This window comes from Giraffa tippelskirchi, chromosome 7 (assembly GCF_054371585.1).
Source record: "Giraffa tippelskirchi isolate mGirTip1 chromosome 7, T2T-mGirTip1v1.2.pri, whole genome shotgun sequence".
Classification (NCBI taxonomy): Eukaryota; Metazoa; Chordata; class Mammalia; order Artiodactyla; family Giraffidae; genus Giraffa; species Giraffa tippelskirchi.
In genome coordinates this window covers 156,586,252-156,658,340 of record NC_137281.1, presented here as the reverse complement: position 1 = coordinate 156,658,340, position 72,089 = coordinate 156,586,252, and positions in this window count along the sequence as shown.

The window sequence follows — 72,089 nt, the reverse complement described above, 5'->3', positions numbered from 1 at the left end:
AGAGTACCCAAGAGTCAAGTGCTGGAGCAAGCATCAGGTATGCATAAGCCGAAATATTTCTGTTAGACTGAGCAATTTGGGTAGGAAGAGCAGATTCTCCAAAGTGGTACCCAGCTACAAGGAATTGAAGGGTGAGTGGTGGATGGAGACATGGAAGCAATAGCAGACATTTTTCACAGAGGCCTTAAATGAAGGTATCAAACCACACATGGAGCTAAGGGAAGAACATTCCAGAAAGAGAAAGGAGCAGATGCAAAAGTGGAAAAGAAGCATGGGCACTCATAAGGCTGATGTAAGTGGATTCAGTTCGGTTCAGTTCAGTCGCTCAGTCATGTCCGACTCTTTGCGACCCCATAGACTGCAGCACACCAGGCCTCCTTGTCCATCACCAACTCCCAGAGCTTACTCAAACTCGTGTCCACCTACTCGGTGATGTTATCCAACCATCTCATCCTCTGTGATCCCCTTCTCCTCCCACCTTCAATCTTTCCCAGCATCAGGATCTTTTCAAATGAGTCAGCTCTTTGCATCAGGTGGCCAAAGTATTGGAGTTTCAGCTTCAACATCAGTCCTTCCAATGAATATTCAGGACTGATTTCCTTTAGGATGTCCTGGTTAGATCTCCTTGCAGTCTAAGGGACTCTCAAGAGTCTTCTCCAACACCACAGTTTAAAAGCATCAATTCCTAGGCCCACAGCTTTCTTTATAGTTCAACTCTCACATCCATACATGACCACTGGAAAAACCATAGCCTTGACGAGATGGACTTTTGTTGGCAAAGTAATGTCTCTGCTTTTTAATACGCTGTCTAGGTTGGTCATAACTTTACTTCCAAGTAGCAAGTGGGTTACAGTAATACAATAAACAAGGGTAGGAAGAGGTGGCAGTTGGTAGCCTCACGCATCAGGTAAGACATCATACCTTGGACCAGAACATTAGATCTAATTATAACTAGCATGAAAAGTATGGAAAGCCTTTGAGCAGGGAAGCAAAATGGTCTATGTTCATGGAGAAGAGACTGTAGACAGACACACATGGAAGCAGGTAGACTGTTAGGAGTCTGCTGCATCAGCCTAGATAGAGAGGCATGTGTGGGAAAATGAAGCATGCTCCTATTTAGCACAGACTTTGGGACACAGCTAATAACCTGGCTGGTGAATTTGAGTTAACAAAGATGCCTTCATTTACCAAGATATGCAAGACTGTGGGAGAAGATTCAAGGTGGGAAGGTGATATAGACTGAATATGTTTGTCCCCCAAAATGTATAGGTTGAAACCCTAAGCCTCCTCCCCTCCCAGGGTAGCTGCATTTGTAGATAATGTCTCAAAGGAAGAAATCAAGGTAAATCGAGGTCGTAAGGATCGGGTTCTGGTCTGATAGGATTAGTGTCCTTATAAGAAGACACCACCAGAGAATGGAATTATCTTTGTGGCAGCATCTGCTTTCAACTTCCCCTTCAATAAATGTTTCAGAATCCTGCAATGGAGTTATGAACTGAATTGTATCTCCCACCAATTTCATATTGGCGGTCTAACCTTCCATGTGATTGTGTATGGAGACATGGCTTTTAGGAATAGTTAGCTGCTGTCATGAGGATAGGATCCTAATATGATAGCATTGGTGACCTTATAAGAAGAAAGAGTTCTCTGTCTCTCTCTCTCATTCTCTCTCCCTCTCCACAAACACACCAAGGAAAATCCAGGTGAGAACAAAGCAAGAAGGCAGCTACCTACACCCCCAAGGGAAGATACCTCACCAGATACCAACCTGATGCACCTTGAACTTGGACTTCCTGTCTTCACAACTATGAGAAAATTAATTTCTGTTGCTTAAGGCATGCTGTCTGTGGTATTTTGTTATTACAATTGAGTAGACTCATAGAGGCAATGTAACAAGAATTGTGTTTTGGATATTTAAAATTTGAAATTACTCATAATCCTGAGCCAAGATGGCAGGTGTTGAAATATCAGGGATTCACAGAGGTCAGAGATGGAGATATAAAATTTAAGTCACCTGTTGATAGATGGTATTTGTGGTTGTTAGCACAGTAGCTAATCTAGACTACAAGATGAGATCTTTATGGATAAGAAAAATAAAAAAAAGCAAACGGGCTCAGTTGGGAGTTCTGGAAGACTCCAACGTTCAAAGCCTGGAGAAATACATGGGAAAACTAGGGGAGAAATTCTGAAAAGAAAAACAGGATTACAGAGCAAAACCTTGACTTGGGCTAGAAGTAGGAGACCATTAAGAGAAAGAGCAGAGAAAAAAAGAAAGCTTAGCAGACACAGGAGACTCCAGAAGGGCTTTCACTGCAATCAGACTGCCTCTTCAAGTCCCCCCACCAAATAGAAAGTTTGAGCTATAACTATGAGAAGGAGTGATTATAAATGTGTACCTTCTCCAGTACAATTCAGAAATAAGTTGAGACCACATCACATGCATAATAAATAAATAGAGCCATTTCTACAATATTCTGACACTGTCTGTCATTTAACAATGTGAAATTAATTCTCCAAACATCAAAATTAACTATTAAACAAAGAGTGTGTTCAAGGGTTACAGTTAAAATAGTTAACTAGTCTGACATTCTGAAAAAGCAACATGACCGTAAGTAAAACCACTTCAATTAGTTTGAATATATTCCAGCCCAGGAATATATTGACTGATTAACTTTTAATTAATTGATTGTTTTGCTTTTAATTAAATGACCAGGCAACCTGAAGGATTACCTGAAGAATTATTATATCTATACTTTCAACACAATCTTATGTCTGCAGTTCAGCTCTATGTCCCCAAATTCTGTTGGACTGTTTCCATTGGGGTGACTGGTAGCAAGACAAATCCAATACCTCTCAAACAGGATAAGTCACGTTTTCTAACAAAGTAGCTCCTCTTTCATATTCTGTATCTTCCTGTACCTGAGATATTTTGCATAGTTCATGCCTTCTAACATATCTCTTATTATTAACTTAATTGTTTTTTTACCTGTATTCATCTATGATTTTGGCTTCTGGAAAAGGGGCAAGATGAACACTACCTTGGAAATGAAGAAGCTGTGATACAAGAGAATTCCTTCCCCAACACTGATAGAGAATGGAGAGCCCTCTCCCCTTTACTTCCTTGACAGGTGAGACAAAGAGAAATGGTAAGAGGAGAGCCCACTAACTCTGTTTTCCTTACACCTAGGGTTATAAAACTGAAGAATAAAACATGAAGACCTTGAGAATGTATCAGTTGAAATTTCCTAGGGAAAAAGCCTGGGGTGGGTTGTTAACCTCCCAAAGGAAGTGATTTGGCTGAAATCTAGATCCAGCGCAGTGTGGAAGCAGTTGAATAGCACATTTGGGAGAAAATGCTTAAGCTAGAGCTGGGTTACACTGCGGATTGTGCATGGTCAACCCATGACATGCAGGACAACAGAAGTTACCACCTCTCTTGTTTGTAAGACAAAGGAATGCTGAGAGGACAGCTGGACCAAAAACAACCTGCATCAGAAAGAGGAGACCATCTTGAATATAAACATCAATAACCATGGATGATTGCAGAAAGCAAGCACAGAGGAAATGACATCTGAGAACATGAGGTGGCAATGCCACTGAGACTCAGAGACCTCTAAGTCACAACATCCTCCTCAGACAGGAAAATGACATACTTTTAAAAGGACAGAAAGAAAGAGAATGTACAAGACACTGAGAATTTACCTGAAAAAGTGGAGTTTCTTGAAATAGATTTTTTTTTTCCCCCACTCTAAAAACTCATTTCCACTAATTGGCAGTTTAACGTTCTGGTCATCCCTTGATACTCAGTAGAGTAGGCGCTTAGGAAAAAGTTAAATCAGTTATAGAAAATAAATAACTGTATTTTCTTTTCACATAGCTGAATGGTGGTGATAAATTTTCTCACTTACATCATAGAAACGAAACCACTCTCAAGCAAAAATGCTCCAATACCTTACTAATTCCACCCCCTTCTTTTTGCTGACTTCCAATCTGTCACTAGCAATTTCCAGTTAGACATCTGGCTTCTTGAATATGCCCCTTCCTTCCTCTTTTCTGGACAACTGTAGCATTTTTTCCACCAGTCTCCCAATCTCTTCTCACTTAGAATTATCCTCCAAATACAGACTAAATTATTGTTATTTTCATTACATTGGTCACTTGCTTAAAATTTTCTCTTGGTTCTTTATCTCCTGAATAGTAATTTTCACCTTTGCTCTAGAACAGTGGTCCTAGGAATGAGTCTTCATACCTGCGGCATCAGTGTTTCCTAGGAATGACAGAAATGTAAATCGTTGACTCTTCCCATAGACCTATAGATAATCTGAGACTCCGAGGGTGGGGCCCAGCAATCTGTATCCAAACAAAGCTTCCAGGTGATACAGGTTCACTTTCACTTTTGATATCTACTTTCCCAGGAGAACCAAGAAAGTAATGCAAATCACACTGGCTGATGGAGTCAAGTGTAAAGTGCAAGGTTTAGCCAAGATGCCTTTTATCATTTTTTTCTTATGGATGTCCGGTCGTTCTTTGACCATGTGTTGAAAATTCCTTCCATTGAATTAATTGGTTTGCAGCTTTGCTAAAAACCTGTTGCTCATTCGTGTATGTGTCTATTTCTGAGTTCTCTGTTGAATTCTATTGGCCTAAGTGTTTGTTTCTCTATCATGACCACACTATCTTTGATTACTGGAGCTATACAGAAGGTCTTAACATTGGGTAGAGCAATTCCTCAACTTTATTCTTCTTTTTCAAAACTGATTTTAGCTGTTCTAAGATCTGTACCTTTCAAAATACATTTTAGAGTATACTTGGCTGTGTCTATAAAAATAATGCTAAGATTTTGAGACAGATTGTGTTAAATTTACAAGTCAATATGAGAAAAATTGACATCTTTACCACGTTGACTCCTTCAACCCATGAATACAGTATGTCATTCTGTCTACTTAGGTCTTCTTCCATCAGTAATTTGTAATTTTGAACATATATATATATATCCTGTATATATTTTGTTAAGTTTATACTTAGATATGTCATTTCTTTGGAGTAATTTCAAATGATATTGGGTTTTTAAATTTTACTTTCTATGAGTTCATTGTCAACATATAGAAATGTGACTGACCTTTGTTTGTTGATCTTTCACCTTCAACCTTTCTGCACTCACTTATGATTTCTTGTATTTTTTCTTGGGATAATACATTAACTGAAGGAAGAATTTTACATTCCTCAGCACAAAATGTTTGAGGATCATTAAAACGCAACCCCCATTTGCGTTTTCAGACTCAATCTTTGTTCTCAACTGACATTGTTTCTCAGGGTTTGTTTGTTTTCAAGTTGTTATTGAAGACCTCCTGGATCCTCATCTGAATGGCTTTAAAATGTAGGTTCCAAACACTCACCCTAAAGTCTGTGGAGGTAGCCTAAACATTTGCACTTTTAGCATGATATTCTTGGTGATTCTTATATACCCTTACATTTGAGAACAAAGTGCCTCTGTTTCAGCCGAAAAGAAATTCTCATTTTTCCTGAACTTACTACCAATTTTAAAGCCATCAAATCTACTCTTGATTTTAAGACCTCATCGTTCATTATTTTCAATCTTTCATAGTATCACATTAACATCTCTCACACCTATACTTCAATTTTAGTTAGTGAGAGTTGCTCAGTCAGTCATGTCAGACTCTTTGCAACCCCACGGACTGTAGCCTGCCAGACTCTTTTGTCCACAGAATTGTCTAGGCCAGAATACTGGAATGGGTAGCCATTCCCTTCTCCAGGGGATCTTCCCAACCCAGGGGTCAAGCTGCATCAAACTATTCTTTATTTCTGCAACTGGAAGAAAAAATCACCCAACTCTTAATAAAAGTGAAAAGTGAAAGTCGCTCAGTCATGTCCGACTCTTTGCGACCCCATGGACTGTCCATGGAATTCTCCAGGCCAGAATACTGGCGTGGGTAGCCTTTCCCTTCTTCAGGGGATCTTCCCAACCCAGGGATCAAATCCAGGTCTCCTGCATTGCAGGTGGATTCTTTACCAGCTGAGCCACAAGGGAAACTCTTAATAAAGGTACCATTAATACTTCCTGGTATCTGACTTCAGATGGATTCTTCACTTTGCTCAGACATCCTGCAATATGTACCTGGTCAAGTCCTCCAAATCTACACAGCAGTTATTTCAAATATATATCCATTTCTTCAAAGTTCCTTTCCTTTCACCATATCCTACTAAATGACCCAGTTTCCTAATTCACAATTAAAAAAAAAAAATCTATGTCTCACTTCTTAACCTAAATCTTGCCTTCATCCATACACCTTCAAAGACTATTCTAGCAGTTTTATAAGACTTACAAGTCTTCTCGACTGAAAGTAACTTCTATCAAGTACCCTCTTACTCAAGTGGGTTTTTTTATTACTTTCCACTCGATCATTCTCCTAAGAATATACACATACTTGAGATCTCTAACCTATAAAAAATACAAAGATAAAAATTCAACAATACTGTGTTCCTTTTTGACTGCTGTCCTATCACATATCAGTCCTTCATTTCTCACCTTGTCAAACAGAACACAATGTGTGATGTTCCCACTTCTTCACTTCTCAAGTCATCGAAGACTGGATTTGCCCTCATTGAAAACGGCCTGATGAAGTAATCAAGGATCCTTAATTCCCAAATACGAAGGATAATATTTAATCGTTTGTGCACTAGCACGTGCTTCCATTGAAACCTTTCTCCTTTCTCAACTTCCATTAAACCATACTCCCCCGAAACCTCCTTCTTAGTCTTTTCCTTGAGAGTTTTCAGTGCTCTCTGATCCTATTCTCTTGATAATCGAAGCCTGGGCACTCCATTCCATTCATCTATTTTAATTACCTGTTTTGTGTCCAAGTCCTGAATCAACATTTTCAAACTCCCTGAGTTCTCTCTTCATCTCTCCTGAGCTCTTCCTTGCTGCTTCAGATTTTGAAAACTTGACAACACAGCATAAAGTTAATGCACCTCAGACTCAACTTGTCCTAAAACAGCCTCACTCTCCTGTTTCTTCTAGCAGCCTTCCTTGCCTCTCCTATTTCCTGTTTCGGTGAACAGAAGGCCAGCTTCTCTAGCCGCCTTAGCCAAAACCACTCTAATTCTTCACTCTTATTCCTGTAATAAATCAGTCACAAAATCCTGCCACTTCTACCGACTACCTCTCTCCATCATCAGATCTGCCTCCCCTCTCCATGTTCAAGGCCATCGCCATGGATCATAATTTAATTGTCTCATTTGAACCACAGGAGCAATTATCTAATTTCACTCCCTTTCTCAGGTCTAATGCATATCAAGCCATCCTCTCTTTACCTAACAGTCTGGGCAGTATTTCAGATAAGCAAATCTCTGTTCAGATATGTATATTTCAGTTTATTCCTATCCCTTGTAGACTTAGTAGGACACAAAAGGCTTTTTATGACCTGACTCCCCCTGTCTTTCCTCTCTAAACCTAAATTTACTGAATCCTTTGGACCCATTCAAAAATCTGATTCTCCCAATTTAGCTGTTTATTGGAGTCTTTCCTCATTATTGCCTGACAAGCAACTTTCTCTTCATTCTTGAAGTCTCAGTTTTATACTAACCTACCATTAATGAAGCCCCAGCAAGATGATATGCACTGGAGTGGTGGCTGTGTGGTCCTGGGGTGACTTTAGGGAGATAGCCCATGTCCAAGAGCAAAGGAGAAGCCCCAGCAAGACAGCAGGAGGGGTGAAATCACGTTTGGAATCAAACCCCATACCAGGCATAGGTGCTCAGAGGGTTCAAACAAACCTTGTGCACACGAGGACCCAGAAACCCCACAGAGACTGAGACAGAACTGCATCTGAGTGTCTCCTGTGGAGGTCCAGGTCAGAAGTGGACTGCCATAGGGACAGGGGCTCTGGGTGCAGCAGACCTGGGTATGGCATAAGCCCTCTTGGAGGAGGTCACCATTAACTTCACCATAGAGCCACCAGAACTTACACAGGACTGGGAATCAGACTTTTGGAGGGCACAAACAGAACCTTGTGTACAGCAAGAGCCAGGAGAAAGGAGCAGTGACCCCACAAGAGACTGACCCAGACTTGTCTGGGAGTCTCCAGGAGTCTCCGCTGGAGGTGTGGGTCGGCCATGGCCTGCTGCAGGGGTAGGGAGCACTGAGTGTAGCAGTGCCTGCATGCGAACTTTTGAAGGAGGTCACCATTATCTTCATTACCTCCATCATAGTTTAGCTTCAGGTCAAATAGTCTTGCCCATCAACAGAAATTTGGATTAAAGATTTACTGAGCATGGCCCTGCCCATCAGAATAAGACCCAGTTTCTCTCTCAGTCTCTCCCATCAGGAAGCTTCCATAAGCCTCTTATCCTTCACCATCAGAGGACAGACAGACTGAAAACGACAAGCACAGAAAACTAGCCAATCTGATCACATGGACCACGGCCTTGACTAACTCAATGAAACTGTGAGCCATGCCATGTAGGGCCACCCAAGCTGGACAGGTCACGGTGGAGAGTCCCGACAAAATGTGGCCCACTGGAGAAGGGAATGGCAAACCACTTCAGTATTCTTGCCTTGAAAATCCCATGAACAGTATGAAAAGGCAAAAAGATAGGACACTGAAAGATGAACTCCCCAGGTCGGTAGGTGCCCAATATGCTGTGGGAGAACAGTGAAGAAATAACTCCAGAAAGAATGAAGAGACAGAGCCAAAGCAAAAACAACACCTAGTTACAGATGTGACTATTGATGGAAGTAAAGTCTAATGCTGTAAAGAACAATATTGCATAGGAACCTGGAATGTTAGGTCCATGAATCAAGGCAAATTGGAAGTGGTTAAACAGGAGATGGCAAGAGTGAACATCAACATTTTAGGAAGCAGTGAACTAAAATGTATTAGAATGGGTGAATTAAACTCAGATGACCATTATATCTACTACTGTGGGCAATGATCCCTTAGAAGAAATGGAGTAGCCATCATAGTCAACAAAAGAGTCTGAAATGCAGTACTTTGATACAGTCTCAAAAATGACAGAATGCTCTTTGTTCATTTCCAAGGCAAACCATTCAATATCACAGTAATTCAAGTCAATGCCAGAAATGCTGAAGAAGCTGAAGTTGAACAGTTCTATGAAGACCTACAAGACCTTCTAGAACTAACACCCAAAAAAAGAGGTCCTTTTCATTACAGGGGGCTGGAATGCAAAAGCAGGAAGTCAAGAAATACCTGGAGCAATGGAAAAATTTGGGTTTGGAGTACAGAATGAAGCAGGACAAACACTAACTGTTTTGCCAAAAGAATGAACTGGATATAGCAAACACCCTCTTCCAACAACACAAGAGAAGACTCTACACATGGACATCACCAGATGGTTAATAATGAAATCAGATTGATTATATTCTTTGAAGCCAAATATGGAGAAGCTCTATACAGTCATCAGAAACAAGACTGGGAGCTGACTGTGGCTCAGATCATAAACTACTTATACCAAATTCAGACTTAAATTGAAGAAAGTGGGAAAACCACTAGACCATTCAGGTATGCGCTAAATCAAATCCCTTATGACTATACAGTGAAAGTGACAAATAGATTCAAGGAATTAGATCTGATAGAGTGCCTGAAGGACTATGGATGGAGGTTTGTGACATTGTACAGGAGGCTGAGATCAAGACCATCCCCAAGAAAAGTAAATGTAAAAAGGCAAAATGGTTGTCTGAGAAGGCCTTACAAACAGCTATGAAAAGAAGAGAAGCAAAAGGCAAAAGAAAAAAGGCAAGATATATCCATTTGAATGCAGAGTTCCAAAGAATAACAAGGAGTGATAAAGCCTTCCTCAGTGAACAATTCAAAGAAATAGAGGAAAACAATAGAATGGGAAAGACTAGAGATCTCTTCAAGAAAATTAGAGATACCAAGGGAATATCTCATGCAAAGATGGGCTCGATAAAGGACAGAAATTGTATGACCCTAACAGAAGCAGAAGATATTAAAAAAGATGGCAAGAATACCCAGAAGAACTGTACAAAAAAGATCTTCATGACAATCACAATGATGTGATCACTCACCTAGAGCCAGACATCCTAGAATGCAAAGTCAAGTGGGCCTTAGGAAGCATCACTATGAACAAAGCTAGTGGAGGTGATAGAATTCTAGTTGTGCTATTTCAAATCCTAAAAGATGATGCTATGAAAATGCTGCACTCAATATGCCAGCAAATATGGAAGACTCAGCAGTGGCCACAGGACAGGAAAAGGTCAGTTTTCATTCCAGTCCCAAAGAAAGACAATGCCAAAGAATACTCATACTACTGTACAATTGCACTCATCTCACACGTTAGCAAAGTAATGCTCAAAATTACAAGCCAAAAAACTTGTTAGCCAGGCCAGGTTTCAACAGTATATGAATCGTTAACTTTCAGATGTTCAAGCTGGATTTAGAAAAGGCAGAGGAACCAGAGATCAAATTGCCAACATCTGCTGGATCATCAAAAAAGCAAGAGAGTTACAGAAAAACATCTACTTCTGCTTTATTGAATATGCCAAAGCCTTTGACTGTATGGATCACAACAAACTGTGGACAATTCTTAAAGAGATAGGAATACTAGACCACCTTACCTGCCTTCTCAGAAATCTGTATGCAGGTCAGGAAGCAACAGTTAGAACTGGACATGGAACAACAGACTGGTTCCAAATAGGGAAACGAGCATGTCAAGGCTGTATATTGTCACCCTGATTATTTAACTTCTATGCAGAGTACATCATGAGAAACGCTGGGCTGGATGAAGCACAAGCTGGAATCAAGATTGCCAGGAGAAATATCAATAACCTCAGATATGCAGATAACACCACCCTTATGGCGGAAAATGAAGAGGAACTAAAAAGCCTCTTGATGAAAGTGAAAGAGGAGAGTGAAAAAGTTGACCTAAAGCTCAACATTCAGAAAACTAAGATCATGGCATCTGGTCCCATCACTTCATGGGAAATAGCTGGGGAAACAGTGACAGACTTTATTTTGGGGGGCTCCAAAATCACTGCAGATGGTGATTGCAGCCATGAAATTAAAACAGACCTGCTCCTTGGAAGAAAAGTTATGACCAACATAGACAACTTATTAAAAAGCAGAGACATTACATTGCCAACAAAGTCTGTCTAGCCAAAGCTATGGTTTTTTCAGTAGTCATGTATGGATGTGAGAGTTGGAGTTTAAAGAAAGCTGAGCACCAAAGAATTGATGCTTTTGAATTGTGGTGTTAGAGAAGACTCTTGAGAGTCCCTTGGACAGCAAGGAGATCCAACCAGTTCATCCTAAAGGAAATCAGTTCTGAATATTCATTGGAAAGACTGATGCTGAAGCTGAAACTCCAATACTTTGGCCACCTGATGCCAAGAAGTGACTCCTTGAAAAAGACCCTGATTTTGGGAAAGATTGAAGATGGGAGGAGAAGGGGATGACAGAGGATGAGATGGTTGGATGGCATCACTGACTCAATGGACATGAGTTTGAGGAAGCTCTGGGAGTTGGTGATGGACAGGGAGGCCTGCCATGCTGCAGTCCACGGGGTCACAAAGAGTCGGACATGACTGAGTGACTGAACTGAACTGAATCATTAATGAAGACTTCCTTTAATCTTGCAGGCCAACTTAGGTACCTTTTCTTCTCTTTTTATGTAATATTTCATATATTCTTTTATGATCACATATATCATCTTCTAACTGTGTTTAGCTGTTAATCCACTGCATCCAATATAAAGTCTATTAGAACAAAGATTCTGTTTTGTTCTATTTTGCTTCCAAAATTTCCTTAAAAGGAGCATGACCTTCAGTAGAAACATATTGAATATTTTGAGCGATGTACTGGATAGTAGAAGAGAGAAATGCACAGAAATTATAATAACACAGGACCAAAAAAGACATAAGTTCTATTGGAATATAAATGGAACACGATTATGTAGAGGAGAAAAACATTGAAATCAAAGAGATTTGGTTTTAGCTGCAACAAAAGCAGAAGAAGACAGATCTCATTTTAGGAAGCAGGTACTATATAACTAAATTTGTTGTTTTTTTTTGTTTAGTCACTAAGTCTTGTCAGGCTATTTGCAACACCATGGACTGTAGCCCACAAGGCTCCTCTGTCCATGGGTTTTCCTAGGCAAGAATACTACAGTGGGTTGCCATATTCTTCTCCAAGGGATCTTCCTGACCCAAGGATTGAACCCGAGTCTCCTGCATTGGCAGGTGGCTTCCTCACCACTGAGATACCAGGAAAGCCCATATAACTAAATACATACATATAAAAACCAAGATATGTTGATCTGCAGCTGCATAGTCTATGTGGCAAGTCTATGTGGTTTAGCAAAGAAATGGGTATACTGAGAAATGAGAATGTAAAAAAGATGTTGGACTTTATTGTGAAAGGTTTCCAATTCCATGTTAGGAAATTAAAACAGCAGGCATTCAAGAGCCACTTAAGCATTTTTGAGAGAGGTGGGTGGATTTTCAGAAATTTGCTTAACATTAGTATAAAACAATGGGGTTTTATGCTTCACAAACACTTAGAGGTGGGGCGGATGGGAAGTGCCTTCAAAAATTCAGGACAAAAATAACATGGACCTGAACTAGGGCAATGAATACTAATGAAAAAAGAACATATGAAATCTTACTTCTAACTCTGGTGACTTCACATTTTTGTTGGAGGCCCCAAAGAATATAAATAACTTTATCTGCATGTGCTCTCAAAAAGGAAGATTATATTTTACTGTGTGTTATAATAGAGACAACATACAAAAATAAGGCCTGCCCCCATAATGAAGCAGAATGTAATTTGCTATGCACGGTTCTAACTTCCTGGATGCTAAAAGATCTTGCCAAACCAAGCAATTCTGATAGTGAATTAAATAATCAAGCATGAGGAGAGAAATTATGCTAAGCCCAAGCAGGGAAAACATACTATTCTTTCATGAGAACTGAATATGAATGAAGAGTTAAAAAGCAAAGGAAAACTGAATGCTTCTCCTGAAACATTTTTAAATGATTATATAAAACTGATTAGGCTTTTAACACCTGAGTTGTATTTATATGTTTAACAGTACATTATTCATAATCAGACAGTCAGAACACTTGATAGTTCTGTAGATATAACAGTGTTTGTGTGTACATAAATTTATATTTAGAAATGCAATACTTCATATACATACACACACATATACAGATACACAAACAGATGTACTGCAAGCCTTCTAGTTTAACTGTAAACCACAAATGGCCATTGTTTCAGATTTCTTAGACATTACAAACTATGACACATATCAGATAAAGAAGACCACACTGCAAAAGAATTCATATTCTTATCTTTGCTGAGGCAGATGGAAATCCATGAGAATTATAGATAGGGAAGATTTGAGAGGTCAAGAATCTTGTTGCTCTTGCCAATTTCACTGCTGCTATAATTCCTTATCACTTGAGTTTGAAAGTGGTAAAGGAAGATGCTTATATTTCCTTTGGAAAATCATCTCCTCTTACAATCTTTACTGTCCCTCTTGCTGAGCTTATGGTCTGACCTTCATCCTGTCAAGGCTTTCTTATTATGTAGCGTTCTGTTTCAATACCAAATGCCGTTACCACTTCCTGACTACTTAAACAGCCGTGCTATAGTATGTCATTTATTTTTGAATGGATTTTCATATCTTCTTTACTAGGTAGAAAGATTCTAGAAGGACAGATGGCTTACTACATTTTTCCCTCTGTAACAACTAATAATTCACCAGGAACAAATTCATGGTACAATATCAAAACATATTGTTGAATGGAACATGTAAAGATCTTCATAGAGTCCTTCAAGCTGATTTCTTATAATACTCTTCCTATTTGCGCTAGGTGCTCACCCTAGACATCCCCCTTACAGTCTTAATGAGATGCCTACACAAGTTTGTGTATATGCCTAACCCACTGTGCCCGTCTTAAAGCAACTTCCAGCACAGGACTATCTCAAAAGCTGTGAGTGGAGAAAACAAATACCACAAGGACTCGCTCTGCCTTCTCTAAGAAAGTCACTTCTCCATGAAGATCATATCAGAAGTCTTTGCTAAGTAACACTCAGAGGGATAAGAAAAGGTGAGATAAAGACTGTGACGAGATTTAAAGTCACCACCAGGTTTTACACAGAAAAAATAAAGAAACCTAAGTGGAGAAAAAATTCAAATGAACTGACCATGTGCTATAATTTCAGAAAACATTTAACAAATCCTTAAAATAGGATACTAAAAGAGGAGAAGACTGGCAAGGTCAAACAGAAGTCAACCCTCAAAGCTAGACCAGATTTCAGAGAATTCTGCATCGGGTAGCCAGGGTCTATTCACCCTGTAGACCTATGAAACTGGTTTCTAAATCTGCAGGGTTTTTTCTGCTTGATTCCAGTGTCTCTGAACTCCTTCTACATTGTAGATTTCTCCCTTTTTAATTCTAGAAAACTTTTCTATATTTGATTCTATCTTGAGTATTGTGATTGACTACAATGAAATTCCAAAAATCTAAAGAACAATTATTAATCATGTTCACGTCAGATAGTTTTGCCCCAAGGCAGGGGTGAAAATTCTAAGGTGGTTTCAGTTCAGTTCAGTCGCTCAGTTGTGTCCGACTCTTTGCAACCTCAAGGACTACAGCACGCCAGGCCTCCCTGTCCATCACCAACTCCCAGAGTTCACCCAAACCCATGTCCATCGAGTCGGTGATGTCAGCCAACCATCTCATCCTCTGTCATCCCCTTCTCCTCCTGCCCCCAATCTTTCCCAGCATCAGGGTCTTCTACCCTTATGCGTTAAGTCACTTTTGCCCTGGCAAATCTTCACCTCTCTCTTTTCCACTCTACTCTGGACGCTGGGAGGATGAGCCTTTGGAATACTTGAGAGGATCCCTGCCCTCTGTCGCTGTGTGATTTTAGCCAACAGGAGGTAGAAACAGGAGAAGAGAAAGCGAGAGGCGTGAGAGGTCAGCTTCCTCCCGGCCAGATGAATGGCGTCTGTCTGCATTCCTCAACCTGAGCTCTCGTCGTATAGTTAGCTGCTCAGTCGTGTCTGACTCTTCAAGACCCCGTGGACTGTAGCCCGCCAGGCTCCTCTGTCCGTGGGATTTCCCAGGCAGGAATACTGGAGCGGGTAGCCATTCCCTTCTCCAGAGGATCTTCCTGACTCAGGGATAGAACCTGGGTCCCTGCTTTGCAGGCAGATTCTTTACCACCTGACCCACTTCTTCAACATGACACTTCAACATTTTGCTCCCCCAGAACTGTTTCTAGCCCCATGGTCTTCCACTTTTCCTTACTGATTTGTCTGAATTCTACCAAAGCCCTTTTAAATCATCGCTTTACTAAATTTCTTCAAATTACTGGTTTAACTGTGCCATCTGTTTCCTGCCAGGACCCTGATTAATATGTTTCATATCCTTTTACCAGGAAAACAACTTTTGCAAAGGAGACGAAAATGACAGGAAAGAGCAGGGTATGGAAACCTTGTGTTCCTGGATCTTGTCTTAAAAAAAGAAAAAACAGTGAAATGCCATCTTCAGTATCTATATCCCACCCACAATTCACAGCTGATATGCCAAGTCCCAACAGACATCCAGTAGTTATACATAAAAGAGTCAGCAACTTATGGTGCCGCCCATAGAATTTCAACCTATGTTTTCAAAAAAGGAGGCTTCTATCTTGGTAGGTTTGATAGAAGTTGTCACACTGTCAATTTATAAACTCTTACACTCTTGTATAGATTGAGTTCTAGTCTCTCCTACCTGCTTAGGGGATGTTCCATCATTTTTTTCCATACTCCAGATACCCTGGAGTATAAACAGTGTTTATATTATTGTAATCATCCCCTCTTCTTAAGGAAATATTTATACCCCAACTTAATGTTTTCAGCTGTTACCTTTTTTTGTCATCAACTCACCTAGTTTATTATGGTACAAATATGGTGTTTATGTTTTGACTAGTACATGTAACTATGTTTTTTTTTTTAATTTTTCATTTAACTATGTTTATAAACAATAGTTTTCACATCATTTGGTACTTTGGTTAGAGTCATTACAAAGATATGTAGATATGCAACAGGTGTTTTACATCAAGTTTGGTTTTCCCCCAAAGCTCTCTTGACTCCCAAAACTCTCTTGACTCCCAACACTCTGTTTTATAAATCTGATCCTAAATATTCATTAACAATTTTTGAAGGAAGACCAAGAATTCTCCCTTGACTTTGAATTTTGTTTAAAAAATGACCAAATACAAGTTGGAATAAGATTTCTTATTATTTGGAATAATTTATTCATAGTCTTAACGTTGCATCATATATCATGATGCTAGAGTTATGTTGATATTTTTCTCTCCAAGAATAGTTTCAAAAACATTCCTAAGTCATGATCATGCATCATACAAATATGCAAAGCTTATGTAGATGCCAAGAATATAAGTGAAAATTCAGAATTATTTTTCACCTTCATCTTCATCAAATAATATGGTCATCAACAGGAAATAATTATTATTTTTAGAATATATCTCCTAACTTGTCTATTTTTGTCCACAGAAAGGAGAGTGGGACATTTTCAGATTGACCTGCCTTTAGAGGAATATGAATATCTCTTTAAGATCTCAAGAACTATGCCAAATCTTCCTATCCTATGTTTTAATAATGCTATATAGCCACTTAAATCTGTTTCAACTGCAATCAAAACAACTAGCCTATGCTATGTGCTCAGTCATGTCTGACTCTTTGCTACCCCATAGACTGTAGCCCACCAGGCTCCCCTGTCCATGGAATTTTCCAGGGAAGAACACTGGAGTGGGTTGCCATTTCCTACTCCAGGGGATCTTCCCAATCCAGGGATCAAACCCACCTCTCTTATGTCTCCTACATCGCAGGTGGATTCTTTACCACTGAGTCACCTGGGAAGCCCAAACAACTAGCAAAAGACAATAATTCAGCAAAACTTGGATAATATTACTGAAGAAAATGTAAAACTATTTTGAGAATATTATTGTTATTCTCATATACAAAGTCAATACCTCTAAGAAGCAGTATCTTCAGCATCATATCCTATGCCAGCTTACTTTTACTTATTGTGCAATTTAAATTCCTGTTGAATAGCTCAAGGCAAATCTGTTATTTCAAATAACTTTAAAAGAATGATAGTTCTGAGCTCTGTTTAGAAATTCTCTTCTAATAAAACATTATAAGCGGTTGGGTCATGAAATCTGGTTTGTAAGACACCTGCTTTGGCTTATACAGCTGAGACATCTGCTAAACCTCCCGACACAGACTCACTGGAACTAGATCTGTTCTTTGAATTATAAACTAAATAGCAACTACTGAATGTGTGGTCCGTCAGGGCAGGGTACATCTTCCATCGGCAAAGATCACCTGGGCTTCGAGCAGACAGGAAGAAATGAAAATGTCTCAGGACTAAACCCAGCAGGACTGTTCCTTTAAAAAAGACATAACACTAGGAAGTCTTGTCTTTTCCTAGGGAGGCAGACAATTTCTATCTCTACTAATATTTGGAAACATGATTAGATAGAAAAACACAACATTGGATTAATTGGAGAATTGGACAAAGCACACAATGGATGAAATTGTACACTGATGAAATATAATCTAATAAACATGTCACTGTGTTATTAAGGATGGTGACTCAATTTAGAGCCAAGAAAGACATTCTGTATTGGTTCAGAAGCAAATAAATGCACAATGTACTCAAGAGAGAAAAAAGCTTTAGAAGTTTATGAAATGGTAGATATTTAGGTTTGAATGTGTTTCATTTTTATACTTGCTTTAGATTCACTTTGGTTGCAGCTCAAACTCCATTTTCTAGTGAATATCCAAGACTATTGCTTGCTGAGATCTACATTCCCATTCTTCGCTATTCACCAATCTTCCCTGAAACACACTCAGTACATTTAGTGCACAGATCCTTGTTCAAGCTTATCATGTTCTCTCCAAAAAGAACCTGAAAATGTCCTTTAAAAGTTGCCACAGCCTCAAAAAACTAAGTTCTGTAGTTGTTAGTTAGCTGAAAAGAGCATGTTTCCTTGAGAATAATGTGGGGGAAAGATCCTTAGAATTACATAGACATCCAAACTGATATCTTTCCCATTGTTTGAATCTGAACAGATTATTAAAATCAATGAATGTTAGTGCTTCATCTATAACTTTTGGTTTATAGTGGAATTTTAATGATATAATTTATATAAAACATCTAGCATAAGAGCTGGCATGGAGGAGATGCCTAACAAATTTCTTTTGCTTTTTTCCAGGGTAACATTAACATCCACCTAGTAATTGTTGTGAGGACTAAATGAATTAGTAGATAAAGCTTTTAAAATGAATTCTGATACTACTGGTGCTCTTTTAAACTTTTTATTAGCTATTTTTATTATTACCATTAATATGCCAAGACCTTAATGATATTAATTCAGTAATAGGGATTAAAGAAATAAGTTAGAGCAATGACATATCAGGGATTGAATTATGGCAACTAGAAATTTGTAATTACATGGAGAAGAAGAATCCAAATCAGTGACTTTGGTTTTTTTATTATGGTTTCTTCTTTCAGTGAGTGAATACTTTTTCAATATTCATTACTCTATGTATCGGGGTTTTCCAGAGAAATAGAACCAAATAGAAGCTAGATTGATAGATAGAGATAGAGATGATAGAGATGTACAAACAGATTTCTTATAAGGAATTGGCTCATGCAATTATGGGTGTGGACAAGTTCCAAGATCTGCACAGTAAGTCGAGCTGGATGTCCAGGAGAATCAGTGGTAGAGCCCCATACGTAGTTGAAGGGTTGACAAACAGGAGAGCCATTGATGTAGTTCTGGTCAAACCAGCAGACTTGAAACTTAGGTAAAGCCAATGTTTCTTTAAATCTGAAGGCAGAAAAAAAAAATGCGATGTCCCAGTTTAATGGCAATAGGGCAGAAAGAATTCTCTCTCACTTGGTAGCAACCGCTTTTTGTTCTATTCAAGTCTTCCACTGATTGAAAGAGGCCCATCCAAGTTAGGAAGTGTAATCTGCTTTATTTAGCCTACTGATTCAAATGTTAACTTCACTCACAAACACCCTCACAACCACACCCATAATTATATTTTGACCAAATATTTGGGTATCCTGTGATCTACTCAAGCTGATATAACCACTATACTCTAAATGTTCCAATCTACTTAGAGATAAGAAAAATAAACAAATAAATAAAGCTTAAATAACTGATATAGGCTTCCTAGGTGGGTCGAGAATGATATGACATATGTAGTGTTAATTTACCAAGTCAGTTCAGTTCAGGTGCTCAGTCATGTGTGATTTTTTGCAACATAATGGACTGCAGCACGCCAGGCCTCCCTGTCCATCAACAACTCCTGGAGTTTGCTTAAACTCATCTCCATTGACTCGGTGATGCCATCCTACTATCTCAACCTCTGTCGTCCCCTTCTCCTCTCACCTTCAGTCTTTCCCAGCATCAGAGTCTTTTCCAGTGAGTCAGTTCTTCACATTACGTGGCCCAAATATTGGAGTTTCAGCTTCACCATCAGTCCTTCCAATGAACACCCAGGACTGATCTCCTTTAGGATTGATTGGTTTGATCTTCCTGAAGTCCAAGGGACTCTCAAGAGTCTTCTCCGACACCACAGTTCAAAAGCACCAATTCTTCAGCACTCAGCTATCTTTATGGTCCAACTCTCACACCCATACATGACTACCAGAAAAGCCATAGCTTTGACTGGATGGACCTTTGTTGACAAAGTAATGTCTCTGCTTTTTAATATGCTGTCTAGATTTGTCATAGCTCATCTTCCAAGGAGCAAGCATCATTTAATTTCATGGCTGCAGTCACCATCTGCAGTGATTTTGGAGCCCAGGAAAATAAAGTTTGTCACTGTTTCCACTGTTTCCCCATCTATTTGCCATGAAGTAGTGGGACCAGATGCTATGATCTTATTTTTCTGAATGTTGAGTTTTAGGCCAGCTTTTTCACTCTCCTCTTTCATTTTCATCAGTTCAGTTCAGTTCAGTCACTCAGTCGTGTCTGACTCTTTGCAACCCCATGAACTGCAGCACACCAGGCCTCTCTGTCCATCACCAACTCCCGGAGTCTACCCAAACTCATGTCCATCGAGTCAGTGATGCCATCCAACCATCTCATCCTCTGTCGTCCCCTTCTCCTCTTGCCCCCAATCCTACCCAGCATTAGGGTCTTTTCCAATGAGTCAACTCTTCACATGAGGTGGCCAAAGTATTGGAGTTTCAGCTTCAACATCAGTCCTTCCAATGAACACCAGGATTGATCTCCTTTAGGATGTATTGATTGGATCTCCTTGCAGTCCAAGGGACTCTCAAGAGTCTTCTGCAACACCACAGTTCAAAAGCATCAATTCTTCAGCACTCAGCTTTCTTCACCGTCCAACTCTCACATCCATACATGACCACTGGAAAAACCATAACCTTGACTAGATGGACCTTTGTTGGCAAAGTAATGTCTCTGATTTTAAATATGCTATCTAGGTTGGCCATAACCTTCCTTCCAAGGAGTAAGTGTCTTTTAATTTCATGGCTGCAATCACCATCTGCAGTGATTTTGGAGCCCCAAAAAATAAAGTCTGACACTGTTTCCACTGTTTCCCCATCTATTTCCCATGAACTGATGGGACCACATGCCATGATCTTAGTTTTCTGAACGTTGAGCTTTAAGCCAACTTTTTCACTCTCCTCTTTCACCTTCATCAAGAGGCTCTTTAGTTCTTCTTCACTTTCTGCCATAAGGGTGATGTCATCTGCATATCTGAGGTTATTGATATTTCTCCTGGCAATCTTGATTCCAGCTTGTGTTTCTTCCAGCCCAGCATTTCTCACGATGTACTCTGCATATAAGTTAAATAAGCAGGGTGACAATATACAGCCTTGACATACTCCTTTTCCTATTTGGAACCAGTCTGTTTTCATCACGAGGCTCTTTAGTTTCTCTTCACTTTCTAACATAAGAATGTGTCATCTGCATATCTGAGGTTATTGATACTTCTCCTTGAAATCTTAATTCCAACTGGTCCTTCACCCAGCCTGTAATTTCACATGATGTATTCTGCAAATAAGTTAAGAAAGCAAGGTGACAATATACAGCCTTAACATATTCCTTTTCCAATTTGGAACCAGGCCATTGTTCTATGTCTGGTTCTAACTATTGCTTCTTGACCTTCATACAGATTTCTCAGGAGGCAGGTAATGTGGTCTGGTCTTCACATCTCTTGAAGAATTTCCCACAGTTTGTTGTGATCCACACAGTCAAAGGATTTAGTGTAATCAGTAAAGCAGAAGTAGATGTTTCTCTGGAGCTCTTGCTTTTTTTTTCTGCTTCTCTTAGGTTCATACTATTTCTGTCCTTTATTGTGCCCATCTTTGCACAAAATGTTCCCTTGGTATCTCTAATTTTCTTGAAGAGATCTCTAGTCTTTCCCATTCTATCGTTTTCCTCTGTTTCTTTGTACTGATCACTTGGGAAGGTTTTCTTGTCTCTCCTTACTGTTCTTTGGAACTTGGCCTTCGGATGGATGTATGCTTCCTTTTCTCCTTTGCCTTTCCCTTCTCATTTGTAAGGACTCCTCAGACAACCATTTTGCCATTTTGCATTTCTTCTTCTTGCCAGAAAGTGAGTAGCACCATCCAAATTCTGTACACAACTCTGGTTGGGAATTTACTGAGGTTCCACCATATCATACACTGTGCATTGAACCTAGTCCATCATCATAAACATGGAATAAGCAACAATACAATGTATATTTTACATTATATGATGGAGACCTTCTAAGTCTTATATGATATAGACTTTACCTTATGGAAATTAGAAAGCTAAAGATAAATTTCATGTAGAAAAGTAATTTGATAAGGTGTATTTTAAAATGTTCATTTTTAACAATAATTTTTTTACAATGATCAGAGTGACATTTATTTTTTCTAGTTCTTCCTATTTTGGGGAGATTTCATGGCATTTATATTACCAGGAATGACACTAAGATTTAGCAATTGGTATGACAGAGGAATGAGAAATTAAAATAAACACCATAGTGCTATAACAGTGTCATGGAAACTTCTACTGGGCTTAATATTACATCTTCAGTAGGATGATCTTGGGGAAACTGAGGCAAATTCCCAAGGAAAAGAAGAACCCTGGATGACAGTGGTGGCATGATACGGGCATGCAAACTCCCCCGCAGATAACAATCATGAAACCAAGAATACTCTGTTCAAATCAATAACTGACAAAGAAAATACCCATGCACAAGGGCCCCAGGGTTATGGACAAAGACAGTGATGAAAAATTAATTTGCTCCCAATAGCCTAAGAAACACTTAGGCAAATTCTGCAAATGTGTGGCTTTTTTAACTGAGAGAATTTGCAGTTGTCTGCAGCATAATTAGGATAAAGTTTGAGCTCACTAGCCTGAGGCATTAGAGAATAGAGCCCAAGGATGACAGAGAATCTGGAAATGCGGGGAGAATTCCTGGAAGCAGAAAACCAGAGGCATTAAATCCTTACATCTGAGAATAATCTCTGCCCCAAATTTTGGTTGACCATCAAACTGTGCAAATATAGACAAGAAAGGATAGAAAGGTAGGAACTGGAAGACAAAAACACAGCAGAACTATGAGCTGCTGTATACTGTGAAGGAGGCAAAGTTTTTAGTATCAATTCAAGCAAATGAATTGCTTCATAGTTCAAAAAACAGTAATTCTCAGAATACAACAAAATTCAATGATGTTATTGACGATATCCACCTTTCAGATGAAAGGTAGATATGGGGAAAAAAGAAGCTCAGAAAATAATTCTGTTAGTGAGGAAGAAGACCAATTAAAATAATCTGAATCTAAGGGGAACTAGATATGAACTTTAACAGGCAACAACTTCATAGCAGTTGTTTTAAATATGATGAAACAATTAAAGGAAAATGTGATATCAAAGTATTAACAAATAGGAAATCTCAACAGGGAAATGTAAAATATCAAAAGTGGAAATTAGCTTGCTAAAAAGTACAATAACCGACAATAAAAGCTCCCCATCCCTGAATGTTCAGTCGTGTCTGACTCTTTGCAACCCCACGGACAGTAGTCCGCCAGACTCATCTATCCACAGAATTATTCAGGCGAGAATACTGGAGAGGGTTGCCACTTCCTTCTCCAGGGGATCTTCCCCACCCAGGGATCAAACCCACGCCTCCTGCATCTCCTGCATCGGCTGGCGAACTCTTTACCACCGAGCCACCTGAGAATCCCAGAAGTTCAGTAAATGATCTCAACAGCAGATTGGAGATAGCAGAAAAAAAAAAAATCCCAGGAAACGTAAGAGACACAAATAGAAAGTACCAATTCAAAGAAAAGAGAAAAATCGGTAAAATTAAAAGTAAAGATGAACAGAGAGGCTCAGAGACTTGAAGCCTTGCAATCTAACCTGTGGACCTTATCAAAAGGATTAATTAAACACATAATTTGAGTTCCAGAAGGAGAGGATTGAAAAGGGCAAGAAGAAAACATAATGAACAAAACTGCCAAATGTGGTGGAAAACTACATGAATACTTCCAGACCCAAGAGCGGCAGAAAACTCTGGGCAAGATACATACCACTTCTAAGCACAACATGTTCAGACTGCTGAAAGTCAGAAGTTAAATGACAGTCCCCAAAGCAGCCGAACACAGACACTTTTTCCATTAAGGAACAATAATTATAATAAGTGATTGATTAATCATTAGAAACCAAGAAGACCAGAAGGAACTGGAACAGCATTGACAAAGTGATGGGAGAAGAAGAACCTGCACCCCAAAATCCTCTCAAATAGAGATAAAGACACAATAACAGCATTTCCAACAAGCCAGGAATGATGGAGTTTTTCCAGACTCAAGTGCGCTTAGGGCAATTAAAAGCTCTAGGAAACAATGAAGATTAAGTTGGTATGTAAAAGGCTACATAAGAATGTGTATTTGTGTATATATCCTTTTTTCTTTTTATCTCAGTTAAATAGAACATGGTTGTATGAAGCAACAACTGTAACCCTGATTTGTTGGGTTTATGAACTCTGTAAGAGGTAAATGCGTGACGGTGGTACTAAGGGAGGGTATGGGGAGACCGAACAGACAAAACTGCTGCAAGTTCCCCATATTTACCTGAGGTAGTTAACTATTGCCACTAAGTAAATGTAATGATTTGAAGTAGCATATAGTTTCTAAGTCACCTGCTAGTTACTAAAAGAGAATTGGAATCCTAAATATGCTTTATTAATAAAAAATAATAATAAGCAGAAAAAGAATAAAAGAAAAATTTGAAATGGTAACTATACCATAAGTAAAACTATACAAAAATTATGTTAAATATAAATGGAGTAGACCTTCACTAAAGGCAGAGACTATCAGGCTGATATTTGTGAAAAAGAATTAACTATATTTCATGATGAGTGCATGCTCAGTTGCCCAGGGATTGAAACCTCATCTCTTAAGTCTCCTGCATTGGCAGGCAGGTTCTTTACCACTAATCCACGATGGAAGTCCTAAAGAAAATAAAATCTCTATGTTCAAGAGATATCTGCACTCCCATGTTCATTACCAAGACATAGAAAAGAACTGTCAGTGGATATATGGAAAATGCACTATATACACACAATGGAGTACTAGCCAGCCTTTTATAAGGAAGAAATCACGTCATTTGTGACATCATGGATTAACCTGGAGGACATTATGTGAAGTAAAATAAGCCAGACACTGAAAAACTTACTGCATGATTTCACTTATATGTGGAATCTAAAAGAGTTGAATGCTAATTCATAGAAACAGTTTATAATAATGGTTACAAGGACATACAAGGTAGGAGAAATGGGGAGATCCTATTGGTTAAAGGGTACAATCTTCCAGTTATAAGATGAATATGTTCTGGAGACCTAATATATAGCATTGTGACCATCATTAGTAATAATGTATTATTCCCTTGTTAACAGAGTATATTTTAAGCATTCTCACCACACATACAAAGAAATGGTAAATAAAAAAATGATAAATATGTTGATTATCTTGATTGTGGTAATCATTTCCCAATGTACACATATATCGAAACATTAGGTAGTACACTATAAATATATACAATTTTTATTTTTCAATTATACCTCACAAAAGCTGAGGGGGAAAAAATTATCAAATTCCATCCAGATTGTAAAATGAGATAATAAGAGTGTTGTCATAACCCAGAGGCAAGAGAGTAGGGGTATATTAGAGTCCTTGCCTGTTGAAGATTATTTCTGATTATCTTTGATACTAGAGATGAGAGAAAAGAATTTTCTAGGCCAATAATTGCATGTACTAGGTTCTAAAATTTCTGTTTATTTGCTTCAGTAAAAGCACCACATTTGGATTTATAACTGAATTATAGCATGACCTGGTTATGTCCATAATAATCTAACTCATTTTTCATGAACAATCTAGCTTTTTTACTGACCAAAATGTGCATGTTTAATAATGATGAGATGGTAATCAAGACTTTTACATTTATCAAGACTTTTATAAAAGTACTAATCTGCTCTTCTAAAAATCCTATATAGCTTTTGGATCACTGTCTTAAGAGGGGAACATCTTAGGGATTTCCACAAGCTTTTCTACTGTAAAAGAATATAGTTCAGTGAATAATTGAGAAGATTACTTTAAGTATGTACTTAGTGTATTTATTTTTACCATGTAGTCTGAATCTGAAAAACATAAGGAAGCAATGAATGGACCCTCAGTGGCACTGGAGAGATTATGAGATTTATAAGACTCCAATTACCACATAATCTTCATAAACCACTACAGCCAGTGGGTCAGAGTGGTATCTCAGGTCTGATGCTTGCTTTTTATAAGTTCAAAGTCACTATGTAATATCAACAACAAAAAAAGACCAAGGTCACTGTCACTCTGGAAATGGCCATGGACTACTTTGGGAAAGTCTTAGGGGAAGATACATAGTGTATATCTGTGACCACGTACAGGGTCTTCCTCAAAGGGACCAGAGTTTTACATCAAGCAATCTAGAGCTATTAACTGGTTTATGTCTTTTGGGAAGGACCATAATCTTTACGAGGGCTGCCCTGGTGGTTCAGATGGTAAAAAATCTGCCTGTATGCAGGAGACTCGGGTTTGATCCCTGAGTTGGGAAGATCCCCTGGAGAAGGGAATGGCTACCCACTCCAGTATTCTTGCCTGGAGAATTCAATGGATGGGGAGCCTGGTGGCTACAGTCCATGGGGTGGCAAAGAGTCAGAGAAAACTGAGCGACTAATTTCTAATGATCTCTACAAAAGTGGCTCAAATTGGTTTCTTTCTATAAGACTTAGACAACGTCTGTTTACATACATGTCAAGCAGTATCTCAGGAAGCCACTCATCTATTTGATTCTTCAGGACTCTATGATCAGTTAGCTATCACAACAAATTCTGCTGGGTCCAAAATCTCTGATTACCACTTTGCCCAGTGGTTTATCAGGATAACTGTGCCAACCTTTTTCTTTAATGATAAATGTTGCCTCTGAACCTTTGATGGAAAGGTGACACCAACCTGTGGCACTCTAGCAAAAATTGAGTCCCAGGAATGACACCCGTTGATACCTTGCTGATGCCTCTCACTGTTCACACTTCTCTGAAAGCCAAAGGCTAACAGATTACATTGATAGAGTCTGAGTACAGAGCAGGGTGAGAAAGGATAGAGAGTTAATCTGGAATAGCAAAAGGAAACAGCTTCACCAACTAGATGGTGAGCTCCATGACGGCAGTGATATTGTCCATTGTCTTCCCTGATGCATCCAAACACTTAGAACAGTAATGGCCATGTGGTATATGCTACATAAATATTGTTATATAGGGCTTCCCTAGCAGCTCAGATCATAAAGCATCTGTCTGTAGTGCAGGAGACCTGGGTTCAATCCCTGGGTCGGGAAGATCCCCTGGAGGAGGAAATGGCAACCCACTCCAGGGTTCTTGCTTGGAGAATCACATAGACGGTGGAGCCTGGCGAGCTACAGTCCATGGGGTCACAAAGAGTTGGACACGACTGAGCCACAAACACACACACGGATGGGTGAATGTATTGATGGTTGGACGTATTCGAGATTGAAGGTATGTAGCTACACAACAGGAAGAACACAAATTGATAAAGCAAAAAGACATGGGAAAATGACAAATTGATATTATAGGAGTTGGATTTCCAGTAGATGGTGTCTTTCTTTGCCAGGACTACTTTCAAAGAACAGGCATGAGGCTGGCTTCTCAAGATAAGCAGTAACTCTTTTAAAACACTACTTGTTGCCACTTTGAACATATACGATGGTATTTCAGAATCAAAAGGATATCCTAGGTTTACACTCAAATCTCTCTCCAGATCAGTCTCTAGAAATTTATGATTCTATTCATATAGTGATGACATTACGTCCAATACACATTTTCATATGAAAAACTTAGGAAGTTGATAGACCACTAAGGAAGAAGACAATGACTCACCTCAGTGTATACAAAAATTTTATACACTTTTTCAAGAAACTAGTTTTATTTGAAGGACGAAAGGAGGGTACTTTGGTACTAGGTTATTATTGTCCAGTCACTGTGTTGTGTCCAACTCCGTGACCCCATGGACTGTAGGCAGGTTCTTCTGCCCTCCACTACATCCTTGAGTTTGCTCAAATTCATGTCCATCGAGTCAGTGATGCTTCCTAACCACCTCATCCCTTATGGCCTTCTTCTCCTTCTGCCTTCAATCTTTGGTACTGGGTATCCACTGGGAAACAGTGAAGACATACATGTTTAATGTTGAGCGGACCAATAAGGAAGGAATGACTTGGAATATATTGGTAGAATTTACAATCTGTTCAGATTGAAGAAAAAAAAAAACTAGCCACAAATTCTTTGAGACTCCTCTCATCAAAAAGTAGTCAATTTCTCAACCCCTACATTCAAGACCTAGCCATTGTCTTACTTGGTACAGTGGGGTATATGCAAAGGTAATGTAGGCAAAGTCATGTGCATTGGGGGCTTATCTATTCTTGTTGCTGGGGGGCTTTCCACCTCTGTAAAAGTGAATCTGGGCTAGTCTGCTGAATAATGATGAGATCAATGTGGATTTGCCCCTTGTAATTTAAGCCAGCTATCACACAGGCAAGTACAGTTCCCCTAGACTAACCACTGCCAGCTACCAAATATGTTCATGAAGAGATCCAAAATCATCCTACCCCAAGTAACTTGACCCAGACCAGAAGACACATGGTCGATCCACAAAACCATGAAAAACAATATAAACGTTTGCTGCTTTAAATACAAGGTCTTGGAATGATTTGGTGTACATCCAAAAATTTCTGATAAATGAAATTCACATTTTTCCCCTATTAGTAGAGTTGTTGCCTTCTTGCTGAAAAAAAAAAAAAAAGAAAAAGAATGCATACATGTTAGAGGTGACAAGAATACATGGAAGATGAAAAGAATGTTTGAGATGCTCTCACTCCAGCCCTTTTCTTACTCTGATTTCCTCTTCATGATTTCTCACTCATTCCTTTCTTCCCAGGATTCCCAGTCGGCCTTGGAGATGTAGTGGGCAGAGCCAGCCATATTTGTTATGGGTAAAGAAATTTCCTTGTCGCTAAGAAACACTTTAGGATCATTTGTCAACTTCTACCGGAGGAGCTTCATGCTTGTTTAAATTGCAGATTCCCAAGGTGGAGGTCATATTTTAAATGGTTTTCTGTCACTTTTGCTTTTCATGAGAACTCTCAGCTCCATTCTCAAAAGGGGATTTTGATAGAGAAACAGTGTGAGACTAATGGATGCCTAAAGGTAGAGAGTGTCAGTGAAACTGATTAGAAATAGGAAATTGTATTGGGGAAGGGAGAGAAATCTAAAAGAAAAATCCAACTATTCTAAATTTTGCCAACAGTGGATTTTGATATGTTCATATCACATAAATATTGTGGACATTTCCTATGATTGAAATGTGTGTAAAACTTCTATAATATTATATGTCAACCATTTGTTCTTTCCTTTTCTAAGACAAGATAACCTCAAAATAATTGGCAAGAACATGATGAAAACCTATTATATTGTTGCTGTTTAGTTGCTAAGTCATGTCTGACTTTCGTGACCCAATGGACTGTAGCCCACCAGACTCCTCTACCCATGGAGTTTTCCAGGTAAGAATACTGGAGTGGGTTACCATTTTCTCCTCCAGGGGATTTTTCTGACCCAGACTTCCATAACTATTAAAATTAGACTTAAAACAGTAAAATGAGAATGTAGGCATTACATGATATATCTTTTGTTGTTAGCATCAGAAATAGAAGGCAATTATCGTCTTAGAATTGTGTTATTTGATTATAGGGATGAGTTCCATATGAGAACGACAAAGCCCTTTATATGAAAGACAGCTACCCAAACAATATATCACTAACAAAATGAATTTGCATTTGCTCTTTGTCCTGTCAAAATTCAAGAAAATGGAATACTTTTTGAAGTTAAAAAATTATGTCATAAAGCAAATAAAACAGAGATTTAGTATTTTGCTGGCATATGGCATATGTCCAGCTCTTTGCTGTCCCGTGGACTGTAGCCCAGCAGACTCCTCTGTCCCTGGAATTCTCCACGCAAGACTGCTTGAGCAGGTTTCCATGTCCTACTCCAGGGGGTCTTCCAGACCCAGGGATCAAATTCTCATCTCTGTAAGTCCCCTGCATTGACAGGCAGGTCCTTTACCACTAGCACCACCTGGGAAGCCCATTGGCTGGACCAGCTTAAATATCACCTCTTTTAAAAAGCTTTTAAAAAGAGCACATTTTGTAAACTGCCCTCATCACCACACACACACAAACACACACATGCAAACCCACCAAAGCACATAATTTTGTCATCACAGGACTCCCTACTTGTTTCTCTCAAGTCACTAATCAAATTTGTAGAATAAGATCCATATCTGTTTTCTTTATCCATTGATTTATACAGTCATTGGTTAGCAGTGGGTCTTCATATGTTAAGTGCTCAATAAGTACTTGTTGAACGAATAATTAAAAAATCAAAAATGTAAACAAATCACTGTGAATATCCAAAGGGTTATTAGCTCATTTTAGGAGAGGCTTTCCAGAAGCAATGTCATTTAAGTGAGCCTTATTGATTGCCTTAGGTCTCAGAAGGCTAGTATCTGTGATAGAAATTATTCCACGGGAAGTGCTGTATAGAGTGAGGGAGGAGGAAAAGCAGTATTGATTTTTCAACCTTTTATGTTTGTTTTTTGTAGCCAGTCTTCATTCCTCTCAGAGAAAACACCAGAAGGTGTGTTAGTCTATAACACAGTTTTGCCTGATAGAACTTGCAAGGAAGAAAGGAAAGGCCACCGCAATAGTGGCTTTATGAATTGCATCCCTTGTGTTGATTAAAAATTCACAAATGGAACAAGGGAGCAATGCTCCATCAGTGGTGGCTCTGAGGTGAGGGGATGCTAGGAATGGGGAAGGATTAGAATAATGATCTGCGCTAGCTTGTTGACATTTTTCTTGTCCCATTCTAAAAGACTGTTAATATTTGGGGCAATTGTGCAAAGTCTGCAAAACTGATGGAAATACTCTTGAGAACTATGGGCACAAGCAACTTTGAGCATAACACTTAAGAACAGATTGTAAGTGTGAAATAATGTCCAATGAAAGATTGAAATTTCAACTGCTTAATGAAGACAGAATTATAGATGCCATACATTTGTTAGGAGAGACTTCTTCACATTTTCAGATCTCAATCTAAAAACTGGTGTTTTTTTCACAAAATGTCACAAAAAGTTCAAGCTCTTTTCTATGCATGCAAAATGACACGTGCAATGAAAAATAAACTGATATAGCATATATTTATGTTACATATGATTGTTTTTATTTAGTCGCTAAGTCCTATCCAACTCCGTGACCCCATCGACTGTAGCCTGCCAGGCTCCTCTGTCCATGGGATTTCCCAGACAGAAATACTAGAGCGGGTTGCCATTTCCTTCTCCAGGGATCTTCCTGACCCAGGAATCGAACCCATATCTCCTGAGTTGGCAGGGGGATTCTTTACCACTGAGCCACCAAGAAGCCCTACATATAAAATAAAACTAACAAACCAACCAATCCTAGAGAATGGAACACATAGTTGTAGCTTGGATGGAGAATTCAACCAGAGCATTTGTCCATATGTGGCTGAACCCCCCAGCTGAAATGAAAAGATGATTATGGCGATCTTAGCACTGATTAAAGTAGCCATATCCAAGTAGGACAACTGCTTTCTTCCACTCAGCAAATACATAATTATGCACAGTACTGTGCCAAAGATTCAGCACAAAGATGACTAGAACCTGGGCTCTACCTTCAAGGGTCTCCCTGACGCAGGTAAGCAATCTGAGAGCCAGCAACAACTGAATTCAATCCAGCTTTTCTTTCCTCATATGAAATGAAGAAGCCTTATGAAAGAGAAAAAACAAATATCGTATATTAATGCACTTATGTGGAATCTAGAATAATGGTACAGCTGAATCTATTTGCAGAGCAGGAACAGACATGCAGATGTAGAGACTGGACATGTTGATATGAGGGTGGAAGAGGGTGGGATGAATTGGGAGATTGGGATCCACATGTCTACACCACCATGAGTAAAATAGATGGCTAGGGGGACCCTGCTGTAATACACAGGAAGCTCAGCTGGTTGCTCTGTGGTGACCTAGATGGGTGGGTTGGGAGAGTGAGAGGCAGATCCTTGAGGGAAGGGATATATATACAGACATAGCTGATTCACTTTGTTGTATAGTAGAAACTAATGCAACATTGTAAAACAACGGTACCACAACAGCAACAACAAACTGTGAAGCCTCATCCTTGGAACTTAGACGGATCTTTGTGAGTGTGACAGAACTCACACTAAGGAACTTCTGAAACAAGATCCCAAAGCCTGCAGAGCTACCGCTTGGCTCTCCCTCAGGACACACCTATGCTTTATATCTCATTCTACCGTTTTTTGCAAACTGTCAGGGAACTGATTGCTAATAACAGTAGCTTCATTTTTTTTTTAATCTAGTCGGAGTCAACTTTTTAATGTACAAATATCCTACCACTATATTGTTGCCAATTTCCTAAACAAATTTCAGTTGACAATTCAAGGTGGCCGAAGATTTTAATGTTCCACTTTTTTATCTCTTGATTCTTTAGTGCAATGCAGAACATACTACAGCATCTATATCCTTGTGGTCCGTTTAGTCCATATGTATTTTTGTTGTCATTGTTTTAATCCTTCTCTTGAGGATATTTTCCTGTTTTTTCACTGTCTTCAGATCAGACTTTCTAAGAATGTTCTCATCTCTTATCTTTACTTATTCTTCTTCTAGTTGGGGAATGTCTTATCCAGTCTAAAGGATCAAAGTCCTTCTCCAATGTGAAACTTCTCAGAATGTTCCACAATGATCATTTTCCTTCAAATTTATGTAATCTATGAAATTATGTCATACAAAATCATACAATGTCTTGTGCAAGCTCTTTTAAAATCTTATATTGCTATATAACCTTTATTAACTTTCACTGTAATGATAATATTTCTTCTTACTAAACTGCGATCTCTTAGAGTTTATCGAACAGAAAACTTATCAACTTTCTTAGTACATAATAGAGTATCAATTATTAGTTGCTACGGCAGATAGTATCTCCCAAACACTATGATAACAGTATATATCTCATTCTATGTGCAATTTTTATAACATGAAGCTCCTCCAAATTAGAGATGGTGTCTATGTTTCTAGTCCTTGAAAATGGGCGGAGTTTTACAAATTTCCCATCCACCAGATTATAGTAGAAGTGATGCTGATTAATCCTCAACTAAGTCATAAAGGCAATGTGGTTATCAACCTGGTTTGATTCTCTCTCTGAGAGCATGTGTCCTTAGAAACTAGAGTTACTGTGAAGCCAGCGTGGTGAGAACCCTCAAAGATAGACCTCACAGGAATAGAGATCCTAAGAACTTTCAGCTGTTACAGGCCCCAGCCATGCGGGGCTTCCCTGGTGGCTCAGCTGGTAACGAGTCTGCCTGCAATGCAGGAGACCCTGGTTTGATTCCTGGGTGGGGAAGATCCACTGGAGACAGGATAGGCTACCCACTCCAGTATGCTGACCTGGAGAATTATACAGACTGTATAGTCCACAGAGTCACAAAGAGTCAGACACAACTGAGCGACTTTCACTTTCCAGCCCTTTGAGTCTTCCCAGCCCACATAGCAGACCGGCGAACAAAGAGACTTTAGAGATGACTTCAGCGGCAGCCAATGAAGAGAATGCAAGCAAACTTTGCCCAATCGAGCCTTGTCAATTTTCCAGAATGTCCAAGATATTGACATTAGATTATTGCTCTTGTTTTAAACCACTAAATTTGGGATTTGTGAGTGTGACATGATTTGTCATGAAAGTGAAAGTATTACTCAGTCGTGTCCGACTCTTTGTGATCCCATAGACTGTAGCCCACCAGGCTCCTGTGTCCATGGCATTCTCCAGGCAAGAATACTGGAGTGGGTAGCCATCCCCTTCTCCAGGAGATCTTCCCAATCCAGGGATCAAACCCACATGTTTTCCCTTGCAGACAGATTCTTTACTATCTGAGCCACCAGGGAAGCCTATGATTTGTCATATAGATAAACAATTAAAGAGATGGTAAGTTTGTTATTTTAACTTTTGTATCTGTAAGGCTTAATATAAATGTAGTTTAGAATAGGATTTCCCAACTTTTCAAACTATACATTTATTTTTTTATTTAATTTTATTCTTACCTATTCTTTTTTTTACATAAATTGTCTCACTCATTTATTTATGTCTCCACCCACTAGAACATAGATTCTGTAAGGACAGGATTTCTCCTGTTTTATTAATGGCTGCATTACCAGTAAACAATACCACCTTGTGTCATTGGCTCATAAGTCTTTAGAAGACCTGGTATAATTCTTGCTGCTTTGGAAGTAAATTGGGAATTTAAGGCTAGGTGTTATGGACGATTGACCCAAATATTTCTCTGGTCTTCATTAGTGGTGGTTGAACTGTGGAGGAATATATGTGGGTGATATCTTTATTTTGTATAAATGCCCACATTCTTACATTCATGCATTAGACACAATATGCTAATTATATTTATCTTTTCACCCTTGGGTCATCCTGAAAGTTCCATTAATTTTTCTTCCCATTATAAATCTGAAGTATGATTCAGTACTTCTCATTAACAGTATACTCCTTTCATTAAGTATTAGTTCTGAGTGTTACCTGTTCTCAAGCTCTGGGAAGTCTCCTTTCTCTTATTTCAATCTTTTTTCATTAACTCCAAGTTTTACAAGCCTTTTTAAAGTCTTTCCCTGACCTCACCAGAGCTTTCAAAAGCTATTGAATTAATATCATCCAAACTTAATGTGTTGTTTGCTCCTTTTCGATCATTAATGAAGTTGTAAAACAAGACCCATGACCTAGTCTTTTGTCATATTTCTTGACTTGCCACCCCTAGCCAGCCATCATACCAGTTAATAGAACTCACATCAAGACCAATTTGGAAAGACGTCCTTTAAAAATAACTAATTTCAGTCTTGCTATCCCCAATGCTTGTTTTCTGTGTTTGCCACTGTTAACCCAAAAGGTCAGAGTGTTTTCTTGAGAAGAGAGAAACTCAGAAAAGTATAGATAGAAAAACTGCTGCACCTGCCTCCTAATGGTACTATTTTCTATGAAAGAAAAAATAGATCTGTCTGGAGTCAGGTAATTCTCTCCTTGACATATGTTTTTTTTTAAGTAAACAAAATGGTCAAGAAATAAACTAGTCAGACTCGGGCGATACAGATAAAATCAATTTAGTGAGAAGATTGAGGTAGCATGGATTTAAATGTTTGTATGCTTTCTTTGTTGGGCTTCACAGGTAGCGCTCGTGGTATAGAACTTGTCTGCCATTGCAGGAGACTTAAGAGACTCCCAGAAGATCCCCTGGAGGAGGACTTGGCAACCCACTCCAGTATTCGTGCCTGGAGAATCCCATGAGCAGGGGAGCCTTTCTGGCTACAGTCCAAAGGGTTGCAAAGAGTCAGACATGACTGAAGTGACTTAGCACGCATGTAAGCATGCATGCATGCTGTTTTTGTTACTATTCTTGGTCTTTGTTCTGTAGGAAAGGGGTTTTTGCAAACTCTTTACAGATGGGGATCTGGTTACTAACCCTTCTGTAAATCTACAATGATCCACAGGCAACACAAATCTGAGCTCCTTCCTTTCATTCTGACTGAATTTTTTGCTGCAGTACTGTTGCCCCACATTTGAAACATGGATATACTGTTAATGGGATGACTCTCATCCCCAAGATATCTTGGATCACCATCAGATTCAGAAAGCAAAAAGACATTTAAGAAGGCATTCAGAAGACATCCTCCATCACAAAACTATATTCAAAACACATCTTTGCCAGCCTTCAGGACGATCCTGATTGATAATCATCTCTACCACCTGAAGCTCTGAATGACCCTCAAGTGTCCTTGGGCAATTTGTCACTAATCAAATAGGCGGGGTGCCCCGTCCCCACTCTCCACAACAACAGAAGCTGCCGTGATGAGTCCACGCACTGCAACGAAGAGGAATCCCTGTCTGCAGCAGCTAGAGAAAGTCCACGTGTAGTAACGAAGACCCAGCACAGCCAAAATAAATAATCAAACAAATAAAAATCAAAATGAATGAAAAAAATTAAAAAATAAAAGAAAGCAAATGGTTGTCTCAGCCGTCCCAAGTTTCTTTGGCTTCCTCTAAGCCCAATCTTCCCACAGCAGGCCTACTTTGGGTTGCAGTTCTATAAGTTCCTTCTTGTGGAGAGCACACATACTCATTAATCCTGAGAGGTTGACAAGGGGAAGATATTATTTTCCCATTGTGGCCTCCTGTGGCTTGTGCCCGGAACAATTCTTGAACAGTGATCACCCAGATTCTCTTGTATATATGCCCTTAGTGAATCCTTCTGGTTGTTTCATAGCTCCTCTACTTATGGCCATACATACCTAATGGAACTGTCTGGTTCTCTCCCAAGTAGGCTCAGTCCAGTTCAATTCAGTCACTCAGTCATGTCCAACTCTTTGTGACCCCATGGACTGCAGCATCTGTCATACATATACATATATCTACTCTCTTGTAGATTATTTAATGCTTGTTTTAATGTAAGTGACCCACCACAGGCCAGTGACTTTACGGGCAGAGATTACTATTATACTCATTTTTGTATACCTAGAAACTAGATTTCCTGGGACACAGTGGAACTTCAGTGTGAGTTTGAAATATAATAAATGATTGACCTGAAGGATGAATGGAGGAAAGAAGGAATAATTGCCTAAAATGTTGCCTTACTATACTGGATTCAGGAGATATAAAGATGAACAAGACAAAATTTTCTCCCTCAACATTTCTTCCTTTTCCAGGTAGAAGAGGGCCAGAGAAGCAAAGACATATAACTCAGCGTGAGAACTGCTTAACGGAGTCAGATACAGGGACCAATCAAAGCCAGTGGAGAACCCTCTGAAAAGTGCAGGCTTCCATATTTAAGCACTCAGTGTCTGAAAGGTGAAAGTGAAAAGTGAAAGTGAAGTCACTCAGTCGTGTCCAACTCTTTGCGACCCCATGGACTGTAGCCCACCAGGCTTCTCCATCCATGGGATTTTCCAGGCAAGAATACTGGAATGGGGTGCCATTTCCTTCTCCAGGAGATCTTCCCATCCCAGGGACTGAACCTGGGTCTCCCGCATTGTAGGTAGATGCTTTACCATCTGAGCCACCAGGGAAGTCTCAATATCTGAATACATGAATAAATGATTTAGTGTACAAAAGTTAGGCAGACATGGTTTTAAATCTCTGCTCTCCACTTTTTATAGGCATGGCAGACATCTCTATAAATAAGAGTTAATAGTAGTTTGTATTATAATAATAAAAAAATGAAAATAATGCATGTTAAGATGGTAAGATGATTCTAGCTCAGAAGAATCAGTCATCTAGGAAGACTAAATACTTTTAAGATGTTCTGAGATTCTAATGGTAGTAAAAGCTTGATTAAATTAATATATGAAATAAGAAGACTTCAGAACATTACTGATAGGGACAAAAAAACAATATGAACAAAAGTACAAAACCAGCAGTCATGAAATCTTCCCCAGCTTAATCAGTCTGTCCATGCAGGAACAATTACTCCAATCTGATTCACTATCCCTGGCAGACTGAAAATACATTTCCACTGTCAGCAGAACTAAAAATGGACCTAAAGTGCTTTAGACATACAATGCTGAGAAAGGCTTCAGTTTCAGGGTTTTGCTAACAACAATCCGGGTCCCTCACGTTTCTAAGTGAGAACGGGAAACGTTTAAGATCTGCCCTCACTGATTGTCCCTCCACTGCCACTTCCAAACTGAGGAAGACAGAACCTTTGGACCCAGGTGGAAACACCCAGACATTTAGGAGAAGCATTATTTGAGTACAATTCATTCCATGCCAGAAGAAGCTCATAAGTGTTCTGAATTAGATCATGGCATCCAGTCCCATCACTTCATGGCAAATAGATGGGGAAACAGTGGCTGACTTTATTTCTTGGGCTCCAAAATCACTGCAGATGGTGATTGCAGCCATGAAATGAAATTACTCCTTGGAAGGAAAGTTATGATCAACCTAGACAGCATATTAAAAAGCAGACATTACTTTGTCAACAAAGGTCCATCTAGTCAAAGCTATGGTTTTTCCAGTAGTCATATACGGATGTGAGAGTTGGACTATAAAGAAAGCTGAGCGCTAGAGAATTGATGCTTTTGAACTGTGGTGTTGGAGAAGACTCTCGAGAGTCCCTTGGACTACAAGGAGATTCAACCAGTCCATCCTAAAGGAAATCAGTCCTGAATATTCATTGGAAGGACTGATGCTGAAGCTGAAACTCCAATACTTTGGCCACCTGATGAGAAGAGCTGACCCATCTGAAAAGACCCTAATGCTGGGAAAGATTGAGGGCAGGAGAAGAAGGGGACAACAGAGGATGAGATGGTTGGATGGCATCACTGACTCGATGGACATGGGTTTGGGTAAAGTCCGGGAGTTGGTGATGGACAGGGAGGCCTGGCGTGCTGCAGTTCATGGGGTCGCAAAGAGTCGGACACTACTGACCGACTGAACTGAACTGAACTGAAGCCTAACACCTCAGGTCAACACGAGTTTTCTTCTGTTACTTACTACCTGTGCTTCTGATCAGCTGGCTATAAATTAGAGGTTTCTAGGATTCCTCCTTGGGTTCAATTAATTTGCTAGAGTAGCTCACTGAACTTCAAGGAAAACATGACTTACTAGATCACAGGTTTAGGATTAAAGGAGGTAACTCAGGAGCAGCCAGATGGGAGAGACGTGGAGGCCAAGGGATGGGCAGGGGCATGGGGCTTTCCTGTCCTCTGAGGGTGTCACCCTCCCAACACCTCCACACAGTCACCAACCTGGAGCCTTTAGAGTTTTTATGGAGGTTTCATTACTCCAGCATGATTGACTGCGTCCTTGGTCACTGACAACTCGTTCAACCTCCAGCCCCTTTCTCCTCTCCAGAGGTCAGGGGGGTGGGACTGAAAGTCACAACCCTCCAATCACATGATTAGGTCTCCAAGCAACCATCCCTGTCCTCAGGTAAGGTCCAAAAGTCACTTCATTAACCTATCAAAAAGACACCTCGAAGGCTCTCATCGCTCAGGACATCCCCAGGGATGTGGGGAGCTGTGAGCTGGAAACTGCAGACAAAGACCAAATATTTATGAGAAATATCTTCTGGTCATCTGAAACACAAAATACATTTTTTTTAATAAAACAATATTTGCACATTTTTTTCAATTTTGCTATTTTTTTTTTCAATTTTCAATTTAGCTATTTAGCTATTCCATGGGGGGGTGGAGATGGTTTTAAAGGATGTGCCCTCAAACCATCTTTTGCTCTGATGTTAAGTACATTAACCAGTAAGAATCAATAATTATCTATACTTGATAATGCATTTTGCAGCAAGATCATTTCCTTCTTCAAAAAGGAGCAATTTTATTTAAGGTACATGACCGACAGCATGTAGTAGAATCAGGAGGATGGCAATGAGCTGAAGCAACCCCACTACCTTACGATTTCTGTTTCATTTTTATTCCTATTTTCAGTTCTCTCCCTTCCTCCCTCTCTCTCTTTTTTTTCCTGTTTGCAAATCCTTCAACATTATATGCCATGACTTTGAACAGAGGGACCCTCTAGTGGCTAATTTTTCCCACAAAATCTGCAATTGCCATTGCAAAATGAAAAGGCGTTTGTTTCCCTGTGAATTTAGAGCAAGACAGCGCTGGCATTCCTTTCCATGAGTGCTAGCGGACTGAGCTGAAGCGCACGCTTCTGGCCTCTGACCACTGCTGGTGTCCCCCCTAACCCCCCCTCAGGAGTTCAACACTGAGAAACTCTTTAGTTGCTGTCCTTTCTCTAGGTTATGTGACAAAATACAGCTTTAGGGAAAGAAATGCACACGCATCACCCAAGTCCTCTCTACCAAGTGTTCCCTTTCTATTCTGTGCTGCCTCCAGAGAACAGATAGTGCCCAAGTAATAAATGAATTGGGAGATTTAGTCATCGGACCTGAGAAAAACTCATGGTGTGAATCCTTGCCCTTGAGAGCATTTGCTGAGAAGCATTAGCCAAGCTATTTTCCTACTACTGTGGCTAAAGATCAAATAGAAACTAAATGTTTCAGAACCATCCAGAAAGCGAACTTGCATTTAAGGCACCTTTCTTATGTGAAATATAAGTTTTGCTGAAGCTCCCACTTCAGATTCAAAAATCTGATTTTTCCAATATAACCCGAAAGAGGGGAGCGTGGAGATATATTGGAGTGGCCTCATTACCCAAGCTTCTGTTTGCAGCCAGCAGCCTAGAGAGAACGCATTTTAGATTTTAATGAGTTAATTAAATTTCATGCTTAACACAGAGTAGCCTTTTAAAGAAAATTCTTGCTAAATTATTTGAGCAGCATTATTATAAGGAATCATAGCCAGGCTCACCTGTAGGTAAAGAATGTGGAGATTAGGGAATGGAAAGGAAAGGAATATATGAGTCAAGTCTCCTTTTTTCTCCCTAAAGTAAAAGAATCCCTGATTGAAACTACCTGAAGCAAAGAAGGAAACATACTAACACAATAATGAACTGCGAGATGGGGACTGACATATATACACTACCGTGTGTGAAATAGATAGCTAGTGGGAATCTGCTGTATAATACGGGGAGCTCAGCTCAGCGCTCTGTGATGGCCTAGAGAGGAGGGATAGCGGGATGGGAGGGGAGTCTAAGGGGGAGGGGTATATGCATACATATGGTTGAGTCACTTCATTTCACAGCAGAAAGCAACACAAAATTGTAAAGCAGTTTTACTCCATTTTTTTTTTTTTTAATAAAGTGTAGGAGTTAGAATTGGAGAAGGAAATGGCAACCTACTCCAGTATTCTTGACTGGAGAATTCCATGGACAGAGGAGCCAGGTGGGCTATAGTCTATGGAGTCGCAAGGAGTCGGACACGACTGAGCGACTAACTCATACACAGGAGTTAGAGTAGCTGCAGGCATGGCAGGTCTGAACTAGGTTTCTCATCTCTTAGCGTCTCACTCAGGGTGGAAAGGCCACTGCTGAACCTACGAAACTTGACACCTCTCAGCTTCAAATCCAGCAAGGCGTCCCCAACCTTTTCGACACCAGGGACTGCTTTCGTGGAGGATAGTTTTTCCGTGGACCAAGGGGTGGGGGATGGACTCAGGATGATTCAAGCATCTTGCCTTTATTGTGCACTTTATTTCTATTGTTATTACGTATCAGCTCCACCTCAGATCATCAGGCAGTAGATCCCAGAGGTTGGGGACCCCTGACTTAGAGTATCTGTCTTTCAAAGGCCTCAGTGAGTCTCATGGTGTCTCATTCGCCTGACAAGGTTGAATATCTACCCATGACAGAGGAATATGAGATTCTGACTGGCCAGATCTGAGTTGGCTGGCATCACCTGACTGAGTACGAATAAGGAGGCGAGACCCCAAGCCCAACTTGGACCTGACTTTACGGGGAGGTGGAATAGAAGCAGCAGAAGAGTGTGAAATGGGAATAAACTGTTTCTCTGTAGCCAGCCTGTGCTTCAATCCAGTCACATCAAAACAGCCCCTGGGGGCTGGAGCTAGGCAACAACTCTTTCCCTAACGCCCCCCTTGTGGTTCCAATGTGCGGCCAATACTGAAACATATTGCTCCATAAGCATCCAAGTTCCCCTTCCTCAGAAGACCTTTCTCTATCAAAATCCTTGAATTTCTTCCATTATTCACTCCTCTGGGCAGTCTTTATAGAAGACTGCCTTTGCTAAGTCCATTACACACACAGGACCTTATTTAACCCTCTCAATAACACTAGAAGGTTTCCATAATGGCTTTTTGCCCTTATGCAGATCAGGTAACTGAGACTCAGAGAGAGTAAATTGTTCGTATAACCACATAGCTTTAGGTGGTGGAGACAGATAAAGAAACCAAGCGTGATTGACTGAGTGGTTATTTCCTTCATGATTGCATTCGCGGCCACAATGTCTGCATATCTGAGGGTCAGAGCAGGGGGGCCACACCTGAAACCTAAGTGCTGTCTTTCAATTCTGATTCTAGCAGTTTTGTCATTTCCTTTTCTGCCCTCTAGCTCTTAATTCTGGTCTGTGCTATGTTACATCCGCAAATTGTTCCTAAAAAAGCCCTTTTGAGTTACCGTTCCTCCCGGTGGACTCCTTCTCAGGTCCTCTTCAGATTCCAGACTCAGTCTCAATTTCCTTCCATGCCTTCATTTTCAAACTCTTAAACTGCCTTTTTTGACAAATAAGTGCCTCTAGACTTTTTAGCTTTCTTTCAATCCCTTGTTACAAGAATATGCTCTTTTGGATGGAATTTATCTCTGCTAGACAAGTTTTGTGACACGAAGCAAATTGCTTAGCCTCTCTGAGACCTACTTTCCTGGTTAAACATTTGCAAAATCACTTGCCTTGTGATTGTGTAGATTCAGAAAGATCTAGGTAAAGGGTCTGGTATGGTGTCCTTACCCAGTATTGAGTCAAAGATGGTAACTTTGATTATCGTTCCCTACCACAAAAACGTCAACTCTCACTTACAGAAAATTTGAACAAATCACAATGTACCTTAAACATACTAATATTTAATGGTGAAATGTTGAAAACATTCCCAATGGAATTGGAAAGTCCTGCTTCACTTAAAATTGTCCTGGAGGTCCTTGATAATAAGCAAAGAAAAAGAATAAAAATTATAAGTGAAGAAATAAAATCACTGTTATTTATTGTGACCATTATTGTGTATACAGAGAGCCAGAAACCATCAACAGATAACATATTAGAATTAGAATTTTTAACAGATTTTTTAGGTAGTGTTAGATTTACATAAAAATGTAAGATAGTATAGAGTTCCTGTCATCCGTTGTTAATATCTTACATTATTATGATATATTTGTCATAGTTTGAAAACCAACGTTGATAGATTATTATGAACTACGGTTGATATTTTCTTCTTTTTTTTTTTTTTTTTCAGTTTTTCTCTATATCCTTTCTCTGTTCCAGAGTCCCACCCAGCCCACCACATTACATTCAAGAGTCATGTCTCCTTAAGCTCCTCTTGGTTGTAACAGTTTCTCAGAATTTTTTTTACGATCTTGACAATTTAGAGAAATATTGGTCAAGTAATTTATAGAGTGCCCCTTAATTGGAATTTAACATTTTTCTAATGACTAGACTGCCGTAATATATTTGGGAGAGAAAGATCCCAGAGGTAAATCTATTCTCAGCTCATATCAAGGGTATAGACTGTTAACACGACATTCAGTTGTCGTTAACCTCGATCAGCTTTCTTGAGGCAATGTGTCTTTGTTACGTAGACACTGTAGATGTAGATGTTTGTCAGATGCAGACATTGTAAAGTCACCCTTTCCCCTCCTCTCCTTGCTATACTCTTTGGAAGAGAGGCACTACATGCAGCCACACTTAAGAGTCAGGATTTAAGCTCCGGCTCCTTATGAGTGGATATTTACATAAACTATCCGAGATTCTCTGTGTAAGAGGTTTGCTGTTCTTGTCTACTTATTTATGTGATCATTTATTTATGTCACTATGGACTTACTTGTTATTAGGTCACAATCCAATTCTAATTTATTTACTTTCTTGCCCAAAGTCTTCCAGGTTGGCTGGCGCTCTTTCAACTGGGTCCTATATTCCTTTAATATATCCTTATCGCTGTGTTTTTTTTTTGTTTGTTTGCTTGCTTGTTTGGTTGATTGGCTGGTTTTGCATTTTGTTTGTTTATTTAAGTACTTTCTTATTTTCCAACAATAAAAGCTGTTGGAGGCTCATCATGTATATATTTTTGCCCCAGTCTTAGAATCTTCCATTTCTCTAAGGAGTTCTGGTTCCTTTCATTAGACAATGACATTAGAAACCAAAGTTTAGGCATTAGGTATGCCCATTGCTATTGAGGTTCCATTGTTTCTAGACACTAAAATGTATGTACATAGATATCAATAAATATTTCTATACGCAACCATCTGTATCTATGTTAAGCTAAACATATGTTCATACTGATGTCTCCAGTTCTAATCCTTATGTATCAGTCTGGCTTACTTCTCTGTCTGTAACCCCCCACTCCATAGAGAAAAAACTAGCTTCCAGCATCTGTCATCCATTTATTAACTGTTCAAGTCCACAACACACATATAGAATTTACTTTCAGAATTATTAATTCACACCCCAGTAGGAAATGATTTTATTAACTGGAATACAGTGTGTATATATAGTATTGCTACTTTCAGTTTTAGACTTCACTTATTTTCAAAGTTACTTAGGTTAGTACCATATCCTTCCACCCCATACAACGGGTTACTTACATGTACTTTAATATGTTTGCCTTGTTAAACACATTTTGCATTCTATTTTGGGATCCCTCAAATTCCTGAGTGATTGTTTCAATTCAAATTCATTAAGATTTACTCTTTGCACTGTAAAGTTCTATGAGTTTCAATAAGTGCTTAATGTGTCTTATTTACTGTTATAGTATCATAAAGAATAGCGTCATTAGATGTAAAATTTCCTCAGCCTCATTTCTTCAGGCTTCCTACCAGACCTCCATCAAACCACTAGCAAACACTGATCTTTTTACTGCCTCTACAGTTTTGCTTTTTTCAGAAAGTCGTATAATCAAAATCACTCAGTTTTTAGAGTTTTCTGACTGGTTTCTTTTACTTAATGTGCATTTAAGATTCATCGATTTGGTGACTTGGTAGCTCATTTCTTTTTGTCATTAAGTAACATTTCATTGTATGGATGAACCACTGTTTGTTTATCCACTCACTTAGAGAAGGATATCTTGTTTGCATTCAGTTTTTGATGAATAAAGCTGCTGTAAATATTCACAAGTGCAAGTATTTACGAGGACGTTAAGTTTTCAAATAAATTCAGTAAACATGTAAACTACAATCACTAGATTGTGTATTAAGACTATATTTAGCTTTGTAAGAAACAGACTAATTATCTATCAGAGTAGCTGTGCCATTTTGAATTCCCACCACCAATATATGCGAGTTCCCGTTGTTTCACATCTCAGTTAACAATTGGTGTTGTCAGTTTTCAAATTTTACCCATTCTATCCGAATGTCTTGGTATCACAGTGCTGTTCTAATTCCTTAATGACAAATGATAGTGAATATCATTTGAAATGTTTATATGCCATCTTTTGTTCAATCTTCTTTTGTGAAGTCTTCATTCAGGTCTTTTATCCACTTTCTAGTTGAGTTCCTTTACTTTCTTTTTGTTGAGTTTTAAGAGTTCTTTGACTATTTTGCACACAAGTGTTTCTCCAGATATCTCTTTTGCAGATAATGTCTGCCATACACTATTAGGATCTTTATGCACTTTATTGGGTCTGTCCACTTCACAATCTTATGGACTACTGTCTGTGTAATTATTTCTGCCTTGAATTTTGGTCATCGTTAATGAATCAACAAAACAAAGCCTGAAGGGATGTTGTTTTACTGTCTACAAAAATCCTCTCACATTTTTGTTCAGTTTTTCCTCACAGATATTATGAAACCCTTTTACCTATCTCATAACACCCTGAATCAAAATACTGACTCCAGGCCATTAATTTTCCAGGGTCTTTGTTTCTTGGCCTGCTATGATGTTAGAGGTGAACTGTTCATTTGATTGTAACAACTTAGTTTCGAAGGATAACTTTTTTACTAATGTAAATGCTGCAGCTAAATATCACTCATAAAATATTATAATCACACATCCAACCATAGAGCAAGTTGTTCCTCAGACTGACATGAAGAGCAAATTGCAGAAAAGAGTTACCACAAATACAGTGAGAAACACAACAATTTGGCATAGACGTTCCCTGAATAAGTTACAAGGTTTTACGGCCTGTCATCACCAGAGATTACTTTCGGAAAGTGCCTCGCAGTTTTAAGATTGTGATCTGTTTTTATTCTTTAAACCATTATTTGTCTCTCTGCAAGTCAATTTCCAGCCAACCATTGAAAACAACTGATATTAGCTCCAGTGACTGCCTTGTGCATGATTATCATTTTGTTTCTACTTATTGAGTATGAGTGAGGCATGTTTAAGATAAATATTTAAGATGATACAAATAAGAGTCTTGTCAGAAAGGTGCAGTTGTTGTCCCCACTTTAGAGATGGGAAAATTGAGGCTGAGGGCTCAAATGACTGGGAAATAGTCACACACTTCCAAGGGGTTGGAGGTATTCAAGTCTCAATATCTCTGATTCTAGTGTTTTGCTGTTTTAACATACTGGCCAATCTCTCCCTGTGCATCAAGTTGTGGATAGATGCTTCAGTGGTTTTGAATTCCACGGAAGAGCAGGTTTGGCCCATCCTTGTAGGTGTCAATATGGTGGAAAAAAAAACAAAAAATACACAGATTAAGGTATCCTAATATTGTCCAAAAGAAGAGTAGGGACGGAGTCTGTGTGGGAGGAGGGCGGGGACGGGGGGATGGGGGGAGGCAAGAAAAAAAGGAAAGAGAGAACAAGAATGAAAATGTAAAAGATGCATAGACTTTAATTTCTGGCAAATGTATTTAGTAAATAAATCTGAGATACAAGAGAAATCTTTTGTGTTTGCTTCTGCTTACTTTCACAGAAAAGCTATTAAACAAACAACATTTTATTTTGAGCTTTGACCTTAAATCTCTTTTCTTGTCCTCCTTATGCATATTTTACACATACTGCTTCATTAGGCACTCACGAAAGTGCTTTTTTTAAAAGCAAATATAAATGCATTTCTCCCCCATGGGAAATTGCTGCTTAGTGGTAACTCTATCTTGTTTGCCTTACAATATATGCATTTTTTAAAATGTTGTGTAACTTAAGGTTCACATTAAGGCTGTTTTTCTCCTCTTAAAATGTGCTTGTGTTCCTTCTACCTTCCCAAGATACTGTGAGGAATTCACTTGCAGGTTTTGGCTGCCCGCGCTGGTCAGTTCTCTTGAGAGGAGCCAGATAGCGCAGCCTATGGATGGCATCCACACTAAAATGAATGGTCCTGGGATTTCCCTGGCAGTCTAATGATTAAGAGTTTGATTCCCTGGTGGTACAGGGGTTAGAATCTACCTGTCAATGCTGGAGACATGGGTTCGATCCCTGGATTGGGACGATCCCCTGGAGAAGGACATGGCAACCCACTCCAGCATTCTTGCCTGGGAAATCCCATGGACAGAGGAGCCTGGTGGGCTACTTCCATGGGGTTGCAAAAGAGTCAGACATGATTTAGCAACTAAATAACAACAACAGTAACTCCCAGTGCAAGGAGCACAGGTTCAAACTCTGGTCAAGGAACTAAGATCTCGTATGACCCATGGTATAGTAAGAATAAATAATAAATGATATTTTAAAAATAAAATAATAGTCCTTTACAGTATAGTCTCTGGTTACACAGCATGCCTGCTTTTCCCTGAATCATGGCTTATTCAGACCCGTAGATATGCTTGGTGCTTTGCTACCCTCCCTAATTTCTGCATCCCCCCCATGGTGCATCCAGGCACTAGCAACCTGCAGTGCTATTTACCAGACCCACCTGGGCCTCCTTCCACAATGCTGCTCCTTTGTCTTCCTTCACCATCATGGTCATGGGACCATGCCACACGTGAGACTTCTCTAAAGGCTTCCAGTAGCCACAAAAGAAGAGGCGGGGCGTTACATTTGAGCTTCGCACAGCTTCCCAAACCTATCTGGGAGCTTCCACTTGCTCCTCTCTTCCTCTGTCCTAAAAGGGTTCGACACAAAGGAGGCGAGGAGAACTCACCATTCACCTCCTGCCATGCTGCGTCCTCTTTTGAACCTGAATCTCCTCACCCTATCGTCCACCACTAGAAGGCTTCTCTAGTTCCCACGGTGAATTCCCCCATGTCATGTCAGCCTTCTTTCCATTTTCCCTCACCTCTCTGTGGGGCAATCACATGAAAATCTTCAGGAAATGAAATAAGATTACCGAAAAGATGATGACATGCAATGTATCATAGTATCCATTATTCTTTGTTGGTTTTCTTTTTCTTAAAATCAGATTCCAGCTTTCCTTTATGTCACGTTCTAGGTTCCCATAATTTCACAGTGAAGAGTTTTGAAGAACTTTCATATTAGGAGATATTCAGGAACAGATTGAGGGCACTGCATAAACACAGCCTTCCCCAAACCATCTTGTCATGTTCTACCAACACGGACACAGAAGCCATGCAATGTCTAACAGATTCCTCTAGTATCATTTGCCTCTCATATCACTTATCACCTTCCCAGTTTCACTTCAACTATCTTGCCGAGGCCTTTTCAAAAGTAGAGATAAATTCAGTACGGCTCGTGGCTGGACCAGAGGGTCAACTGGCAATAGATACAAAGTGACTAGTTTTAAGAAGCTGCCACATGATGCAGTCACCACTTTCTTGGAGGCTTCCAAAACCCAATTCTGAACCCTTTCTTCCAATCTGCTTTGGATTTTGCATCCTGACTTGATCTGAAATTTCCCACATTTGGAGCCCGTAATTACCTTGTCTCCTTTCTTGATTCTGATGCTTGATTTTCTTTTTAGTATGGACTTTTGCCTTTCTCTTGACTGCTTTGGATTCTTCCTCTGACTGAGACTGTTCTGTGTGTCTTGCATAAACCTGCTACCAGATCAGATTCACGGCCAGCGCCTTCTTGCCTTGGTTACTGTCCAGCTGCTTGCCTCTACCCTGTTACCCAAAGAGAAAGTACTCTACTGTTTTCCTTTTGCGTTTTCCCCTCAGTAATCTCTTCATATCTCTTTTCTCTCTTTCCGTGTCATAAATCTCTGTAGACAGATATCAAAATTGTGTGAACAAAAGATCATGAACTTTCATTCAGCCTTCCATTCATTTTCTCCTCTTCCTTAAATTTTATTTTTGGTGAGTAAAGAAGATTGTTTATTATAGCTCATGGTATTAACTTGGAAAGCATGCTCAATGGAGGGTGAATTACTTTTATACTGCCCTATGTTTACCGTATTGTGAACTTTCCAGATGTAAAGAGAATGCAAAACAAAAAGTAACGCATCAGGAGAAAATCTCTTTGAGAAAATTATACAGCTTGTACTGTGATCCCCTTTCTGTCTTATGCAGGATGATCTGCTCCCATGATCTGCTCAAAGAAAGCAGGTTCATTTCAAGGCAAACAGATTCACCAAAAACCAAGCAGAAAACTTGATTGTCCGAAGTATGCTGTTTTTAAACTGGTGACATGTACAGTGGCAGGTTCACGGTTCCACCAAGAATGTTTCTGCCTCAAAGCCCATTCTTTTTCTTTTCACTATTAACAACTTACTGTGGCATTATTTTATGAAGTAGTGCAAAGTTGTTTTATTAATCCATTATATTTTATATCAGAGTCAATAAAAATTTTGATAAACTGCTCTTTACAGAAAGTTAATACATTGCTACATGAGTCTTTAAATATGATTCATCTGGGAGTGAAAGAATTAAGAGTTACATCAAAACAGACATTCCTTAATAAGAAAAATATATAACATATAATAAATTTCATATTATAAAAGCTACCATAACTACAGCAAAAATAGGTAATACTGAGTCTAGGAATAATATGATAGATAATGCTTCAGAGCACTGTTATCACTCAATATTCTAATATATGAGGAAGATGTTGCTTTTAGAAAGGCATGGAAAATCTCTTAGATCATTTTAGGACATGTGTCCCTACAAATAAGAAGGAACCACGAAAGTGTTATTAGCAGATCTATCTCTTCAAAAGAATGAGTCTGCAGTTATTAACTGAGAATCCTGAAAAGCAGAATCTTTCATAAGTAAAGTCATTTTAAACATTCAATGATTTTAAATTGACCAATAAGTATAATTTTTGGAGTCTCATAAACAAAACCTGATTTGATTACTTTAAAGAAACATAGTTTTCTCTTGCAAAGAAAGTCAGCAAAGATAGACATTCCGTATAAGTAAATAATACTAGATGCTCTCAGAATATAACCAAATGTTGAATCCTTTCTATTATTATGTTTGCAGCTTAAATTGAACTTCATCTTCACACAATACACACACAGTTCTTTTTTCACTTTTCTTTTTTTCTTGTTTCCAATGGGCTTATGTGAAGTTTTTTGTTTTTGTTTTTGTTTCTGTTTTCTGAATCCCGAAGTTATCTACCTCACTAGACTAAAGTCATGTAAATACAACTATAAACTATTACTCAACTGGACAGGTATTAGTTTCTTCATTGTAAGATAGTAAATATTCACTCCCCTGTGGGTATGAGCAAATGTGTAAAGCAAAACAGAAGGTTAACTCTGGTACTACTTTGAAGCATCACAGTGCTGAGCATAAATTTTCTTGGTCTTTACCCTGAGTTGCAAACTAAATGCATGTCAGTAACCATTGAAAAGCAGATCTATTTTTCCATCAGAAAGAGGTCCAGCAATACTGTAAAGAGGCTTAACCATGTAGTCTTTTAATCTCTAATAATTAAAAAAAACTATAGAAGGTCAGTAAAATATCAAAATGCCTTAGAGATTGTCCAAGCAGGACTTTGTCAATGATGGGAGTGATAAAGAAAAAAGAGAAAACACATAGGAAAAGAAAGATAGAGGTTTATGACTTACTTTAATATTTCAAAACAATTGAGAGTCTTCTTTTTATATTTACATGTTTTCTTAATAATCTAGAGAATCAAACTTAATTGTATCATTTTGCTTAGGGGAGAATATAACACTAGAGAAATATTAAATATGTGAACTAGTCATGTACAGATATGAGAGTTGGACTGTAAAGAAGGCTGAGGGCTGAAGAACTGATGCTTTTGAATTGTTGTGTTGGGAAAGACTCTTGAGAGTCCCTTGGACTGCAAGGAGATCAAACCAGCCAATCCTAAAGAAACCAACCTTGAATATTCACTGGAAGGACAGATGCTGAAGCTGAAGCTCTAATACTTTGGCCACATGATGCAAAGAACTGACTCATTGGAAAAGACCCTGATGCTGGGAAAGATTGAAGGCAAAAATAGAAGAGGGAAGCAGGAGATGGTTAGATAGCATCAGTGACTTCATGGACACGAATTTGAGCAAACTCCAGGAGATAATGAAAGACAGTGAATCCTGGATCACTACAGTCCATGAGGCCACAAAAAGGAGGACACAGCTTAGTAACTGAACAGCAGCAATCGTTTCAAGTGATGGAGTCACACAATTGTATCTGGATCTTAATGATTCAAAAAAAAATATTAGTCCAGTTATATTTACTTGTAACTTGCAGTGTACTAAATGGTCCATTAATAGTGTGTATTTGCATTTCGACAGGAGATAAATAAACATCACAAACATAATTCATTTGGAATCTTTCTAGGCAGTTGTATTATCAAAAAGCCTCTGATATTTCCCAAGCACTAGTTCTTACCAGTTCTATAAATCCAGGATACCTATTAGTCTAAGAGCCAAGAAATTTATTATAAGGATCAAAGCTCAAAAATAATTATAGGAATTTTTGCATGTATTAGAATACAAAAATATCCACAACGAGAAAGGTAAAATCCATAATGTCAGGCATCCAATCTAAAATTATCAGACATGCACAGAAGCAAAGACTTCAAAAGAAACTATCCAAAATTAAAAACAGAGAAATAATCAAACAAAAAATTAAAGAGCATCAGGGCATTTGTAAGACAACTTTAAGAATCCTAATAAACATAGAATTAGAATCTTTGAAGGAGGGAACAGATAAGTAGTTTTTGCAAATTGATGATCTCTATAAATCCATAGAAGCAAGAAGTTTAAATTGTTCAAAACAATAATAATAAACTGAAAATATTAAAAGGAGCCAGAAGAGGGGAAATCACACTACTTTCAAAGGAAAAAACAAAAACAAGAGCTTACAAGGGCTTCCCTGGTGGCTCAGACTGTAAAGCATCTGCCTGTTGTGCAGGAGACCCAGGTTCGATCCCTGGGTTGGGAAGATCCCCTGGAGAAGGAAATGCCAACCCACTCCAGTACTGTTGCCTGGAAAATTCCATGGACTGAAGAGCCTGGTAGGCTACAGTCCATGGGGTCACAAAGAGTCGGACAGGACTGAGCAATTTCACTTTCACTTTCACAGTGTTTTATTATCATTAAAAAATGTGAGTGATAAAAAAGAGTAGATAACATATTTTCAGTATAGAGAGAAAATCCTATCCACCTAGAATTTTATCTCCTCCTCCTAGAATTTTATCTCCAGTGAAATATCTCTCAAAGGAAAAGTCAAAGTAGAGACTTTTGAGACATACAAAAGCAGAAATAATTTATCACCACCAGATCTATACCACTAGACATGATAAACAAAGCCCTTTGAACAGAAGGAAAATAGCAAGTAGAACTGTGGTTTGACATATGACATATGGATTGGCCCCTTGACATGCTAAGTAAGATTTTCTCCTATTATTTAAATTTAATTAATATTGACCTTATTATTTAATATTAAGTCCAACAAATATAAGATAGATAATACATCATGACCAAGTTGGTTTTATCCCAAGAATGCCATCATATTAACACACTAAAAATGAAAACAATGAGGCAATTTCAATAAAAGTGGCTAAAACCTTGGACAAATTACAAAACCTTCTGGATAAAATTCCAGCAATAGAATTAAACTTTCTCAGTTTAATGAATGGCATCTATAAAACAAACAAACAAAACTCTACAGATAACAATATACCTAGTGGTGAACAACTGAAACTTTCCTCTGTGATCAGGGACAAGGTAAAATTGTCCATTCTGAACATGTCTCTACAAAGTCATCCTTACTGTAACATATGAAGTAAAACTGTACTTATTTAAAGGTAACTTGACATTTTAAGTAGAAAATACACAATAGTAGGAATCTATTAAAAAGCTACTATAACTAATATGTCATTTGATAGGTTTAAAATAAGAACACAGAACCAACATACAAAAAGCAATAATAGTATCAAAGAATACAAAGACATCAAAGTTTAAAATATCATTTTAACAGCATGAAACTATAAAATATTTAAGATAAATCTGACAGAAATTATAAGAGCTGTCTGATTAAACTTACAGTGTACTATTAAGACAAATTAAAGAGACTGAATAAATGATGAAACACACTGTGTTCATGGAACGGAAGATTCAATATATATGATGCCAATTCTCTCATAATTTATCTAAAGTTTCAACACAGTCCCAACTGAAATCCCACTAGGTATTTTTTTTAATAGAAATTAAAGTAAATTTTAAGATTTATATTGACATAAAAAGAACCTCTACAACAGCTAAAAATAGTGTGAGGAGTAAAGTTGGAGTCAAAAATTATCTGACTTTGAGATTTATTCTAAAATTGTAGGAATTAAGACAGTGAGGTATTAGCATAAACATAGACGAAGAGATAATGGAACAGAATAGATAGTCACCACATTTTTACAACTGATTTTTCATAACAATGAGAAGGTAATTTAGTGGAGAAATTTTACTCATTTAATCAAATGATGCCAGGAAATATTTTTTTTAACTTCGATGCAAATCTCACATCATATACAAAAATTAACTCAAAATGCATTAGAGACCTAAATATAAAACCATACCTGTAACTAAACTACAAAATAGGAGAAAGTCTTTATAACATTGGGTAAGGCAAAAAAGTTCTGAGATAAGATGTTAAAAATGTGATCCATAAGATAGAGCTACATACTTCCTAGGTTGGTTGGTCAAAAGTTAAAAGATTAGCATTACCAAGTGTTGGTGAAAATTTGTAGAAAACTGAAGCTTTGGTACACTGGTAACTGGAATGTAAAACAGGATAATCACTTTTGCACACTTGTGTTAACCTTGCTCTTCTATTTTGAGTAGACCATAATGAATGAATTACCCTGAGGTGGTGTACCATGAGAGATATATATTTTAATTTATTCAACTAGAAATTTATCTTCTAGAGGCAAAAAATTTATCTTCTAGAGGAAGGTATGAGATATCTTCCTCATATCTTCTAGAGGAAGTTGCCTATATGGAGATTCCTCCAGCTGTTTCTTAGCCATCACAATCCCCAGAGCATGATCTAGATGGCTATCATTCTTTTTGAGGGTACCATGTTCACTTTTGCCAGTCATGGCAATGCAGTTTTCATCTCTAGCTATGGGGCTCCAGTTATTTGTACACCAAAATTCAACATCATGCTTGCAGCAAGTTCATGGTTTCATTTAGTACCAGCCAGGTGTTGGACACAGCAGAGATGCCACCTCAGATCCATTTCTGGAGACACAGTATTTCTCTCAGGAGCAGAATTGACTTGAGAAGTCCCCTGATAATCTTGTCTGGTGATTCAGCAGGCAAAGAATCTACCTATAATGCAGAAGACCTGGGTTCGAACCCTGGGTCCGGAAGATCTCCTGGAAAAGGGAATGGCTTCACACACTCAAGTATCCTTGCCTAGATAATCCCATGGAGAGAGGAAGCTGGCAGGCTGCAGGAGTCACAAAGCGTCGGCATGACTGAGTGACTAAGCACATACACACAGTCTGGTCTAGTTTTCTTAAGAAGTGCACCGCAGACTAAGACGCTTTCCCCTCATCTTCCTTCACTTGAGATCACACCTGCTCCATGCTCTGAGTGCACTCTCTCCTGTCCTGGCTTCATCCCAATTTTTGCTCACAAGTTGTTCCCCTAGTGAATGTCTTGTATGTTTAATCTTATTTGGCATCTGCTTCTCCTAGAATCTGGACTAAGGCAATGACTAGAGGTATACATACTTTGTGTCAAATATAAGCCCTAGGACACTGGTTAAATGTGTTTCAGAATTCATTATTCAATTTATGAATTCAATAAACCAGTTCAGTCTGAAGCTGGTATCCAAGAAACGGACTGCCACAGTTTATACTTTGCCTCTTTCCCCTTTATTCTGTGGGTAATAGTAAAACATTGAGAGCTTTTTTTTTGGTTTTGTTTTTTATTGTGTTTTAGCAGAATAGTAACATTATAGAAGGGATCTACATGGAAATAAAGGAACATAAAGACTATGATGCTTTTCTAGAGAGAACATACAGCTGCTGTCAGTATAGGGAGTAGGAGGTATTTATAGCCTTAAGAGATGTTGTAAAGATAGTCAACAGGACTTGGCAACTAGGTACCTATGTAGAATGTGATTCTATGTCAATTTTTTTGTGAAAGTATGTTAAACATAGAGTACATCCATTTCTTATGTTCTCAAATTGACTATATTGAACAAAATTGGCAATTTTCTTGGTTGGAAACGCAAACTATTTAAATGACAATTTAAAGAGCTCTGATCTTTTAAATTACTTTGCCAAAAAATGTCCGTCTAGTCAAAGCTATGGTTTCTCCAGTAGTCACGTGTGGATGTGAGAGTTGGACTATAAAGAAAACTGAAAGCCAAAGAATTGATGCTTTTGAACTGCAGTGTTGGAGAAGACTCTTGAGAGTCCCTTGAACAGCAAGGAGATCCAACCAGTCCATCCCAAAGGAAATCAACCCTGAATATTAATTGGAAGGACTGATGCTGAAGCTGAAGCTCCAAAACTTTGGCCACCTGTTGCGAAGAGCTGACCTATCTGAAAAGACCCTGATGCTGGGAAAGATTGAAGGCAGGAGGAGAAGGGGACAACAGAGAATGAGATGGTTGGATGGCATCACCAACTCAATGGACATGAGTTTGTGTAAACTCCAGGAGTTGGTAATGGACAGGGAGGCCTGGCATGCTGCAGTCCATGGGGTCACAAAGAGTCGGACACGACTGAGCAACTGAACTGAATCTGATCTTTTAAAATTTTGTACCTTTGTATAATGTATTGAGGATTTTTTTCTTTCTCTTATTTCCAGCTGCATCATACTCAAAATAGATATTTACAGACTACAAGCAAAATAAAGGACAAAAATTTATAACAAGGAAAATGAAAACATGTCCATGCCAAAAAAAAAAAGTGCACATTAATGGTCACAGCAGTATTGCCCATAATAGCCAAAAAGTGGAAATAACTTCAATGTCCATCAACTATTAAAGAGACAAATGTTGTATATCAATATAATTGAATACTTTTTAGAAATAAAAAAGGAATAAAGTAAGCATGAATGAATCTTAAAAATGTTCTGCTAACTCTCATCACATCTTTTATGATATCATTTATGTGAAATGTCTAGAATAGGCAAATATATAGACAGAAAGTAGGCTAGTGATTGCCAAGAACTGGGGGCCAGTGAATGGCAGAGTAGGATAGAAATGGGGAGAGAGTAACTGTTAATAGGTGCAGCGTGGTTTTAGGAAGTAATGATAATTTATTGTAGTGATGGTTACATCTATATGAATATCCTAACACCATCAAATTGTATACTTTAAATTGATGAATTGTTTGATATTTGGATTACATCTCCATAGAGCTTCAAGGAAAAATGTAGTCACTAGGATTGTGAAAACAAATCCCTCAAGATTAGAACTCTACAGTTAAAGAACTCTATGAATGTCCCCTTTACAGAGTATTACATAAATTAATATAGTATGCATATATAAAGCATGTTTATCAGCTTCATTTAAGTCCAATCTAATAGTAAGTAAGATTTCACTTCATATCAGTACACCTCTTCTTGAAGTTGATCTCCACGTTATGAGACAAATCCATCCCATGGATTATTTTATTAGTCATCCATGAAGCTCTGCTCCCAATTCCTTTACTTTTAATGCTTATTATAAAGTCAGTCAAGGAGACAAATAAAACCCCTGACTTAACTTTTCTTAATGCCCTAAATATTTTTAGTCTTCAACTGGAAAATAGTCATTGCAACCATTCTTTCATGGCTATGGAGAACCAGATCCAGTCATTATAAGATGACTTATTGTAGTAAGTAATCTACCTAGGGAAAAAATAATGTCTTTATCTGAGCCCAGTGTTGATCTAAGTAACAGAGGCAAAACCTAGGAAAATATGTTATATTTCCAATCATCTGGTTATTCTGTGATCATTGAAACTTTTGTATAAATACCAATTTTATTAAAAATCATAATATTCTTAACAAATAAATTAAATACATTTTATTCAGCAATCTTTAGGTGGTTTAAATTTTCATTGCACATGTTTTCATCTAAGAACCAGAGAACTTTTCTGCATGGGGTTAAGTTTTAAAATAATTAATTTAGTTCACAGAGTTTGTTCTATAAAATAATTTCACTAAAGACAGCATTGTAAAATCTCAATGTGAAGCTATAAAACATAATAAAGTTTAATGTGAAAAGTTAACAAAGTCCATGGAGACTCAACCAGATTTCATGACAATTTATTGCAGTTACTGTTAATAGTGCCAAGATGTAGAAATATTGTTTCCAATAAACTTTCCTCAATTTTTGTTCTACAATGTCTAGAAGCACAATGGGCTAGCTATCACAAAATGAAGGGGATAAATACTAAGTGTGGTACAAAGACCCAGAGGAAAATGTAAGACAAATAGAAGGAGATTTACAGCATGCATATATTTTCCTTTCTTTTTTTAGCTTAATATATTGAGACATCTTTGATATATAAAAACTATATATATTCATGCTATATATCTCGAAGTTTTGCTTTATGTATACATTGTGAAAAATGCATCACAATCAAGCTAAATAACTTACCTATTCCGAGGTGTCTCAGTAGTAAAGAATCCGCGTGCCAATGTTAGCAGACTCAGGAGACGCAAGTTTGATCCCTGAGTCGAGAAGATCCCTTGGAGGAGGAAATGGCAATCCCCTCCAGTATTCTTGCCTCGGAAATCTCATGGACAGAAGAGCCTGGTGAGCTGCAATCCAAGGGTCTCAAAGAGCTGGACACAGCTGAGTGACTGAGCACACACACATACTTCTACATAATTACCATTGTGTGTGTGTGTGTGTGTGTGTGTGTGTGTACTGAAGAGATTTAAGATATATTCTCTTAGAAAATTTCAAGTATACAATACATATTACATATTGACTACCATCACCATGTTGCATGTTAGATCTCCAAAACTCATTTATCTTGCAGGACTGAAGCTTTGTAGCCCTTGACCACTATCTCCTCCTTTTCCTTCACCTACCCTCCACTGATGGCAACCATCATTCTATTCTTCACTTCTATGGTTTCATTGACTAAGATTCCACATATAAATGATAGGCAGCATTTGTCTTTCTGGGTCTAGCTCATTTCACTTAGTGTAGTGTGGTCCAGTTTCACCCATATTGTTACAAATCGCAGGGTTTCCTTCTTTTTAAAGGCTGAATAATATTCTATGGTATGGCTGTACCATGTTTTCACCACTCATTCATCCATTGGCATTTAGGTTGTCTCTGTATCTTGGCTATTGTGGATAATGCTGCAATGAACATGTGGGTACAGATATCTCTTCAAGATTCAGATTTAATTTCCTTTGGATATGTACTCAGAAGTGGAAATGCTGGGTCATATGGTAGTTCTGTTTTTAATTTTTTGCAGGACTGCCATACTGTTTTCTGAAATGGCTATACCAGTTGACATTCCCATCGATAGTGTGCAAGAATTCCTTTATCTCCACATCTTCACCAACACTTTTATCTTTTATCTTTTTTATAATAGCTATCCTAACATGTGTGAGGTGATAACCTCATTGGATTTGGATGCATTTGATAATTTTTGATTTCAAAATAGCTTTTATCTTCCTGTATCTAGCTTATTTAACTTAGCATAGTGTGCTCCAGATTCATCCATATTGTCACAAATGGCAGGATTTCCTTCTTTTTAAAGGTTGAATAATATTCTAATCAGTCAATCAGTTATCTCTGACTCTTTGTGACTCCATGGACTGTAATTTTCCAGGCCAGAATACTGGAATGGGTAGCCTTTCCCTTCTCCAAGAGATCTTCCCAACTCAGGAATCAAACCCAGGTCTCTTGCATTGCAAGCGATTCTTGAGCCACAAGGGAAGTCCATATTACAAATCAATAGTAATCAAAACAGTATGGTGCAGACATGAAGACAGATATATAGACCAAAGAGATAAAATAGAAAGCCTAGACATAAATTCACATATTCATAGTTACTAGATGTTTGATATAAGTATCAATAACACACAATGGAGAAAGGATAGTCTCTTCAATAAATAGTGTTGGCAAAACTGGGTATACACACACAGCAGAATGAAAGTACCCTGCCCTTATTTCACATCATATACAAAAATCAACTCAAAATAAGCTACAGACTTAAATATAAGACCTGAAGCTGTCAAACTGCTACAGTAAATCATAGGGAGAAACCCTCTTGACATTAGTCTTGCCAATGATTTTTGGTCATAATACCAAAAACACAGACAGCAACAACAAAAATAGACAAATGGGATTACATCAAACTAAAAAGCTTCTGCACAGAAAAAGAAGCAGTCAACATCATGCCGACAACTTATGAAATCAGAGAAAATATTTGCGAGCCATATATCTTATAAAAGGTTAATATCCAAATTATTGATATAGAAGGAAATCATGCAATTTAATAGAAAAAATAAATAAATAAAACTAATGGAAAAATGGGCAAAGGACCTGAATAGACATTTCTCAAAAGAAGGTGTATAAATAGCCAACAGATGAACTACAGATAAGCAGCAAATGGTGCTCAGCACCTACCTGCATTTGACCAGTTCCTGGAATCTACCTTGCAGCTGTGTTCACACAGCAAAGTAAAAGCATACATACAGGATGTTCACAGCAATCACTGTTTGTAACAGTCAAAAGTTGGGATCACACAGAATATTGGCACGGGTCCAGATTCTATTCATTGATGAATCTTGTATCAACACTTTCAATAATATATTGAGTCAAGGAACTGTTTTGGTGTGTGCCTGCCTGAAAACAGTCTCGAAAGATTGTTTACAAAAATGCAGACAATACACCATGAGCTAGCTCAAGCACCTGCTGTGTCCTGTGCAAATTTGAGAGGCATTTGTCAAATGTCAAATGGGTGCCAGGTGCTCTTACAGGAACCATCACCGAATCTTACTGTGTCAATTACCTTAAAAGATGCTTCTAAAAGAGTCAAGTGGGTCTCAGGGAAGAACAAACAAAAAACGGGTTTTCAGTCCAGAAGACCAAATTTCCAGATAAACACAGGTTGCTCACGATGAATGCAGGAACAAGCTGGTGTAACTGACCTGATTTCTTTCATTTCTCATTTGATGCAGACCAACCATCAAACACACCTTGCTCTACCTCCAGGGTTTATACTTATCTGCTTATACTCTCCTTCTTTTAGCAACGTCCTTCCATACCCAGTTGTACTTGTAACCACTCGGTGAACCAGGCTTCCCCAATCATGCCTTTCTAGTGAGGGTTTAGCAAGTGCTAAGGGCACTAATTTGGGCTATTATTGTAATAAATAAATAATTTGTTGCTTAGTCACTAAGTCGTGTATGAATCTTCTGCGACCCCGTGGACACAGGAGCCTGCTAGGTTTCTCTGTCCATAGAATGTCCCAGGCAAGAATAATAGAGTGGGTATACATAAAATTATTTGAATAAGCAAAAAATATACGGAAAAAACTTTAAAAGATATCATCTGTATTTTCCTGTAAATTATGAGGCTATTTCCATATCAATAAATAGATCTCTATATCCTCTCTCTTGATGAGTTTCATAATAGCCTATTGTATAGACGTAAGGATGCACTGAAATTGATTTAACTATAGTGATATTATTAGATACTAAAAAAGCAACACTGTAATAAAAATCCTTATACACATGCCTGAGTACACACTTTGTTTTTACTACTTTCTTACATCAAATGCTTAGATATGTATTATTGACTCACTTGTCCTATAGTATTTCTGTAGCAAATGTCTACAGATAAAAATGCAATCCACTTTTACATTCATCAGCCAGATACATTATTTTCCTTAATAGGCTCAGAGATAGTGGGAAGCACAGCTATTTTTAAATCTTGGAAAATTATAGTGAAACATATTATTTTATCATTTGAATAGTTCCTATTATCTTTCTATTTTCTAAACTTCGATATGTTTTTTTAATTATGTAGACACATCTATCCTTGGGTGAATTTTTTTAAAAATTCTCTGGTGATAGAGTGTATTTGTTTGTTGTCACATTTTAAATATCTTTTATGTTATTGGCCTATGCAGTTTAAAAATCATTTTTTATGTGTGATTTTTATCCACCATTTTATTATAGTTTTTGTATCTTTTTTTCATAAATAAACTTGTCAATGATTTATCTTTCAAAAAATATATTCTTATCTCAATTTGTAAACTGTTCATCTTCTACTAGTACCTGGTCCCCTTAGGTCTGCATGAGTGGGTGTGTGTGGGTGTCTGTGTGTCTTCTCTTCATGGCATAGTTTATTTATCCTAATCTTCCCATCAATAATAAAAGCACTCAATTATATCAGTATTCTGCCTTCTACATCTTAGAATAAATACCATAAGTTTTTGGATATATTATTGTCATTATAATAACAGTTTGTTTCCCCCTTTGGCAAAACTTTTAGATGTGTTTGTTTTAAATTTCCAGGTGTTTGGGAAATTTTATTGATTTCTCTGGGTAAGGATAATTGGAATGTGGTTAATGTTACTAATTTAAAGTTATCTTCTATTTTAGTCAAATAGTGTATTCTCTGAAACATCTGCTTCAAGAATTCTGATATTTTCCTTATGTCACATTGCTAAAATTTTGAGATATTCCATAAGCATTTGAAAGCAAACTATAGACTTTGTGTAAAGAAAATAGAGTTTTATATACAAATATATTAACTTAATCCATGTAAATGAATTGTAATGTATAATATTTGTCAAAGATAAATTAATACATTACTGTCAGTTTATATAATTGACTTTTAGCATTTATTATGAAGTTCATCTCATTTTTCTACTTACTTTGCCTTGTGACCATATTCAAAACATCTTTGCTCATTGAAGGTAGTTTTCATTATGAATTACCAGAATACTGGAGTGGGTCGCCTTTCCTTTCTTCAGCAGATCTTCTCGACCCAGCAATTGAACCGGGGTGTCCTGCATTGCAGGTGGATTCTTTACCAACTGAGATATCAGGGAATCCCATTATGAATTGCATCCCACATTAATTAAAAAAATGCTTACTTTCTCTAGTGCTTTTGCCTTAAAACTTCTCTCATGATATCAATAGTGTAAATTATACTGAATACTGACTTTAACTCTGGAAGCAAACTCTGCTTTTTACTTAAACTAGATATCGAGGACAAGTTAATATATAAGTGGGCCTCAGTTTCTTTAGCTATAAACTGGGGATAATAACAGTACAGTCTCCATAATGTGTCTCTGGAGGTTTAGAACTCTGTAAGTATGAACTATAGTATATTCTTCTATTTCCATTTTCCTGAATATGTCTTCTTACTTTTACATTTTTTCCCACCTCACTTTAAGTCTATTTTATATAATCAACATCTACTTTTTTTTTTTTTTAAGAGAATAAGCTTGCATGATTCTAAAGGAGTTGGTCAACTCCTTTAGTAGATCCCTTCTGTGTAATGCACTGGGCCGAAGGAGTCTGTGTTATGCACTGGGATTTGGAAGACCTGGAATCCAGTCTTTCAGATCTTATACCTTATCACCTTTGGGAAAATCATTTAACCTCTTTGAATCTCAGTATTCTTATCTGTAAAATAGGAATAAAGCCCTCTGCAAAAATTTTGGTGGTGCTCAATTGAGATAATATACAGGAAATTCCTTTAGAAACTAAAATGGTATTACACCACTGTAGATTGCTATTGTCACTGCAGATTCACAAGCCTCTCAGAATCTCTTGCAAGATACTTAATCTTTTGAAGATAGCTTGAAAATCCAGAATATTTTGGAGTTTAGAAAAGTGATTCAGTACTTATGCAAATTATTAGATTCAGTGAGGTCTGAATAAACAAGTCATAACCAAACACATTAGTATTTCTACAGCAGAAGAGGCAAACATTCCCACTCAGAGGGATAAACAAAGACCATGTATAACTTAATGACCATTTAGACAGATTTTACTCTCAACTGAGAAACAAAATTTTTTTATCTCAATAACTTTTTGGATTTTACAATCAGCAGTGAGATATTGTTGACCTGTATTTCCATGATTTCAGAATTAAATCCCATGTGTTTTGGGGAGAAGTTCATGCAGATTCCCTAGTGGCTCAGACTGTAAAGAATCTGCCTGCATTGCAGGAGAGCTGGGTTCGATCCCTGGTTTGGGAAGATCCCCTGGAGAAGCGAATGGTTACACACTCCAGTATTCTTGCCTGGAGAGTTCCACGGACAGGAGCCTGGGGGGCGATAGTCTATTGGGTCCCAAAGAGTTGGACATGACTGAGTGACTAACAGTTTCACTTCATGCTGATCCCACTTTCTGAAAACATGTATTAAGTGACTTGATGTGTGTGTTGTGTAAAGTAATGGAAGGGAACTGAAACAAAGAGAAAAAAAAAAAAGATGATTGGACTTTATCCAAATTTAAAACTTTTGCATATCAAAGGACACTATTAAGAGAATGAAAAATAGAATGGAGAAACATTGGCAAATCATTTACCTGATAAGGGTGTAAGAAGTGTGTGTGTGTGTGTGCGCGCGCGCACGCCTGTGTGCTTTCACTTCTCTCGACCACACAGTTTAATAAAGGACAATTTCCACACAATGTCCACGGACTAATAAAGATACTGACTTTGCTACTGTTCTCTGTCCAGTATGGTATGCACTCATTAAGCACACATTTAGAAAGAAGATTTTGGACCTAATACTCTTCTAAATTTTGAATCCAAGCAAGTTCAATTCTCCTGAGCTGTGTATTATCTCCTAATTCTAATACTTGGTTTCTGGCTTTCTGACATTTCTAGCTGTTAAACTTAACTTTAAAATATAATTTCTAAGATATCTGCTGTTAATTTTATAATATAATTTCTAGGATACCTGCTATTAAGAATTCTTTCTTTTGATGGTCTTAGCTCTCAACAGTTTCTCTTTCTTCACCGGATCTATAACTTTTAGAAAGCATGCAAAACTCCCAGGATTACTCTGCTTGTCCATTATTTTAGGTGGTTTATAAAACTCCCTTCATGTTAAAACTCCCTTCACCTTGCTTAGTGTCCAGGGTAGATTTGGTGTAGGTAAGCAGCACAAACTCAGACGGTAAAGAATTGGCCTGCAATGGGGGAGACCTGGGTTTGATCCTGGTTGGGAAGATCCCCTAGAGAAGGAAATGGCAGCCCACTCCATATTCTTGCCTGGGAAATCCCACGGGAGGAGCTTGGTGAGCTACAGTCCATGGGGTGGCAATGAGTGGAACACAAATGAGCGCCTTTCACCTTCACTTTCAAGCAGTAAAACAAGTATCCAACATGTAAGGGCTCAAGAATCTTGTGGTTGGAGTTCAGATCACGAGTCAGTGCTCAGGCTGATATGATGACAGAAGTGTGAATTTTCTACCTTTTCTCAGATGATACCTTCTCCAAACAAAGCCAGGTCAAAACCTGATCAAAATCTAGGTCAGTTTCCTGCCCCTCCCCACCCCACCCCAGGTCTAATTACTTTAAAATCAATAAAAGTCTTAATGATTCTAGCATTAGTTTTTCCATGTATTAGTTCAACTTTCAACATAGTTAGAATTTTCATATCATGTAATTTCACCAACCTCATAATGATAAACTATGTAAGAGCTATGTTTTAGAATTTAGGGTACCTCTATATTAACCTAAAAAATGAAGGGGAAAAATATTACTTTTTGATATTATTTTAAAAATTTAAATTAAATTTGAACAATGCAAAATTTCAGAGTACATATTAGGAAAATTAAATGGTTAAGAGAATATGCTTCAAATTTTAAGGACATGGAGTGAATATTAGCTTTATGGATTAATTTTCACATTAATTTATGGTATGTGACTTTGAGCAAGTTTTTTATCCTCACTTTTATTATTGTTCTTGTCATCAGTAATAATGCCACTTCAGCTAGTGACAGTTTGAGTTTTTAAAATTTTATAAATACAGAAAAAATGAAAATAGAAATTCTCATAAATTATTTTTAAGATGTTATTGTTCCAGTATCAGAGAGATCAAGAAGCAGTTTGATGAGAGATATGCTGTCTAAGGCAGGTCCTTCTGAAATTCTTGATGTCTTCAATGTTGTACGTTTACTCAAGAAATCATCATTTTTAGATAACACTATCACAAGATTATTAAATGACTATTGAGCAACCATATTGATTTGGTATCATTTGACATTCTGCGATCCAGAACCTTATATCACCTTAACTTTGGGGTTGGCCTAAAACTTCATTTGGGTTTTTCTGAAAGGTGTTACAAAAAGTACCCAAAAGAGTTTTTTGGCCAATCTATTTTCTACTGAAAAGATGAGAAGAAACAGAGGGTGAGAAATGGAAATGTGTCAAGAAGATTCCGCATTCTGAGCACCCGTCCTTACTGCACATAGAGTAGAAGACCACACAATGCCATGTTAGAAAAAATCCTAAAGAATCTTCTCGCGAGAGCACACTCTTGAAGATTCATCAGTTTATTTTTCATTACTGAAACCTGCATGAAAGAACATAAAAAGCTCTGGAAAAGTTGTGTGTTTAACTGGTCAAGTCATCAGAGAACAAGTTAATGGCAATATCTGACTGTAGCTCAGAGTGTCTCAAGTCCTAAGATTCAAAAACTCCACGTATAAACTAAGCATAAGAAATTTTGCTAATATTCAGTAAAATCTCAATTCTAAGTTTAAACTTCGGTCTTAACTCATCTCCAGTTTCTTAAAGGAATGCATGCAAGATCAGTGGCTCAGTCGTATTCAAATCTTGCCGCACTGTGGGCTGTAGCCCGCCAGGCCTCTCTGTCCATGGCATTCTTCAAGCAAGAATGCTGGAATGGGTTGCCATTTCCTACTCTAGGGGACCTTGCCAAACCAGGGATCGAACCTGCGTCTCCTTCACTGGCAGGTGGATCCTTTACCACTGAGCCGCCTTGGAAGATCTCTTAAAGGAATACAATAATTCTAAGACAAACAAGTTACTTTACACATTATTTTAACAGTGTCTGTTCTTGATATCTTTTGATATTCATGTGGATTTTATGTTATCCATCTCCTTAAAATATCTATATAAGAAAAATAAATTGTCAAACGAGCGCACAGATGAATCCTGAGGTATTCGTTTTGGACACAGACCTGTCGTCACACCCTTCCAAAACACATTTTCACCTACGTGCACACGCTAGGTATTCATCAGCCTCATTTCTTGAAATGTTCTTGATAGTACTCATTCTACTTTAAACCACCTGTCAAAACAACTCTGTAATTAGGTTAAGCTGTCTGGCTTTGTGAAAAGGTTTACTGTACTCAGTTGTCCCAGCTATAAAATTAATAGTTTGACCAACTTCTAAGAAGACGGATTTTGCACTCGTGAAAGTCAAATTAAATCCACCTTTGCCAAATAGGGGGAAAAATTGGTGTGTCTGAAAGTTTGAAAGCGGCACTTCATTTATTATAATCTTTCGAGTGCCAAAGTACAAATTAGGTAGACCTGCAGCTGCAAGAAAACCCAAGTTACAGCACATTGCTCTTGTGACCCTTTAGAAGGCAACACATCTAAAAGATAATGAACAGAGAGAATGACTGTAGCACAGTCAGCACTGCCAAATGTCCAGCCAAATTTGTAATAAGCAAGCAATCGTTCAGTAAGTTACTATTCCACTGACTCAAATATTACCTAGGCTAGCAACTGCACATCATTTCTAGAGCACAATTCTGATCCTATTTTTTAAGAACAAGGCTCATTTTATTATTAAAATTGAGGAGAATAAAATTGGCTTTAAGAATACTCTATAATTCCATTCAAGTCTTGTAAAACTGCTTTTGGACTCACATTCTTTCAGCTGAGGTAGCAGAGGAAATAATACTCAAGACCGTTTAGTTCTGAAGAGAGAGTGATGTGGAGTTTTGGTTTGGGATTTTGTTTTTCCCACAACACATTATATAAATGAGTCTTTATTGACCTGGAGATAAAAATGATTCATGTTTCAGATCATTATTAAAGGTGTGTAAAGTCTTAAGGTCCCTAAGGTGAGGACTCAGAGTGGACAGTATAGTTAACCAAGATTAAGTGTTCTGATATTTTTCCCAGAGTCAAAGGGAATCTGGAAAAGTTGAAAAAGCCATATGGTTTACTTTAAAACCTAAGAGAGTAAGAATTAATTCAAGACAAAGATTTATTGGTGATTTCTTTCCTTAATTCTGTATTGAACAAGCTTATTGAAACTTGTTTGATAATTATGGTCAACTATAATTATTAAATAGTTTTTGGAGTTTATGAGGAGTAAAGAGACCTGATTTCCTGTTTCTTCCTTTAGTACTATTAGATACAGGGTTATAGGGCAGTCCCTTGACTCTGAGAAGAGCTTTATTTCCTCTCAAGACTACCTGCAAACATGATGCGGGTAGCATTGGCATACGTACACTCCCATGTGTGAAATAGACCTCTAGTGGGAAGCTGCTCTATGATAACCTGATGACATAAAGGGTGGCGTGGGGTGGGGTTGGGAGGGAGGTCCAAGAGGGAGAGAATACATGTATATGTAGAGCTGATTTACACTATTATACAACGGAAATTAACACAACTATGTAAAGCAATTATACTCCAATTAAAAAAAAATAGTCCAGGGGCTCAGGAAAGAGACGTTTTAATGTTTCTTCCTATTCTCACACAATAATCCTCAATCAAGATGAAAAAAGTATTTTTTAATGTTTTGTTTCCTATCTTGTAATAAAATTCACCAATAATACTTTTTTTCCTTAAAAGTCAATCTAAAGCTTGGTTACATAGAAGAATAAAAATAGAATAATTTATACTGAAATATTTCATTTCAGTTTGCAAACGCTCAGACCGAGACATAAAGTCATCAATTATTTTATTAGTTATAGTAAACATGGGACTTCCCTGGTAGCTCAGAAGGTAAAGAATCTGCCTGCAATGCAGGAAACCTGGGTTTGATCCCTGGGTCAGGAAGATCCCCTGGAGAAAGGAATAGCTACCCACTCCAGTATGCTTGCCTGGAGAATTCCATGGACAGAGGAGCCTGGTGGGACACAGACCATGGGATCACAAAGAGTTGGACACGACTGAGAGACTAACACTTTCACTTTTCCCTTTAGAATAAAAAGGGGAAAGATCAGCAGCAGCAACTTTGTATAATTTTTACATAAAATAAAAGCAGAGACAAAATTGGACATTAGAATAAAACTCAGTATGAGGAGAAGTAAATAATAGAGTGGGTTACCTGTGAGTGATAGAGAGGTAAATGACTTTAATCAATATAGGTATACAGCACCAACAATTATCACAGACTGTTGAAATGGATAAAATGAGAAGTCAAAATGTTTGGAGATGGTTTAGACCTCATTTATAGGAGTATTTTGAAAATAATTCTTAATATTTCCTTTATCAAAATATTTTTATAATGTTTTCTGTGTGTCTGGCCTAGTTCTATGCTTTTTAAATCTATCAACTCATTTACTCATCAAGTGAATTTCCTTAATAGATGGGAATCATTATTTTGCAGGAAACTAAGACACAAAAGGTTAAATAACTTACCCAGGATTCCATATCTAGTAAGCAGCAGAGCCAAGATGTGAAACTAGGTATATATTTTTAATTTTAAAAAATGTCATTGAAGTATAGTCAGTTTATAATTTTGTGCTAGTTTCAGGTGTGTACCCTGGAGAAGGAAATGGCAACCCACTCTAGAATTCTTGCCTGGAGAACTCCTCTGGACAGAGGAGCCTGGTGGGCTACAGTCCATGGAGTCACAAAGAGTCAGACATGATTGAGTGACTGGCACTACTGGTGTACAGCACATTGGCTCAGTTTATAGATAGATATAGATATAGATATAGATATAGATATAGATATAGATATAGATATACATATACATATACATATACATATACATATGTATGTATGCCAGTGTCTACACACTTGATTGCCATGTGAATACAATTTGGGATAGGACAGAATCAGAGAATCACAAAATGTATCTCCTGTTTTAAGATCCTACCATATGTTGAAGTATATAACTTTTTCTATTATGTAAAAAGGGCCTTGGAGGCCATATTGATTAATGTAAGACAGGAGACATTGGGACAAAGAGTAGCAATAAGAAATCTATAGAGCCATAGTGATTCAAACCTCTAGGAACATCATGAATACATGTTTTCAGAATAGAAAACACAAACATAAAAATTGATTCAATATGGCTGTTCAAAATTTGATTTTTCATTTTGCTATGCTGTTCAATTGCTCAGTCGTGTCTGACTCTTTGCGACCCCATGGACTGCAGCACACCAGGCTCCCCGTCCTTCACCATCTCCCAGAGCTTGCTCAAACTCATGTCCATTGAGTCGGTGATGCCATCCAACCATTTCGTCCTCTGTTGTCCCCTTCTCCTCCTGCCTTCAATCTTTCCCAGCATCAGGGAGTTTTACAATGTCCGCTCTCCTCATCAGGTGGCCAAAGTATTGGAGCTTCAGCTTCATCATTGTGCTGTAGAAATATTCAAAACTAAAAAGTCAAGAACATGAATTAACTTGAGACAAACTTTATTAATAAAATGTAATGCCTCCACTACTTTTACCTCACGTCTCCACTCCTTTTAATATTTTCACGTGGCTGTGAAAAAGAGTCTCCCATATCTCCTGTTAAAAATTTGCATGCAAAATTTGCAAATTGGGATCCAGATTTAAATTCCATGAGAAGTGTGGCCACATAAATATTCAAAATGATGTGCAATTCTTGGTAATGTTTAAAACAGAACAGTCTTCCTTTGATTTATATAGCATTTTTATTTCTTGGTTATTTGGTTTGTCAAAAAAAAACTGTTTGAATTTATATATAAATTAGAGTTTTAATCTATGGTTTAGGTATAAACAGGTTTTGGCTACCTGAAGGCTATTTAACATCTCTGCTGAATACAAACTATACATTTTTGCAGCACACTCCTGATCATTGGAGGATATCTAACCTCCCTGGCCCCACTCACCAACTCTAGTTTAGCTACCTCCCCCAAGTGTTGTGATAACTAAAAATAACCCCCCATAAATTTACAAAATGCACCCTAGAGGATGGTAACTCCCCCACTGAGATCCACTGATTTAAGGCTTTGAATGCAGAGGTAGCTAAAGCAAATTTCACAGCTTGAATAATACAATTATGTAAGCCAATAAATTCCTCTTTTTGGCAATATACATTAGACTGATGATGCACTATTTTAAAAAACAAAACTCATTAAAAAAAAATAAAGCATAGATGAGTTTGTATTTTTCTTCTGAGTTCTTTTCCACAATTATCATTCTACAAGAATGTGAGAACAGTAGGAGCTATATATGGGCAATGTAGATTTTTTCTTTCAATCTTACTACAAATGTATAGATGTCAATGAAAATGTTATATAGTATCTAACCTAGAAGTAATAGTTGAAGAGGCCATATGTATCAAGCAACCAGATACTATATTAATAAAATACTCTCAAGAAACTTATGCTCTGGTATGCAACCAATACAAGTGTCTGATATAAAATTTTATTTTCAAAGTCAAAAGATTTAAGAAACTCTGTTAGTGGACTTGAAAATGAGCGTGCTAACTCAAAGGTGGGTCAGTCCTTGGGAAACACTATCTCTAATTCATATTGGCTTTATAGACACAGTGTTCCTGGACAGAAGGACACAATTTTATTTATATTTTAAGAAAATGTATAAACAACTCTCTAGTAAACTAAATATTTTAACCCCAGGGATGAAACTGATTTTAAGTTATGATTTTTCATTAGAAGTATTATGCAGTATTTTGGAAAGTAGGACTTATTATAACAGATATCAATAGATAAGTGTACATGTATGCATACATATTCATCATGTACACAAACTTTTATATTTTTATGTGCACATAAATACATATTAAAAAGAGAAAGAATAAGAACACATGAATCGATTCTGGGTTACTTCAATGTCCCAAAACAACTTACCAAATTATGTTAGTAGTTAGCATTTTATATGAGAAGGCACTGGCGACCCACTCCAGTACTCTTGCCTGGAGAATCCCAGGGACAGCGGAGCCTGGTGGGCTGCCGTCTATGGGGTCGCACAGAGTCGGACACGACTGAAGCGACTTAGCAGCAGCAGCAATCATAACTTTATCAAACAGACATTATTATACCAACATCACCATTTTATAGCTGAAAGTGGAGTGAAAGTCGCTCAGTCGTGTCTGACTCTTTGCAAACCCATGGAATTCTCCAGGCCAGAATACTGGAGTGGGTAGCCTTTCCCTTCTCCAGGGAATCTTCCAGACTCAGGAATCGAACCAGGATTTCCTGCATTGCAGGTGGATTCTTTACCAGCTGAGCTATCAGGCAAACCCATTTTAGAAGCCCGTAGCTAGAGAAAATTTAATTAAGTTTCAGATGAATTAAGAGGCAAGATTTCAGTCCAATCATTTTGGTCCCAGAGTGTTTCTTAAACATGATATCCCATGGCTTCTTTCTACTATTCTATATAACATCAATATATGGGAGTTGTACATGTGATAAAATAACTCATAAAGTATGTAATATATGTTCAACTTCCCAGATGGAGCTAGTGATAAAGAATCTACCTGCCAATGCAGGAGACACAAGACATCCGGGTTTGATCCTTGGGTTGGGAAGAAGATCTCCTGGAGTGGGAGTGGCAGCCCACTCCAATCTTCTTGCCTGGAGAATCCCGTGGACAGGAGCCTGGCAGACTCCTAGGGTCACAAAGAGTCAGACACTACTGAAGCCACTTAACATGCATTGCCTTATAGACCTTAATATACTAATGTATATTTTGATTTTCTAGAACACAAATGCTAAAATTCTTGGACTACTAAATCCCTTTTTCTTCCTGTTTTTTAATTGAAGCGTTGTTGATTTACAATTTCGTGTTAGTTTCAGGTATACAGCAAAGTGATTCACACACACACATACATATTCTTTTTCAGGTTCTTTTCTATTATAGGTTACTACACGATATTGAATATATTTCCTTGTACTTTACAATAAGTCCTTTTTGGTTATCTACTTTATATATTAGTAGTGTGTATCTATTAATCCCAAATTCCTAATTTATGCCTTCACCTTTATTCTTCAGAAACCATATGGTTGTTTTCTGTGTCTGTGAATCTATTTCTGTTCTGTATGTAAGTTTACTTGCATTTTTTAAAAATTCTACATTTAAGCGATATGTAATATTTGTCTTTCTCTGCCTTACTTCATGTAGTATGATAATATCTAGGTCCATTCATGTTGCTACAAATGACATTATTTCAGTCTTCTTTATGATTGAACAATATACAATGGTGTGTGTGTGTGTGTGTATATATATATATGAGTGGATATATATATATATATATAAATGGATATATATATATATATA